The sequence below is a fragment of the Dendrobates tinctorius genome, unplaced genomic scaffold (genome assembly GCF_039654945.1).
Source record: "Dendrobates tinctorius isolate UK_male_01 unplaced genomic scaffold, ASM3965494v1 ptg000064l, whole genome shotgun sequence".
Taxonomy (NCBI): domain Eukaryota; kingdom Metazoa; phylum Chordata; class Amphibia; order Anura; family Dendrobatidae; genus Dendrobates; species Dendrobates tinctorius.
Genome location: NW_027361732.1, coordinates 7,364,339 through 7,436,427, shown reverse-complemented (window position 1 = coordinate 7,436,427; position 72,089 = coordinate 7,364,339).

Genomic DNA, 72,089 nt, shown 5'->3' with positions numbered 1-72,089 from the left:
AGTCTTTTACAACACTTTTTGGTGGAATTTTGGTTCATTCATCTCTGCAGAATTGTAATTCAGCCAAATGAACCGCCTTTTTTAAGGTCATGCCATAGCATTTCAATCAGATTAAGGTCAAGACTTTCAATAGGCCACTCCAAAGTATTAATTTCAATTTTCTTAATCTATTTAGATGTGGACTTGCTGATGTGTTTTGGATCATTATCTTGCTGCATAACCCAAGTGTGCTTCAGCTTGAGGTCATGATTTGAACAGATGGCCGGACATTTTTTAATACACAGCAGAATTCATGGTTCCATTTTCCACAGCAAAACAGCCCTAGACCATCACACTTCCACCAACATATTTTACTGTTGGTATGATATTCCTTTTCAGAAATGCTGTGTTACTTCTACACCAGATGTAATGAGACATACAATACATCTTCCAAAAAGTTAAACTTTTATCTTGTCAGTCCACAGAGTATTCTTCCAAATGTCTTGGGGATCATCAAGATGCTTTCTGGCAAAACTGAGATAAGCCTTTATGTTCTTATTGCTCAGCAGTAGTTTTCATCTTGGAACTCTGCCTTGTCTCTTTCTTATGGTGAAGTCATGAATATTGATCTTAGCTGAGGCAAGTGTGGCTTGCAGTTCTTTGAATAATGTTCTGGGGTTTTTTGTGACCTGTTGGATGAGTCATCGCTGTGCTCTTGGGGTAATTTTGGTCAGTCGGCCACTCCTGGGAAGGCTCAACACTGTTTTTGCCAATTGTGGATAATGGCTCTCGCTGTGGTTCGATGTAGTCCCAAAGCTTTGGTAATTGTTTTAGAACCATTTACAGACTGATAAATCTCAAATACTTTGATCTGATTAAGACTTTATTAAGTTGAAACCTGTAGTTCTTCTCCTCTGGTGTGTATAGGTATTTGATGTAATAAGAATTTTTTACATTAATTTTTCATTCTTTTTGTAGTTGTTCAATAAAATTGTCTTATTTTAGCCACTTCGCCTTGAGCTGGAATTTTTTTTTTTCTTGTGCTCTAAACAGTTAATATATATTTTAAGGGTGGCAATCACTTTTTCACACAAGGCCCTGTAGGTTTGGATTTCTTTTTCCCTTAATAATAAATACCTTGACTTTAAAAACTGCATTTTGTGTGTACTTATGTTATCTTTGTGCAATATTGAAATGTGTTTGGTGATCTGAAACATTTAAGTGTGACAAACATGCAAAAGAATAGGAAATAAGGAAAAGGGGCAAACACTTTTTCACACAACTGTAGACTATGGCTACAAGAAGAGAAGTTTAACTGTCATATGTAGAAGACAGAATACATTTGGTTTAGTATTTTGCGAGTTGAAGAAGGTTATGACCTTCTCTGGTGAAAAGAAGTGCAATTTATGGAGGTAGTTAAAAAAGATCAAAATTGCTTTTTTATTGGAAAACAGCATCAGATATGGGTCCACACCCCCAACACAGGTCATGTTTTGTAATATATTTTGTAATATTTGTCATTGTGAAGGTGTCCTACTCCTATAACATATTGGCACAGTTTAACCCCATTTGACACATATTTACGTCATTTCTCCACCTTTGATGTGAGCTTGCACTCTGAGCCCAAAGGGATGTGAGGAGCTGAGGACCAACGATTAATAAGGTAAAGAATAAGAGTGTATGAAAGCAAACACATCATACTGTGTGCATATATTTGGGGAACAAATAAAGTGATGTGTGAAAATATTATGTGTATATAAAAACATGTAAAAAATGTTTAGGTTTAATTAGAAGAATATAAGTGATGGTGTAAAGTGCATAAACAGTACAGGTTAAATGTATAAATTATTCATATGAATTAAAAGTGAGTATCACTGGTAAAACAGTGAGTGTAAACACTGACAATATAAATAACTTGTTGCGTATGTGGGGTAACTGACAGTCACCCATAAAAATAAGTGACAAGTGCTGAAAACAATTTTGAAAAAATGGATGAATATCATAGTAAATAATGAGTTGAAAACTCATTAGGAACTTATTATCCAATGTATAAAGTGACAAGTGCTGTAAACAAAAATACTAGATATACATTTGTAAGGGAATGGAAAACATTATTGGTCTATTTTTTAGTTCTTTCTCGTATTTTACTAGTACTGCTACACGTTCATGTGTATTACCATTATGTGTGTGTCACATATGTACTGCTACACTACCTGAACCCCTTCCTGACATATGACGTACTATACCATCCATGTGCCCTGGGCCTTAATGCCCATGGACGGTATAGTACGTAATACACGATCAACCGCGTTCATGGGGGAGCGCAGCTGATCGCGGCCGAGTGTCAGCTGATTATCACAGACCACTCCCGACACATTAACCCCCAGCACACTGCGATCAAACATGATCGCAGTGTTCCGGGGGCATAGGGAAGCATCACGCAGGGAGGGGGCTCCCTGCGTGCTTCCCTGAGACCCTCGGAACATATGTGCTCGCATTGTTCTGATGGCCTCCTCCCAGCAGGCCCCCGAATCCAAGATGACTGCGGGGGCCTTCGGGGTCCTGCAGGGAGGTGGCTTCTCCATGCCTGCTGACTGGACTGTATGTCAGATCGCTGATTTGACAGTGCATTGCAAAGTGTCAGATCAGAAATCTGACTTTATATAGTGATGTTTCACACTGAGGCAATATAATAAAGTAAAAAATAAAAAAACACCTGTAAAAATAATTTTTTAAAAATTCCTAAATGAAGAAAAAAAAATATTCCCTAATAAATTCTATTTTTTTGTAAATAAGAAAAAAATAAAAGTAGACATATTTAGTATCGCCGCATCCGTAAAGACCCGCCCTATAAAACTCACACTAGTTAACCCCTTTAGTGAACCTTTTCACAAAAAAACAAGGCAAAAAACAATGCTTTATCATTATACCGCCGAACAAAAAGTGCAATAACACGCGATCAAAAAGACGGATATAAACATGGTACCGCTGAAAACGTTTTCTTGCCCCGCAAAAAAAGAACCGCCATACAGCATCATCAGTGAAAAAATAAAAAAGTTATAGCTCGCAGAATAAAGCGATGAAAAAATAATTGTTTTTTATATAAAATTGTTTTTATTGTATAAAAGCACTAAAGCATAAAAGAAATATAAATGAGGTATCACTGTCATCATGCTGACCCGAAAAATAAAGCCGCTTTATAAATTTTACCACAAGTGGAACGGTGTAAACGTCCCCTCCAAAAGAAATTCATGAATTGCTGGTTTTTGTTCATTCGTTGTCCCAAAAATCGGAATAAAAAGCGATCAAAAAATGTCATGTGCCTGAAAATGGCAACAATAAAAACGTCAACTCGTCCCGTAAAAATTAAGACCTCACATGACTCTGTGGGCCAAAATATGGAAAAATTATAGCTCTCAAAATGTGGTGATGCAAAAACTATTTTTTGCAATAAAAAGTGTCGTTTAGCGTGTGACAGCTGCCAAACATAAAAATCCGCTATAAATAGTAAATCAAACCCCCATTTATCACCCCTTAGTTAGGGAAAAATAATAAAATTAAACAAAATGTAATTATTTCTATTTTCCCATTAGGGTTAAGGTTAGGGCTAGGGTTAGGGTTGGGATTAGGGTTAGGGGTGTATTGGGGTTAGGGTTGTAGTTAGAATTGTTGGGTTTCCACTGCTCAGGCACATCAGGGGCTCTCCAAATGCAACATGGCGTCTGATCTCAATTCCAGTCAATTCAAAGTTGAAAAAGTCAAGCGGTGCTCCTTCCCTTCCAAGCTCTGCCATGCACCCAAACAGTGGTTTACCCCCACATATGGGATATCAGCCTACTCAGGACAAATTGCACAAACTTTGGGGTCCTTGGGAAATTAAAAAATTGGGGGGGCAAAAAGAACATTTTTGTGGAAAAAAATTAGATTTTTTTATTTTTATGGCTCCATGTTATAAACTTCTGTGAAGCACTTGGGGGTTCAAAGTGCTCACCACACATCTAAATAAGTTTCTAGGGGGTCTAGCTCCCAAAATGGGGTCACTTGTGGGGGGTTTCCACTGTTTAGGCACATCTGGGGCTCTCCAAACGCGACATGACACCCGCAGACCATTCCATCAAATTCTGCATTCCAAAATGTCACTACTTCCCTTCCGAGCCCCGGCGTGTGCCCATACAGTAGTTTACTCCCACATGCGGGGTATCAGCGTACTAAGAACAAATTTGACAACAACTTTTGGGGTCCAATTTCTCCTGTTACCCTTGGGAAAATAAAAAAATTGGGGACTGAATGATCGTGTTTGTGGAAAAATGATTTTTTTTATTTTCATACCCGGGCGTTATAAACTTCTGTGAAGCACATGGGGGTTCATAGTGCTCAACACACTTAAGATAAGTTCCTTTGAGGGTCTAGTTTCCAAAATGGGGTCAATTGTGGGGGATTTCCACTGTTTAGGCACATCAGGGGCTCGCCAAACGCGACATGGTGTCCGATTCCAGCCAATTGTGCATTGAAAAAGTCAAACGGCACTCCTTCCCTTCCCAGCTCTGCCATGTGCCCAAACAGTGGTTTACCCCCACATATGGGGTGTCAGCATACTCAGGACAAATTGCACAATAACTTTTGGGGTCTTGTTTCCCTTGGGAAATTAAAAATTGGGGGTGAAGAGATAATTTTTGTGGAAAAAATATGATTTTTTTATTTTACGGATGTACGTTATAAACTTCTGTGAAGCCTTTTGGGGTTCAAAGTTCTCCCCCACATATAGATAAGTTCCTTGGGGGGTCTATGTTACGGATCTGCAGCACAGGACTAGGGAAGAAGGGGAAAAACTGACCCTGCACTACGAATAGGCTGATACCCTACGATAGAGTGGGCTACCAATTCCTTGCGAATAGACCCACCAACGATCCTAGGTTAATCTCAAGCGATTACCTATAGATAGGGGGAAGGGAGTCCCTGAATGATCTAAGGACTGGGTACAAAAACGGGTCACCTTCTAATAGAAAAGAAAGAGAAGGCTGCAGAAACAAACTGTAAACAGAAACTAAGACTAGCAGAACCAGAGGTCCCAGCACTCAACTAATTAAACACCCAGAAGGGAAAGCAAAGCTCCAAGCCAGAACTCAAGGGATTAACACTGTTGTCCAGCAAGGACTGGGAGACAGCTGCAGGTTAATAATGGGTGATGCAATCACCTGACCCAAGACAAACCCAGCACCAGAGGAAAAAGACCAGCAGCCAGAACACTACAAGAAATGGCAGATAGTCACAAACTAAACAGATTCTAACAGTCTAGTTTCCAAAATGGGGTCACTTGTGGGGGCTTTCCACTGTTTAGGCACATCAGGGGCTCTCCAAACGCATTCCAAAATTGTGCTGCTGTAAAGTAAACATGTGGGAAATGTTACTTATTAAGTAGTTTGTGTGCCATATCTCTGTGATTTAAGGGCATGAAAATTCAAAGCTGAAAAATTGCAAAATTTTCAAAATTTTTGCCAAATTTCTGTTTTTTCAACAAATAAACGCAAGCTATATCAAATAAATTTTACCACTAACATGAAGTACAATATATCACGAGAAAAACTATGTCAGACTCACCAGGATCCATGGAAGCGTTCTAGAGTTATTACCTCATAAAGGGACAGTGGTCAGAATTGTAAAAAGATTAATAAGGTAAAGAATAAGAGTGTATGAAAGCAAACACATCATACTGTGTGCATATATTTGGGGAACAAATAAAGTGATGTGTGAAAATATTATGTGTATATAAAAACATGTAAAAAATGTTTAGGTTTAATTAGAAGAATATAAGTGATGGTGTAAAGTGCATAAACAGTACAGGTTAAATGTATAAATTATTCATATGAATTAAAAGTGAGTATCACTGGTAAAACAGTGAGTGTAAACACTGACAATATAAATAACTTGTTGCGTATGTGGGGTAACTGACAGTCACCCATAAAAATAAGTGACAAGTGCTGAAAACAATTTTTGAAAAAATGGATGAATATCATAGTAAATAATGAGTTGAAAACTCATTAGGAACTTATTATCCAATGTATAAAGTGACAAGTGCTGTAAACAAAAATACTAGATATACATTTGTAAGGGAATGGAAAACATTATTGGTCTATTTTTTAGTTCTTTCTCGTATTTTACTAGTACTGCTACACGTTCATGTGTATTACCATTATGTGTGTGTCACATATGTACTGCTACACTACCTGAACCCCTTCCTGACATATGACGTACTATACCATCCATGTGCCCTGGGCCTTAATGCCCATGGACGGTATAGTACGTAATACACGATCAACCGCGTTCATGGGGGAGCGCAGCTGATCGCGGCCGAGTGTCAGCTGATTATCACAGACCACTCCCGACACATTAACCCCCAGCACACTGCGATCAAACATGATCGCAGTGTTCCGGGGGCATAGGGAAGCATCACGCAGGGAGGGGGCTCCCTGCGTGCTTCCCTGAGACCCTCGGAACATATGTGCTCGCATTGTTCTGATGGCCTCCTCCCAGCAGGCCCCCGAATCCAAGATGACTGCGGGGGCCTTCGGGGTCCTGCAGGGAGGTGGCTTCTCCATGCCTGCTGACTGGACTGTATGTCAGATCGCTGATTTGACAGTGCATTGCAAAGTGTCAGATCAGAAATCTGACTTTATATAGTGATGTTTCACACTGAGGCAATATAATAAAGTAAAAAATAAAAAAACACCTGTAAAAATAATTTTTTAAAAATTCCTAAATGAAGAAAAAAAAATATTCCCTAATAAATTCTATTTTTTTGTAAATAAGAAAAAAATAAAAGTAGACATATTTAGTATCGCCGCATCCGTAAAGACCCGCCCTATAAAACTCACACTAGTTAACCCCTTTAGTGAACCTTTTCACAAAAAAACAAGGCAAAAAACAATGCTTTATCATTATACCGCCGAACAAAAAGTGCAATAACACGCGATCAAAAAGACGGATATAAACATGGTACCGCTGAAAACGTTTTCTTGCCCCGCAAAAAAAGAACCGCCATACAGCATCATCAGTGAAAAAATAAAAAAGTTATAGCTCGCAGAATAAAGCGATGAAAAAATAATTGTTTTTTATATAAAATTGTTTTTATTGTATAAAAGCACTAAAGCATAAAAGAAATATAAATGAGGTATCACTGTCATCATGCTGACCCGAAAAATAAAGCCGCTTTATAAATTTTACCACAAGTGGAACGGTGTAAACGTCCCCTCCAAAAGAAATTCATGAATTGCTGGTTTTTGTTCATTCGTTGTCCCAAAAATCGGAATAAAAAGCGATCAAAAAATGTCATGTGCCTGAAAATGGCAACAATAAAAACGTCAACTCGTCCCGTAAAAATTAAGACCTCACATGACTCTGTGGGCCAAAATATGGAAAAATTATAGCTCTCAAAATGTGGTGATGCAAAAACTATTTTTTGCAATAAAAAGTGTCGTTTAGCGTGTGACAGCTGCCAAACATAAAAATCCGCTATAAATAGTAAATCAAACCCCCATTTATCACCCCTTAGTTAGGGAAAAATAATAAAATTAAACAAAATGTAATTATTTCTATTTTCCCATTAGGGTTAAGGTTAGGGCTAGGGTTAGGGTTGGGATTAGGGTTAGGGGTGTATTGGGGTTAGGGTTGTAGTTAGAATTGTTGGGTTTCCACTGCTCAGGCACATCAGGGGCTCTCCAAATGCAACATGGCGTCTGATCTCAATTCCAGTCAATTCAAAGTTGAAAAAGTCAAGCGGTGCTCCTTCCCTTCCAAGCTCTGCCATGCACCCAAACAGTGGTTTACCCCCACATATGGGATATCAGCCTACTCAGGACAAATTGCACAAACTTTGGGGTCCTTGGGAAATTAAAAAATTGGGGGGGCAAAAAGAACATTTTTGTGGAAAAAAATTAGATTTTTTTATTTTTATGGCTCCATGTTATAAACTTCTGTGAAGCACTTGGGGGTTCAAAGTGCTCACCACACATCTAAATAAGTTTCTAGGGGGTCTAGCTCCCAAAATGGGGTCACTTGTGGGGGGTTTCCACTGTTTAGGCACATCTGGGGCTCTCCAAACGCGACATGACACCCGCAGACCATTCCATCAAATTCTGCATTCCAAAATGTCACTACTTCCCTTCCGAGCCCCGGCGTGTGCCCATACAGTAGTTTACTCCCACATGCGGGGTATCAGCGTACTAAGAACAAATTTGACAACAACTTTTGGGGTCCAATTTCTCCTGTTACCCTTGGGAAAATAAAAAAATTGGGGACTGAATGATCGTGTTTGTGGAAAAATGATTTTTTTTATTTTCATACCCGGGCGTTATAAACTTCTGTGAAGCACATGGGGGTTCATAGTGCTCAACACACTTAAGATAAGTTCCTTTGAGGGTCTAGTTTCCAAAATGGGGTCAATTGTGGGGGATTTCCACTGTTTAGGCACATCAGGGGCTCGCCAAACGCGACATGGTGTCCGATTCCAGCCAATTGTGCATTGAAAAAGTCAAACGGCACTCCTTCCCTTCCCAGCTCTGCCATGTGCCCAAACAGTGGTTTACCCCCACATATGGGGTGTCAGCATACTCAGGACAAATTGCACAATAACTTTTGGGGTCTTGTTTCCCTTGGGAAATTAAAAATTGGGGGTGAAGAGATAATTTTTGTGGAAAAAATATGATTTTTTTATTTTACGGATGTACGTTATAAACTTCTGTGAAGCCTTTTGGGGTTCAAAGTTCTCCCCCACATATAGATAAGTTCCTTGGGGGGTCTATGTTACGGATCTGCAGCACAGGACTAGGGAAGAAGGGGAAAAACTGACCCTGCACTACGAATAGGCTGATACCCTACGATAGAGTGGGCTACCAATTCCTTGCGAATAGACCCACCAACGATCCTAGGTTAATCTCAAGCGATTACCTATAGATAGGGGGAAGGGAGTCCCTGAATGATCTAAGGACTGGGTACAAAAACGGGTCACCTTCTAATAGAAAAGAAAGAGAAGGCTGCAGAAACAAACTGTAAACAGAAACTAAGACTAGCAGAACCAGAGGTCCCAGCACTCAACTAATTAAACACCCAGAAGGGAAAGCAAAGCTCCAAGCCAGAACTCAAGGGATTAACACTGTTGTCCAGCAAGGACTGGGAGACAGCTGCAGGTTAATAATGGGTGATGCAATCACCTGACCCAAGACAAACCCAGCACCAGAGGAAAAAGACCAGCAGCCAGAACACTACAAGAAATGGCAGATAGTCACAAACTAAACAGATTCTAACAGTCTAGTTTCCAAAATGGGGTCACTTGTGGGGGCTTTCCACTGTTTAGGCACATCAGGGGCTCTCCAAACGCATTCCAAAATTGTGCTGCTGTAAAGTAAACATGTGGGAAATGTTACTTATTAAGTAGTTTGTGTGCCATATCTCTGTGATTTAAGGGCATGAAAATTCAAAGCTGAAAAATTGCAAAATTTTCAAAATTTTTGCCAAATTTCTGTTTTTTCAACAAATAAACGCAAGCTATATCAAATAAATTTTACCACTAACATGAAGTACAATATATCACGAGAAAAACTATGTCAGACTCACCAGGATCCATGGAAGCGTTCTAGAGTTATTACCTCATAAAGGGACAGTGGTCAGAATTGTAAAAATTGGCCCGGTCATTAACATGCAAACCACCCTTGGGGGTAAAGGAGTTAAGGGATAAAAATGTAATGTATATTTATGTTAATGCTATGTTTAACTATTGTTATAGTTGTAGGGAAAGCGTAGTACCCCAGTTAGCACATATTCAGCCTGTAAATAGCTGAAGTAGGAGGAGCTAACGGCTGTTAAGCTGAGGAACAGCTGAGATTTGAATCAGTTTTGCAGGACAGTCAGTTCCGTAACGTTAAAGACACGGGCCCAGCCCTTCAGGGCCTGAGGGCCACAAATGACAACACTGCAGAACATAGCCGCACAGCAGCGCAGAACATAGCAGTGCAGATGACTACACTACAGATGGTAGTGAGACAGTTGGCAGCGGTACGGCAGCACAGATCGCTCATTTTGAAGCAGCTTGCTACATGGGCAGACGCCCTTTTATCTGGGGTGAAACAGACAAGGGAACTCCCAAAAATGGTAAAACTGGACAGGGAGGATGCTGTGATGCTGAACAGGACCGGACGTCCTGGGGATGTTCTGGATGAAGACAGTGAGAAGATAGGGAAAGTGACAGAGTTGTGTACTGTGGAATCTGAGGTTAACCGCTGTAAAGAAAATGGATGTGCTGCGTACAAAAAGGAATAAAGCTGTTATTGTTAAAGTTGAGCTGGACTGAGTCTCCGTTTGAATCACAATGCCTGGAGAAAGTATACAGCAACCTAGAGAAGATCCTGATGGTGAGAAGAATGGAACTGCAGGTATGCTGATAGGTATGTGAGGGGAGGCCAGGACACCATTGCCCCGGAGTCCTCGGCAATGACTACGGTACTGGCCGACCCTTGCACATTGACCACTATATACAGTGGGGCAAAAAAGTATTTAGTCAGTCAGCAATAGTGCAAGTTCCACCACTTAAAAAGATGAGAGGCGTCTGTAATTTACATCATAGGTAGACCTCAACTATGGGAGACAAACTGAGAAAAAAAAATCCAGAAAATCACATTGTCTGTTTTTTTTTCATTTTATTTGCATATTATGGTGGAAAATAAGTATTTGGTCAGAAACAAAATTTCATCTCAATACTTTGTGATATATCCTTTGTTGGCAATGACAGAGGTCAAACGTTTTCTGTAAGTCTTCACAAGGTTGCCACACACTGTTGTTGGTATGTTGGCCCATTCCTCCATGCAGATCTCCTCTAGAGCAGTGATGTTTTTGGCTTTTCGCTTGGCAACACGGACTTTCAACTCCCTCCAAAGGTTTTCTATAGGGTTGAGATCTGGAGACTGGCTAGGCCACTCCAGGACCTTGAAATGCTTCTTACGAAGCCACTCCTTCGTTGCCCTGGCGGTGTGCTTTGGATCATTGTCATGTTGAAAGACCCAGCCACGTTTCATCATCAATGCCCTTGCTGATGGAAGGAGGTTTGCACTCAAAATCTCACGATACATGGCCCCATTCATTCTTTCATGTACCCGGATCAGTCGTCCTGGCCCCTTTGCAGAGAAACAGCCCCAAAGCATGATGTTTCCACCACCATGCTTTACAGTAGTTATGGTGTTTGATGGATGCAACTCAGTATTCTTTTTCCTCCAAACACGACAAGTTGTGTTTCTACCAAACAGTTCCAGTTTGGTTTCATCAGACCATAGGACATTCTCCCAAAACTCCTCTGGATCATCCAAATGCTCTCTAGCAAACTTCAGACGGGCCCGGACATGTACAGGCTTAAGCAGTGGGACACGTCTCGCACTGCAGGATCTGAGTCCATGGTGGCGTAGTGTGTTACTTATGGTAGGCCTTGTTACATTGGTCCCAGCTCTCTGCAGTTCATTCACTAGGTCCCCCCGCGTGGTTCTGGGATTTTTGCTCACCGTTCTTGTGATCATTCTGACCCCATGGGGTGGGATTTTGCGTGGAGCACCAGATCGAGGGAGATTATCAGTGGTCTTGTATGTCTTCCATTTTCTAATTATTGCTCCCACAGTTGATTTCTTCACTCCAAGCTGGTTGGCTATTGCAGATTCAGTCTTCCCAGCCTGGTGCAGGGCTACAATTTTGTTTCTGGTGTCCTTTGACAGCTCTTTGGTCTTCACCATAGTGGAGTTTGGAGTCAGACTGTTTGAGGGTGTGCACAGGTGTCTTTTTACACTGATAACAAGGTTAAACAGGTGCCATTACTACAGGTAATGAGTGGAGGAAAGAGGAGACTCTTAAAGAAGAAGATACAGGTCTGTGAGAGCCAGAAATCTTGATTGCTTGTTTCTGACCAAATACTTATTTTCCACCATAATATGCAAATAAAATGAAAAATAAACAGACAATGTGATTTTCTGGATTTTTTTTTCTCAGTTTGTCTCCCATAGTTGAGGTCTACCTATGATGTAAATTACAGACGCCTCTCATCTTTTTAAGTGGTGGAACTTGCACTATTGCTGACTGACTAAATACTTTTTTGCTCCACTGTATAAAGATCAGTAGAGGATTTTGTTTAACACCAACAACCCAAATACAAGAGTATGTAAATTACACGATTCACATGATAAAAGTTAAAAGCGGAAGTTAAAACTAATGTCATCATGGTTGTGTAAAATAATCTCTTTGCTTTCACAGAGAGCGCGAAGGTCATCAGGGAACACATGTGGCCGCAAGGATGACGTCCAGAGTCAACCCTCCGTCAGGCGCAATAGATCTGACAGGCACACAGTAATTAGTTTCACTTCTCTCTCCTTGCCCACTTATCAGAAAACCCCACCCCTCCTAGTTATCTCCTGACTCTACAGGCTCTGTGAAACCTGATATCACAGTGACTCAGCAGACCTTCTAGTGAGCAGATATCAACACTTTGGCTTCTCAGGCACATTGCGCCTGATTTCAACACAAATTGAAAGGTTAGTATTTTCTTTTTTTATTCATCACGATTGTGTATTTAGCTTGTTTTATGAAGGATTAATGCTAAGTTAGTGTACATAAGTACTGTTTTCTTAGACAAAAGGAGGGTGGCTTCTAAGGCACATTGCGCCCTAACACATACTCTTTCTCTCTTGCTTCAGATTTTCTGCTGCAATGGCCAGAAAACAGTATGATTCATCTAAACCCCTTCATTTAGAAGAAATGAAGATTTTTTTGTTAGAAGATGATGAGGAAGAACCAGCAGTAACTGAGGATTTAGAGGAATCTAGTGACATTTCATCTGAAGATGAGGTAGCAGAATGTAACACTGATTCTGGAACAGAGCAGGATGGTGATGACACTGATACAGAGGAAACAGACACAGATCTAGCTTATTATTTGGGCAAAGATAAAAATACAAAGTGGAACAAAAAGGCACCCAAGAACAAACAGCTCAGAGAATCCCACAATATTATTACACACCTTCCTGGAGTTATTGGAAGTGCTAGAAAAGCTAAAACTGCAGTGGAATGTTGGAGTAATCTAATTACAGATAGCATGTTGGAAACTATTGTTCGGTTCACTAACCAGTATATTGACACAATCAAAGAGCAATTCTCCAGAGAGAGGGACATCAAAAACACTGATGTGATTGAACTCAAGGCATTTATTGGCTTGTTATACCTAGCTGGTGCTTTCAGAGCAAATAGGCAAAGTTTGGAGGAGCTGTGAGGGACAGACGGTGATGGCATCGAAAAATTCAGCCTTGTGATGAATCTGAAACGATTCAAAGTCCTGATCCGTTGCCTCCGTTTCGATGATCGAAGTACCCGGACAGAACGAAAAGGTTATGACCGGCTTCTTTACAATGCTGAATGTGGGTGGCATCAACTCACAAGTAATTTACCTCGGTAATGAACTTAAACAAATGCGCAGGAGAATGTACCTAAAACAATTGGCTAATGAACTGGTGAGTGGAGAGCTAAGCCTAAGAAGTACAAAGACGGTTGGAATGCCCCTTGCCCTGCAACACCGGTAGAAGAGATATCGTCCCAAGGACGTTCCAGAAGAAACACCGACTCTACCACCTTCTAAAAGACGCAGTTGTACTACCTGCTCATTTGTATCTGGTTTCAGAAGGCTTTCTAAATATGACTGCAAAATATGTAAAGAATCAATCTGCCTTTCCCATGCAACTTTCGTCTGCCAGCCTTGCTTTTCTAAGTGTACCTGTGCTGCTTCTGCTGCAATTGAAACCACTGAAGATGAGTAGAAAATAATTAAGTAACATCTAAGTGCAATATCCTTTAAGTTTTTTTCCATAATTTTATATTTAAGCAATAGTTAAGTAAAGATAACTGGAGCCTATTTGGCGGTACTGCCGAAAAGTGGTACTTTTAGTTTTAATAAGTTTATGGTTAATAAATGTTTTTTTTTGCACCTGATTTGGTGTAATCTCTTTTAATACATTCCTATGAAGGTCACTGACTACTTCTATAGTCCTGAAATTGAAATATGTAGCTACTATAGGTGGTTTTCTGACCTGTGCCTGTCAGGCACATTGCGCATGAACTGAGGAGAATCTATATTGCGCCTGACGGAGGGTTAATATTTGGCAGCCAGAAACAAAAGGGAATAATCAGGTAGCAACAGGAACATCCCAGCAGATGTAGCAGTCATCACATATGAGGGAACAACAACCAGTGCAGGAAGGTGAGTATCTAATAGCATGAAAAACATATGTTAAATTCCAAATTGAAATAACTTTGTTGCTACCAATAAAAAATAAAATAAAAAATATTTATGTTATTAATATGTATGGATAAGACTAAAATAGACCTAAAAACCCAACCCACTAAAAACAGAAGCTACGGATAAATGTTAAAAAAGGTTTAGAAAAAAATTCCTTTAGAGATATTTTTTTTAAAAATATTTACAGGAAAGCACTGAATCCAAAACTCTCATTTAGACCATGTGGACCAAAGTTCCCAGCTGAATAATCCATTTTTTCTCCATCTGGGCAAGGGCCCTATCAATATCACCACCCCTAGAACCCAAGGAAACCATGTCGATACCCTTTACCTTTAGGAGGTTAGCATTACTTTGGTGATGGGTGAAGAAATGTCTTGGTAGTGTTTTTAATCCAGAGGGATCTTCTACAGTTGCACTTTTTTCAATGTCTCTAACAAGTTCTCTGGTCCTTACCCTGAGTTCTCTTATGGTTAGGCCAATGTAAATCATGCCACAGGGGCATTCAGCATGGCATATGGTATATAACTACCTTGGAATAGCAAGACAAATGGTGTTGAATGGTATATGTCCGATCTCCTTTTGCATTCAGAAAGGTTTTGCTTTTTCCCATGTTTGAACAGGCTTTACAATGGCCACATGGGAAAAAGCCTCTAAACCCCAACCAATTGTTGTCTTCATTGGTTTTAGGTGGTTCATAGTGACTCTGTACTAGCAGATCTTTTATATTTGATCTTCTGTAATGAGGGGAGTCTTTGGTAGACATTTTTGTAAAACAGGGTCAGACATCTACATTTGCCAATGTTTCTGGACAATTTTAACTAAATCAGTCCACTGGCTATTGTATGTGGTAATTGATCTGATTTCATTTGAACTCTCCTTTTTCTTACTGCTTTTATACAAAAGTTCTTCACGAGGAGTGTTTTTCTCTTGGTTGTACCCATTTCGTATAGTTTTACATGTGTAACCCCTGTTTTTGAATTGCCGGCAAAGATCATTGGCCTGTTTTTCGAAGAGTTCGTTATTAGAGAAATGCGTTTAATCCGCAGGAATTGCCCGTTGGGAATCCCTTTTATGGTAGATTGGAGATGAGATGATGATACATGCAATAATGAGTTGGTGGCCGAGGGTTTGCGGTATACATCAATGGTGACTAGAGATGAGCGACTTTGTCTTTTTTCGGGTCGAGTCGGGTTTCATGAAACCCGACTTTCTAATAAGTCGGGTCAAACGAAATCGGCCGACTATAGGGAAAAGTCTGGGTCCGACTGAAACATGAAACCCAATGCAAGTCAATGGGGAAGTAAAGTCGGCAGGGAGTGGAGGACAGTAAACACACCTACAGTGCCCATTTCAATGCCAACGACATCAATTCTTATTACTTAAGCTTGGCAACCTTAATTTACTTTATAATAATAGTTTACGCATTGAAAACTGGGGGTTATTTGGCTAAAGTTGTGGGGGGTAGGGCTGGCGCCAGGTTTTCGTGTGCCCTGGGCCAAAGAGTGTCAGTGCGCCCTTTTAACACATACCACAATTCATATCCTCCCACCTCTCTTCTTGCTCCCTCCTTGACCACTTGCAATCCGGCTTCCGGCCACACCACTCCACTGAAACTGCCCTAACTAAGGTCACCAATGACCTACTAGCCACCAAGGCCAAGCGACACTGCTCTGTCCTCCTCCTCCTGAACTTGTCCTCTGCCTTTGACACAGTAGACCATTCCCTATTACTACAGATTTCTTGGTATCACAGACTTGGCCCTATCTTGGATTGCGTCATACCTAGCAGACCGGACATTCAGCGTCTCCCATTCGCACACCACCTCCTCACCGCGCCCCCTATCCGTCGGAGTCCCGCAAGGTTCAGTCCTAGGGCCCCTGCTCTTCTCCGTTTACACCTTCGGCCTCGGACAGCTCATAGAATCTCAAGGCTTTCAGTATCATCTCTATGCTGATGACACACAGATCTACATCTCTGGACCAGATATCACCTCCCTACTGAACAGAATCCCTCAATGTCTGTCTGCTATTTCATCCTTCTTCTCCGCTAGATTTCTAAAACTTAATATGGACAAAACAGAATTAATCATCTTTCAACCATCTCACGTGACACCCCCAAAAGACTTATCCATTAAAGTAAATGGCTGCCAACTCTCTCCAATCCCATAAGCTCGCTGCCTCAGGGTTATCCTTGACACTGATCTCTCTTTCAAACCACATATCCAAGCCCTTTCCGCTTCCTGCCGACTTTAACTCAAAAATATTTCACGGATCCGTACATTCCTCAACCAAGAATCTGCAAAAACCCTAATCCATGCCCTCATCATCTCCCGCCTTGACTACTGCAACCTCCTGCTCTGTGGCCTCCCCTCTAACACTCTCGCACCCCTCCAATCTATTCTTAACTCTGCTGCCCGACTAATCCACCTGTCCCCCCGCTATTCCCCGGCCTCTCCCCTCTGTTAATCCCTGCACTGGCTCCCCATTACCCAAAGATTACAGTTCAAAACCCTAACCATGACATACAAAGCCATCCACAACCTGAGCCCTCTGTACATCTGTGACCTAGTCTCCCGGTACCTACCTGCACGAAACCTCCGATCCTCACAAGGTCTCCTTCTGTACTCCCCTCTTATCTCCTCTTCCCACAATCGCATACAAGATTTCTCCCGCGCATCCCCTCTACTCTGGAACTCTCTACCACAACATATCAGACTCTCGCCTACCATGGAAACCTTCAAAAAGAACTTGAAGACCTACCTCTTCCGACAAGCCTACAACTTGCAGTAACCACTGATCCTCCAAACCGCTGCATGACCAGCTCTACCCTCGCCTACTGTATCCTCACCCATCCCGTTGTAGATTGTGAGCCCTCGCGGTCAGGGTCCTCTCTCATCCTGTACCAGTCGTGACTTGTATTGTTTAAGATTACTGTACTTGTATGTATTATGTGTACCCCTCCTCACATGTAAAGCGCCATGGAATAAATGGCGCTATAATAATAAATAATAATAATAATGCTCCGATACGGCACAGAAATATAGGTATAGTACAATGAAAAATACTTCACTGCTTACATGACATGACTGATATTATCTATTTTAAATTCTACAATATCTCAAAAAACGGACAGTATATTACTCCATACAGTATTATGGCCACCACCAAGTGCGCCATACAGAATTATGAGCCCCATATATTTCTCCATACAGAATAATTGGTCCCATATAATGTTCCATACAGTATATGATGAGCTCCACATAATACTACAGTATATGTTGGTCCCCATGGTTGATGCTCCACTGTCTTATGGGCCCAAATAATGCTCCATAGAGTCCATATATAATGGGCCCCATTTCTAATCATCCAGTGTATAATGGGCCCTGTAAATGCTGCTCCTGTGCCTGATGTCCCCCATTTCGAATGCTCCAGTATATGATGGGCCAAATGAATGATGCTCCAGTGTATGATGGGCCCCATATATCATTCTCCAGTGTATATTGTGCCCCAAAAAATGCTCCCAACATTTTAAAAAAGTTAAATACCTCTCCTCGCTGGGCACTGCTCTACTCTGGACTCCTCAGCATTGCCATTTTAAAGCTCTCTGCACTTGTACTGTTTCGGTAGAGGGCATACAGACGTGATGTCATCGCACTCTGTAACCTGAATGTCACTGTCAGGAAAGGTGGAAAACGTCACGGCGGTGGAGCAGGGAGAGGTAAGTATTGCAAGTGCTGTGGCCCTGAGCAAGCATGGGGAGCCCACTCGTGGGCGACGGCACTGGCACAGGGCCCCTCATAGTACGACTGTATGTCTGACGGCGAGTGGGCCCCCTCACCGTCAGAGACACTTTATTGTACTATGATAGGCCCTGTGGCAGTCCCGTCGCCCAAGGGTGGGGCCACACACCTGTTCAGGGCAACAGCACTTGCCCGGGTGCGGCAGGTGTTGACCCTGGGCCTGGGGTAGGGGGGGCAGCCCATTTCGGGTGGTTTAAAAAATGGCATATGTTAATGTGTAGGCTGGACTTTCAGCTGCTGCAAATGGAGGAATTGGAGAAGTCAGAGGAAGAGGAGGACAAAAGCTAGCTTTTTTTTGGCCAACCTATCTGCTATCAGGGAAAGTTGGGACAAAATCTTTTGAAACCCATGCATGGTTCATTTTAATGAAGGTTAGATCATCAACATTTTGGGTCGACAGACGGGTCCTTTTTTCTGTCAGGATTGATCCAGCAGCACTGAAGACTCTTTCAGATAACACACTAGCAGCAGGGCAAGCGAGTTCCTGTAAGGCATATTGTGCCAATTCAGGCCATGTGTCCAGTTTTGATGCCCAATAATCAAAGGGGAATGACCTGTGAGGGAGAACCTCGATATGGGAGGTGAAGTAGTTTGTACCAATAGTTGACAACTGCTGTCTCCTGTCACTTGCAATCGATTCTGTATTAGCTGTTGTGTGCGCGGGACTTGAGAAATCAGACCACAACATGGTCAGGAAACCCCTGTCTCCAATTCCAGTTCGGCTGTGTGCACCACGAACACCTCTTCCATTTTGCCCACTATAGCTTGTGGAAGAACCAGCTCTGCTGCTGTTTGCTGGGAATGCCTCAAACAACCTGTTTACCAGAGTTGCTTGTTTGTTAGCCAATATTAGCTCTAGGCTCTCCTGTGGCATGATGTTGTGTAATTTGCCTTTATAGCGTGGATCGAGGATGCTGGCCAACCAGTAGTCGTCATCCCTCATCATTTTTGCAATGCGGGGGTCCCTTTTTAGGATCCGCAAGGCATAGTCACACATGTTTGCCAATGTTCCAGGTACCAATGCTGCACTGCCAGTGGTGGGTGGAGGAGCACTTTCTGGCAAATCCACATCCCTCCAGTCACGCACAAACCATGTACCTGAACTTGGCACGCCCACATGTTCTCTTGCCCCCTGAGAAGCATCCTCCTCCCCAAAATAATCATCCCCCTCATCCTCCTCCTCATCTTCCTCTTCTTCCTCCACCTCGTCCACGCCAGTTCCCTGACCAGACAATGGCTGACTGTCATCAAGGCTTCCCTCCTCCTCCTCCTGTTGCTCCTCAGCTGCAGACGCGTGATCTTTGATGTGCGTCAAAGTTTGCATGATCAGACGCATAAGTGGTATGCTCATGTTTATGATGGCGTCATCTGCGCTTACCAGCCGTGTGCATTCCTCAAAACACTGAAGGACTTTACAGAGGTCTTTCAGCTTTTACCACTGCACACCCAACAATTCCATGTCTGCCCTCAAACTGCCTGCCCATGTATCCTCCCACAAATGCATTACAGCCTGCCTCTGTTCGCACAGCCTCTCAACCATGTGCATGGTGGAGTTCCATCTTGTAGCAATGTCTAGGATTAGGTGGTGCTTGAGGAGATTGAGTGATCGCTGCAGCTTCTGCATACGACTGGAGTGGACGTTTGAGCAACGGATGTGCGAGCACAGTCTTTGCACCTTATGGAGCAGGGCTGTTAACTCCAGATAATTATTTAGGAAGCACTGCACCACCAGGTTCAAGGTGTGAGCCAGGCAAGGTATGTGTGTGAGTTTTGAAAGGGCTATGTCTGCCACAAAATTCTGCCCATTATCACTGACTACCTTGTCTGGCTCAAGATGTAGACTGCCCAGCCATGACTCAGTTTGTCGATGCAAGTAGTCGGCCAGTACCTCTGCAGTGTGTCCACTGTCGCCCAAAGGCATCATTTTTAAAACAGCCTGCTGCCACTTACCACTAGCTGTTCGATAGTGGGACACCTCGTGTGCAACACTGACACATGTGGATGGAGAGCTCGTGCGACTGCGCTCTGTCGACGAGCTTTCGCTTCGGAGGAGGAGGAGGGTCAAACACCTACAGCCAACTGTTTCCTATACCATGGGCTAGACAGCACTGTTCCACCGCCGCTGTCCCCTGTGGAGCATGCATCCACCACATTAACCTAGTGCACAGTGATGGACACGAAATGGCCCTGGCCATGCCTACTGGTCCATGCATATGTTGTCAGGTGCACCTTTCCACTCACTGATTGTTTTAGTGCATGGACAATGCGGTCTTTCACATGCCGGTGGAGGGCAGGGATGGCTTTTCGAGAAAAGAAGTGCCGACTGGGTAGGTCATAGCGTGGGACAGCGTAGGCCATGAGCTCTCGGAAAGCTTTGATTTCTACCAAACGGAAGGGCATCATCTCTAATGAGATCAGTTTGGCAATGTAGGCATTCAAAGACAGTGTACGCGGTTGAGAGGATGAGTACTTTCTTGTCCTACTCAGAGTGTCTGGTAGGGTGAGCTGGACTTGAGAGCTGCATATGGGGGAACTAGCTTTGGACATGACGGACTGAGAAGGGGTTGGTGATGGTGAGGGTGTTGATGGCCTCGATTCAGTGTTTCCTCACAAAAATATTGTGATTGCCTGACTGGTTTGGCCTAGCGATGACACCTCAACATTTCTTGATGGTGGTGTGCTTAGCGGTGGCCTTACAGTGGGGGAAGCGATGGAGCATTGCCGGCTAACTTCAGTTGGAGCAGGTGCACATGTGCTACCTAAGCTTTTGTAGTCCGTCCATGCTTGCAAGTGCATGTTGGCTAAATGTCTACAGTAAGCATTTTGATACAGGAAAGATGTATATCTTTGTACCGTGTTAGCCAGTAGATAGAAAAATATTCAGGATTGAGAGTCCTCAGTAGTTGATACCTTTTAATGGCTAACTGAAAAGATGGTAACACATTGCAAGCTTTCGAGACTACTCAGGTCTCTTCATCAGGCTAGACTAATACAAAATCTGAAGTCACATATTTATGCACAATACAGCCTAGAAAAAATGCAATAGATAAGACAAGTGACGTGAAGCAGAACTATCAATATGGGAGAGGGAGAAACATAAATATAAACATTGGACCAGTTCATAGATAAGGATGTTTTATGGTCCTCTGATTGGGGTCTAGTTCTGTGTTGTGAAGCCCCCACGGTTTTAAAAGGAAATTCCTTAATTGATGTAAAAAGACATAAATCCATGCGACACATTCATTCCAGCACTGAGAGTGTCAAAGTTCGTCATATACAAATTTATGACGAACTTTGACAGTGTGTGAAAAAATTTACGCTCAGTATCTACTGTGCAGAAAAGAAGGAATAAAAGGATTTTTGCTTTTAAAAAAGCAGTCTGCACAGCAGTGTGCAAACAGCAATGCAGCTATCAGGGAGCCTTATAAGGCAGCCTAATCACCAACAGAGCTGCTGCACAAAAAAGTGTGAAAAAATCAACGCTTGCTAACTGTGCAGAGAAAAGGGAAAAAAAAATTTTTGCTTTTAAAAAAGCACTCTGCACAGCAGTGTGCAAACAGCAATGCAGCTATCAGGGAGCCTTATAAGGCAGCCTAATAACCAACAGAGCTGCTGCACACAAATATATCCTCCCCTGTCACTGCACACTATACAGTTGTGTTTTGCAGTGACATTCGCTATCAGCACAAGCAATTTTTTATACTTTTTCCCTGCCTAAACACTCTCCCTATTGCGAATGATCAGCAGCAACCTCTCCCTATGCTAAGATCGGCAGAAGTAAAATGGCGGTCGGCGGTCACGGCCTTTTATAGGCACTGTGACGCCACACAAAGCCAGCCAATCACTTGCATATCCTTCTCTAACATCGTGGGGGCCGCTGCTGACGTAATCGCGTTGCCCACAGTCTGCGTCCTTCACGATTGGATGAGAATAGGAGCTGGAAGGATTGTTGGAAACGCGACTTTGGCGCTCAAGTTGGCGACCTCATGGCCGACCTCACGCTATGGTCGGGTTTCGATCGGCGAAACCCGACTTTAGCAACAGTCGGCAGATTCTGAATTTGGCTGACCCGTTTCGCTCAACTCTAGTTTTTAGACCTTAAAAGGACCCCCCGGGGGGATCGCGGTAACAATGCTCGGGTCTCCCATAGACTTACATTGGGCTCGTTGTTCTGTCCGAGTACCCGAGTATTCCAATTTGCTTGACCCGAGCAATGAGCTCCCGACGGTTTTCGTGCTCGCCCATCACTACGCCTTACCTATGTATATTGTTTCTAACAGATATAGATTCTGAGAAAAAAGATCGGAATCATAGCACCTCAATGTACAGTGCTGTGCAAATTAATTGGGACAAAGCATTTTTTAATTAAAATTATAAGTTGGTTACCAGTCAGTGATTCAAGCCAGTTTTAACTGCTTTGAACAGGTGCGAGTGCCTGTTCCAATTAATTTGCACAGCACTGTATATGTATCAAAATAGTTTTTCTTTATTCATTAAAATATCATAATTGTTGCAATGTTTCTTTTCTCCATTTGAGCTTTTAAAAATGTTGTAGGCTTTGTGACAGAGTCACTGGCAGAGTGGTAGAAGGGAGATATGTTTCACTGTGTGTAACTGCATCAGTGATATGAAATCAGAGCATTTTTTTCTCCAGCACACTACGTGTTGAGAGAGGTTAAGTTGCATAAAAGGGCTGGTTTTATGAGAACCCTCATAGCGCGGGTGGGAGAGGGTCCACTTTATCTCCCAGGCAGACCTGACAGGACCTGCATGGTCATGATCATGTGATCAATCACATGATGGGAATCAAGGCTTAAGTTTAAATAACCAAGCTTTACAGGCAGTTGGGGTTCAGCTAGCCAGGAGAAAGGAGTCTCCAGAAGCTTTGTGGCTTGTTGGGTACAGACTGAACCTGGGCTGCTCCAGAGCGGGGTGCAGCCCGCAACATGCAGACTGTGTTGCAGCATTATCCCATCAAATTGGGATTAGGAGGAATATGATGATGAGACACAGTTACCGCTAAGTCTTGTTAAGTCAGGAGGATCAGAGTGCGGTGATGGATGACAAAGTCATTGACCCAACCTGGGAAGCTGGCATGCAGTGAGGCCAGCAGTGTTTGCAGGGGAGAAATTTGCAGCACCTAAACAGACAGAAAGAAGGAGTGGGGTGACCAGAGTGAGAGGTGGACAACTGTTCCACATAGCACTGACACTCCTGAATATCTCCGTCAAGGAGTTAGATGCCCCTCAGTCTGTGACTATTTTAAAGGGCGTTTTATGACAAATAAAATGGCCGTTTGCAATCTGAGCTATGCAAAGGTCAGTAGGTGCCTGACCACTAGGAATCTAACCACCACCAGTATGATCAGGCACATGTCATCTAAGCACTTGACTCAGTGGGCAGAATGCATGGCTCGATGATTGGTGCCATCAGATGACACCACTGCCTCTTCCCTTGCGCTAGGTGCTTCCCCTGTCCAAAACACTGGCACAGATGCATGCTTCCCTGCACCGATCCTTGAACATTCTGACTTACCATCATCAGACACTTCCAAATACTTCTCACAGCTCAGCATTCAGCTGTCCCTATTCCAGGCCTTGGAATGAAAAGAAAGTTGCCAGCCACCCATCCACAGGAGTAAATGCTAAACGGGCACATTTCCAGGCTGCTTGCTGTGGATATGTTGCCATTTAGGCTGGTAGCCATGGAGGATTTCTGCCAACTCATGGCTGCACCCATCCTTCGGTACTTTGTCCTCAGCTGCCACTTTTTTACTCGGTGTGGCGTCCTTGATTTGTACCAGCACATGTCCAGGAATATCAACCATCTCTTTACCAGTGCACTTTTTGGCATTGTCCACTTAATAACATCAAGTGGACAAGCACTTTTGGCCAGGGATGCTCCATTTCTCTCACAGCACACTAGATGAACATTGTGGAGGCTGGGGCTGAGTCACACCCTGGCACAGCGCATGTGCTCCCACCGCCGAAGATTGCTGACCCTACTTTTATCAGTGTTTCCTTCACCAGTGAAGAGGGAACGGGATCTCTTTTGAAGCTAATTGTCGAGCAGACAAACTGCACACCGAGTCACTTAAAGAAATAACACACTAGATACGTCTGAGTTTTCTGCCACTGAACCTCCAACCAGGCATGGTCGTGTGTGATAGTGGGCGTAACCTGGTGGTGACTGTCAAGCTTGGCAAACTCACACATGTACCATGCACGTAACAGCAGCTTCTGAAAACATACCCAGATTTGCCAGAGCTTCTGGTCAATGTATGCCATGTCAGCGCCCATTTCTGCATGTTGGCTACATCTGCCAATGCATGCAAGTATCAGCTCTGCGACTGGAACTCCTCACTGCACATAATGACAAAACTATGTGAGCAGAAGAGGCCAGTGATTGAGTATCAGCTCCACCATGTCCATAGTTATTCTGATCAACCTCCACACATAGCAACTGAAGAGTGGGCATGGATGTCTGATATTTGTTTGGTTCTCCACAAAGAACACCACAAAGATGATGAGCGTCAATGACTCCATAGTAAGTGCAACAATCCCTCTTCTGTGCCTACTTAAACAGTTGCTGCTCACAATGAAACATGAAGATTTGCTTGTGAAACAGGTAGGGATGGAGGCAGACATAACACAGAGAAATTGTAGCCAGCTCAGTCCCTGCTCAGCATGGTTTGGGTAACAATTAAGAGGTGGACGCTGATGAGGAAGAGGAGCAGCAGGGGCTGGTGGCTAGCGCAACAGAGGATAGTAGCCACACAACCTTCATCCTGTCTCTCCTACATGGTTGGGTTGAGGATACGTATGAGAAGGAAGAGAGGGATGAGGAGGAGATAGAGAGTCGTCATCATGGTGGAGACAGGGAAGTGTTGACTGTATGGAGGTTGGCAGATATCGCCAATTTTATATACCGCTGCCTTTCCTGTGACTCTCATGTTACATTCATCTTGGCAAAAAAAGAGTGCTGGTTGTTCATCCTGCTATACCCATACTACAAGGAGAACTTTGCACCTCTTTTTCCTGAGGTGCAGAAGTCTTCTAAAATGGTGGTATACGACAAAAAAAAATTCAAAATTTTATCTGTATTCTATTGCTCATCTATAGACTATTCTGTGATCTGAAGTACATTTTGTTGGTATATAACCCTCAAAAAACTTGTTCAAAATTTATCAGTATCATATTGCTCACCCTTAGGCCTCTTTCACACATCAGGTTTTCGCCGTCAGGCGCGATCCGGCGCTTTTGACAGAAACCGGATCCGGCGAAATGCAATGCCGGATCCGGTTTCACCCCCATTGACTTGCATTTGCGCCGGATCGCGCCGGATGGCCATGCGTTTCATCCGGTTTTCGCCGGATCCGGCAATGTGTCGCAATGTGTCGCGATCCGGCGTCTGGAAAAAACGTCTACTGTAACGTTTTTTGTCTCCGGCGAAAAAGCCGGACACGCCGGATCCGGCGCGTCCGGCTTTTTCACACAATGAAAGCCTATGAGCGCCGCAATGCGCCGGATCCGGCGGCCGGATCCGGTTTTTTGGTCTGAGCCTGCTCAGTAGCTCTGCCCACAAGACATATATAAAAGCAAGACAGTGGGACCCACAGCCACACCCAACATGCCACCCAAGAAAGCAACCAAGCGAAGCAGGAGAAGGCAGGAGACCACTGCAGCACCATCAGCACCACCACCACCTCAAATGGAGCAGCAAATAGAACATGCTGAGGAGGGGAGGCCAGCAGCAGATGAGAGACGGTAATTATCAAATCCCCCATTCCTCCAAACTAGGGCCATGGAATATCAAGATATTCATTGGCCCTTTGTTTCTCTTTATTCCACAGCCGCCAAAGAGATGCAGCAGCAGCACCATCAGCACCACCCCAAATGGAGCAGCATGCTGAACGGGAGGGGAGTCCAGAAGCAGATGAGAGACGGTAATTATCAAATCCCCCATTCCTCCAAACTAGGGCCATGGAATATCAAGATATTCATTGGCCCTTTGTTTCTCTTTATTCAACAGCCGCCAAAGAGATGCAGCAGCAGCAGCAGCAGAAATGGCATCACTGGCAGCAGCAATACCCACACCATGGAGTCTGGCCATCAACAGGACAGCACATCTTCTTCTGGGAGCCCTCCCTCGCATCGTCAGCGTTTGACGGTTTTTATTTCCAAAATCCATCATCTCTGTAATATATGTCTATTCATTGCCTTTTATTTCAAAACAGGAATCACAAGATGAAGAGGAGCTCCCAGAAGAAGAAGGAAGGGGTGGACAGACGCTTGGAGTGGGCTCACAATTCGTAAGTTTTTTGCATCAAACGCAGAAACACAACATCACACTACACACAACACATAGAAAACAATGTTCTGCAGACCACACACAGCAAACAAATGCCTACATCCAAACTCATAACATTTTTTGTTTTCTTCTCTAGTCTTCCCAATCTGGTGCTCGGCCAAGAGGTCCTCGCAGTGCCTCCCAGGGTCGTCGGCGACAGCAACGCGGCGGTCACCAGCGTGTAAGTATAAATATTTTTGCTTTGTTTTTTTGCACTTTTTATTTCATTTCTTTTGTGGAGGCTAATTATGTTATTTTTGTCTTTTTCTTTAACAGCCTTCACAGCGTGCTCCCGACTCTGACGGTGAGGATGGAGGGATTGATGTGGACCGCCTCATCGATCTCGTCAGAGAAAGGGAGCCGCTCTGGAATATGGCTGACCGCCGCCACGCTGACCTGATCATTACCCGACGACTCTGGGAGGAAATCTGTTCTTTCCTTGTGGGCCGCTGGGAGGACCTCGAAGCTCGGGACCAGATTAAAGAGCGTAAGTATATACAGTAACGGTTGCTTGATGTAAACCAGTGTTTCCCGAACTCCAGTCCTCGTGGTCCCCACGGATCATGTGTTCAGGATTTCTATTTACTATTGAAATCCTGAAAACATGACCCCTGGGGACCATGAGGACTGGAGTTTGTGAAACACTGATGTTGTATACTAACCACTTTGTCCTTTCTCGTTTCAGGGAACAGAATTGTGAATCGGTGGCGGTCTGTGAGGGATCGTTTCAAGAAGGAGTTCAATAAAGAGATGCGGGCCCCGAGTGGATCTGGAGGACGGAGGAGCAAGTACAAGTACGCACAAGCCCTGTCGTTCCTCCGGGAAACAATGCTCACCAGAAGGTAAATATTACACACCACATGTGAAAAAAATGTTAGATGTAACTTTTTTTTTTCAGCCAGGGCCATACCATGTCAGTATTTTAATTGTTTTTTTTTCTCTTTATTCCACAGCACGGTGAGCAGCACTCGGGAGCCTGCACGATTGGACCCTTCTGAGGCGATCCCTGAGGAGACCGGCACCGAGGGACACTTCGACCGCCCCGGTACATCTGCTCCTTCCCTGCCTTCCCACACATTCGACCCATCTGTCCCATCCACCAGCACAGGAGCATCGTGGCCGCCTACATTACATGAAGCTGCTGGTGAGGAGATCGCTTTCCCTTTACCCCACCCTTCTGCCCCTGCCGCCTCTAGTACACCTGCGGGTACTGGGCGACAGCGGCAGAGGGGTCAGGAAAAGAGTTATGCGCAAGAGTTATTGCATCTGAATGCATCTTTCCAGAACTGTCTCAAAGTCTTGTCAGAGCAAATCTCCGCAGGCTTTCAGCAGATCAACTCCAGCATTCTGGAGGTGAAGACACTTCTGCAAACCATGCATTCAGAAGCAAGATCTTCGCCAAACCACACCTTTTTCAGGTCTGTTGTGGAGCGCATGGAAACGCTCTCTCCTGCCCAGCAGATGCATGTAATGCATTCGTGCCACGGTGCTCTACAGCAGGTTACCTCCCAACCTCCACCTCCCACCACTGTAGTTCCTCCACCTGCACCCCCTCCAGCCACTTTCCATCCTCCCCCTCCTATTACATCTGCACCCCCTCCAGCCACTTTTCATCCTCCCCCTCCTACTACATACCAGCAACCTGCCCAGTACCAGCAACCTCCCCAGTACCAGCAACCTCCCCAGTACCAGTCATCTCCCCACTTCCAGCAACCTGCCCCGTACCAAACTCCTTCCCCGTACCAAACTCCTTCCCCGTACCAAACTCCTTCCCCATACAACTTTCCATCAACATCATCTGCTCCTACAGTCCCTGCCCAACCCTCCACTCCACCACCCACCACCTCTTCTGCTTCCCACATGTCCACCCATTCTGTAGTTTTTTCCACACCTTCACCTCTAACTGTTCCTTCCCCACCAAGATCCCAGTCCTCTCTCCACACACCCAGTGTCGAAGTGTCCCGCAGCCCCTCCAGCAGTATTTCCACCCCACAGTACACAGAATTGTAATGTGTGTTTTTTGTAATAAAAATGCCCATTGGGTTTAAAACCTTTCTAAAAAAGTTTTTTTGCACTTTAAAAACATTTTACAAAAAAAAAAAAAATTTAAATAAAAGTTAAATTATCGTTTCACAATGGTTGTCTGTCATTTCTTTCTGCGGCGAACTATGTTTTAAAAAAAGGTTAAATACAGGGTATTTCAAAGGTAAAAAGGTATTCAAAACCAGGTATAACTGTGGGTAAATTTTAGCTTTTTGCCACAGTTGTGTTCCTGGTTGTGTTTGAAGCAAAGTATTTCACTTAAAAAGTTGTGTTTATTGTTGGTGATTTCCTACCAATGTACACAACTTTTGTTAAAAGGTGAAATACTTTGCATAAAACACAACCAGGTACACACCTGTGGCCTAAAGGTAAAAATAGTAAGACCATGACAAGATAGCCAACTTTGGTTGGCAAAGGTATATACTGTTGGTCCAGAAGGTACACAAGTTTAGGGCAAAAATCTCTCACACTCTGTCATCCCAGTGTACTCTGCCTTGAGGTGACATAAAGTATAGTGGAAAATTGTCCCTGAAACCGTCACAGAACTTCTAGTGGTAATATTTCCAATGACAACATCCATCTTCGCCAGTAACTTGCTCTTCTCTCCAACCTGCACTTTCTTCTCTACAACCTGTCAAAGAAGGGCTGTAGGAACATGCTATATCTAGTTTTCCAGTAGCCAATCCCGTTCGGAAGGCCACAAGGGTCAATTTTAAAAACCGGATCCGGCGTAATCCGTCGAAAAACGGATAGAAAAACGGATGAACCGGATGAGACGGATCCGGTTTTGTCTGTCAAGAAAAAGATGGATCCGGCTGAAAACCGGATCCGTCACATCCGGTTTTACTAAACATTTGCCGGATCCGGCGTTCCGGCACGACGCCGGATCGCGCCTGACGCCGAAAACCTGATGTGTGAAAGTAGCCATAGGGTATTATATCTTCTTGAGTATGTTTCATTGCTCTAAAAGCCTCAAAAAACTGGTTCAAAAAATGTCATGGTATTACTGTATAATGCTCACCTGTAGACTATTGCATGGTCTGGAGTACATTTAGTTGCTATATAAACCTCCAAAAACTTGTTCCCAATTTATTGGTATCATATTGCTCAACCTTAGAGTATTATATCTTCTTGAGCACATTTCGTTGCTATAAAAGACAAAAAAAAGTTAAACATTTATCAGTATTATATTGCTCATCAATAGAGTACCGTGTTTCCCCGAAAGTAAGACCCTGTCTTACATTAATTTTACCCCAAAAAGTCCCACCCTGTCTTACTTTCGGGGGAGGTCTTACATTAGCCGAAAAAAAATGACAATTTCTTTTTAACCAATAAATTAACATTTATTAACATGCTGTTATACCCCATAACAGTGCCGTATCCCACTGCACACAGCCCCACACCCCATAACAGTGCCGTATCCCACTGCACACAGCCCCACACCCCATAACAGTGCCGTATCCCACTGCACACAGCCCCATACCCTATACAGTACATGTTTCCCTACTTGGTTTTTAAATGCTGGACGTTTTCCTCTGCGGTGCGGCTGTGGGTGCGGAAGGCCTGTGCTGCAGGGAACGCTGTGCCAATCAGCAGGGAAACAGCGGTGACGTGGGGCTGGGGCGGCCAATTACAGCCCAAGCTGCTGGACCAATCAGTGCTCGAGCCGGGGGCCGGCGGTGACGTGGGGAACAGGGGCGGCCAATGAGCTGTTGAGCTGGGCGGATTGCGGGGTTAACACGGCGAGTTAACCCCAGGAGCGCTGGACCCGCCCAGCTGCACCTGAGGACACCTCTGGAGCCTGGGGACCCAATGGGGGACAGCGGCGGCCCAAAGGTAAGGGCCTTACATTTCACAGCGGCCCCCAACCCTGCCTTACATTCGGGGGAGGCCTTACATTGAAGGACCCCCCGTAACCCCCACCCTGTCTTACTTTCGGGGGGGTCCTACTTTCGGGGAAACAGGGTATTACATATTCTTCGGTACATTTTGTTGCTATTTAAGCCTCAAAAACTTATTAAAAAATGTATCAGTCTTATATTGCTCAGTCTATAGAGTATTACATATATTCAGGTACATTTTGTTGGTATATAACCATCAAAAACTTGTCAAAATTTTAGGCTGTGTGCACACAAACAAGATTTAGTGTTTTTGTCTTGTTTTTTTCTGAGCAAATTTGTGGCAAAACCTGATGTCAGCAAAGTGAATGAGAAACCTGAAGTGTCATGCACATGTTGAGTATTTTTAACTTGGAGATTTGGAACAGAAAATAATCTGCAGTATGTCAGTTCTCTGTATGTTTTTGCCCTGCAATTTTCAATGTTCACTCACTCAAATCAATCAAAAATGCAAAAAACAACATATCAAAAACGCTCCAAAAACAAGTATTTTTTTAAACTGTGTTTTTCCTGCCAAAGGTACAGAAATTTTACTCAACAGGTGCAACAACATGTGCAAGTACCCTTATCTGTATTATATTGCTAACCCATAGACTATTCCGTGATCTGAAGTACATTTCCTTGGTATGTAACCCTCAAAAAATGCATAGCCTTTATGAGTCTAGGAATACCAATTCTTGACAGTTTTGGACAGAATCTGTATTAAGCCCTCTTTTATGTCTGCTACAGGGTGTATCTGAGTCCCATATTTTTGGCAGTTCTTGCATTCATTGTTTTTGTTTCAGCAGTGATCTGGGAGTCAGGCATGCATCCAGGGGTCTCCCTCATGCTGTTCTCCTTCCATTCAGCACTTTTCTCATCCATTTGAATGTTTTTACTGCCCCCCAGACCTCATGGTAGGCTGACTCCCATTATACTCGTTATTTGAAACGAGCATGCTCAGTTCGTGCAACGCGCACTGGAGCATTTTAGTGCTCGCTCATCTTTAATTAATAAATAATAAAAAAACAAATGACATGAGGTTTCTTCTATTTTTGATAACAAGCAGGCAAATCTGACAGCTGCTTGCTGCAACCCTCAGCTGTCAGCTTTATCATGATGGGTTATCAAGAATAGAGAGGTCCCATGTTGTTTTAAAATTATTTAAATTAATAATTTAAAAAAGTGGTTTGGGGTCCCCCCTCCCTTTTTGACAACCAGCCCAGCTATAGCAGACAGCTAGTATTGACCCCCCAGCCTTAAAAATATCAGCCTGAAGCCACCTCAGAAAAGCCACATCTTTTAGATGCACAAATTCTGGTGCTTTTCCCGACTCTTCCCTCTTGCCCTGGTGTGGTGGTAAGTGGGGTAATATTTGTGGGTTTGAAGACAGCTTTGTAATATCAGCTTACATCCCACAGGTTACTAATGAAGAGGCGTTTATAAGACACCCCCATTACTAACCTCACAGTCAAATGTAATAAACACAGAGAGTAAAGTTCTTTCATTGAAATAAATACATAGTCTTCTTTATTTGAAATAAAAAATCCCAGATCCTCTTTCATCTATTTATTCACCAAAAAATTTATATAAAAAAGCAAAGTTAGAGGACTGGGGAGTTTTTATTTCACATAAAGACATTTTCTCTGTGTCTTTATTAAATTTGATTATGGGGTTAGTAATAGGGGCATCTGATAGATGCCTCTCCAGTACTAAGCCATAGGCTTAATGTCAGCCACCATAAAACAACTGACATCAACCCCACAAATATTACCCCACTTGCCACCGCATGAGAGAACGTGGGAAGAGCTGGGCAAAGCACCAAAATTGGTCTAAAAGATGCGCCTTTTCTGGGGCAGCTGTGGGCTTCTATTTTTAGGCTGGGGAGGGCCAATATCCATGTTCCCTTCCCAGTCTGAGAATACCAGATCCCAGCTGTCCACTTTAGCTTTGCTGGTTGTCAAAAATGGGGAGGACCCCCCAACTTTTTTACATTTTTTAACTAATTTAAAAACCGTTGTGGGGACCCCTCTATTTTTAATAACCAGCCAAGATAAAGCTCATCGCTGCGGGCTGCAGTCAGCAGCTGTCAGTTTTGCCTGTGCTGGCTATCAAAAATAGAGGGTACCACATGTCTTTTTATTTATTTTATTTTATTTTTTTACACACTGTGCGCTGGAGAATCACAGCTATACCAATACTTGACATGGCTGTTATTGAAGAAAATAAAACAGTATATACAACTATAACACAAATTTTATTAATTAAACCATAAACAAATACCAACTATACAACAAATCAGAGGCTGATGAGCACTGATGCAAGGGTACACTGACATATATAAATCGTAATTACATATACATTTCTCAGTAGTTAACTAAAGTATAAGCCTTATTTTATAACATTAGTATTGGATGAATCTTTCCCAGATGTACTGTATATGAAAATAAGGGCTAGAATTAAAATGTTACACTTACATGTATGCCACATCATCTGCTGCAGCACTCCCACTACCCCAATGCATGTTTTGTTACGTCTTTATCATGAAGTGTCAAAAATAGAGGGGACCGCACGTCTTTTTATTTGTTTATTTTTTTTTAGCACAGTGTGAGCTGCAGCCTTTCAACAAGCTTTGTTTGGGCTGCTGAACATGAACAGTAACACTGACTTCCTAGAGAAGTCCATGTTTGGGTTCCATGCACAGACAGTAGGAGTTCGGTACGGACCCAGAATTTTACTGTTCGTGTTCGCCCATCCTTAATTTCAATTAATACCAGTAACATAGTAACATAGTTAGCAAGGCCGAAAAAAGACATTTGGTCATCCAGTTCAGCCTATATTCCATTAGAATAAATCCCCAGATCTACGTCCTTCTAAAGAACCTAATAACTGTAAGATACAATATTGTTACGCTCCAAGAAGACATCCAGGCCTTTCTTGAACCCCTCAACTGAGTTTTCCATCACCACCTCTTCAGGCAAGGAATTTCAGAGTCTCACTGCCCTAACAGTAAAGAATCCTCTTCTACAGTTGTGGCCAAAGTATTGACACCCCTGCAATTTTGTCAGATAATACTCAGTTTCTTCCTGAAAATGATTGCAATCACAAATTCTTTGGTATTATTATCTTCATTTAATTTGTCTTACATGAAAAAACACAAAAGAGAATGAAGCAAAAAGCAAAACATTGATCATTTCACACAAAACTCCAAAAATGGGCCAGACAAAAGTATTGGCACCCTCAGCCTAATACTTGGTTGCACAACCTTTAGCCAAAATAACTGCAACCAACCGCTTCCAGTAACCATCAATGAGTTTCTTACACTGCTCTGCTGGAATTTTAGACCGTTCTTCTTTGGCAAACTGCTCCAGGTCCCTGATATTAGAAGGGTGCCTTCTCCAAACTGCCATTTTTAGATCTCTCCACAGGTGTTCTATGGGATTCAGGTCTTGACTCATTGCTGGCCACCTTAGAAGTCTCCAGTGCTTTCTCTCAAACTATTTTCTAGTGCTTTTTGAAGTGTGTTTTGGGTCATTGTCTTGCTGGAAGACCCATGACCTCTGAGGGAGACCCAGCTTTCTCACACTGGGCCCTATATTATGCTGCAAAATTTGTTGGTAGTCTTCAGACTTCATAATGCCATGCACACGGTCAAGTAGTCCAGTGCCAGAGGCAGCAAAGCAACCCCAAAACATCAGGGAACCTCCGCCATGTTTGACTGTAGGGACCGTGTTTTTTACTTTGAATGCCTCTTTTTTTCTCCTGTAAACTCTATGTTGATGCCTTTGCCCAAAAAGCTCTACTTTTGTCTTATCTGACCAGAGAACATTCTTCCAAAACGTTTTAGGCTTTTTCAGGTAAGTTTTGGCAAACTCCAGCCTGGCTTTTTTTATGTCTCGGGGTAAGAAGTGGGGTCTTCCTGGGTCTCCTACCATACAGTCCCTTTTCATTCAGATGCTGACGGATAGTACGGGTTGACACTGTTGTACCCTCGGACTGCAGGGCAGCTTGAACTTGTTTGGATGTTAGTCGAGATTCTTTATCCAACATCCGCACAATCTTGCGTTGAAATCTCTTGTCAATTTTTCTTTTCCGTCCACATCTAGGGAGGTTAGCCACAGTGCCATGGGCTTTAGACTTCTTGATGACACTGCACACGGTAGACACAGGAACATTCAAGTCTTTGGAGATGGACTTGTAGCCTTGAGATTGCTCATGCTTCCTCACAATTTAGTTTCTCAAGTCCTCAGACAGTTCTTTGGTCTTCTTTCTTTTCTCCATGCTCAATGTGGTACACACAAGGACACAGGACAGAGGTTGAGTCAACTTTAATCCATGTCAACTGACTGCAAGTGTGATTTAGTTATTGCCAACACCTGTTAGGTGCCACAGGTAAGTTACAGGTGCTATTAATTACACAAATTAGAGAAGCATCACATGATTTTTCGAACAGTGCCAATACTTTTGTCCACCCTCTTTTTTATGTTTGGTGTGTAATTATATCCAATTTGGCTTCAGGACAATTCTTTTTGTGTTTTTTCATTTAAGACAAATTAAATGAAGATAATAAAAAGAAAGAATTTGTGTTTGCAATAATTTTCAGGAAGAAACTGAGTATTATCTGACAAAATTGCAGGGGTGTCAATACTTTTTGCCACAACTGTATGTTGGTGGTAAAACCTTCTCTCCTTCAGACGCAGAGAATGCCCCCTTGTGACCATCACATTCCTTGGTATAAATAGATCATCGGAGAGATATTTATATTTTCCCCTTATATACTTATACTGTACATGATTATTAGATAGCTACTCAGTCGCCTTTTTTCTAGACTAAATAATCCTAATTTTGCTAATCTCTCTGGGTATTGTAGTTCCCCCATCCCGTTTATCAATTTTGTACTTGCTCTAGTTCCATTATATCCTTCCTGAGCACCAGTGCACAAGACTGTACACAGCACTGCATGTGCGGTCTAACCAGGGATTTGTACAGAGGCAGTATCATGCTCTCATCATGTGTAACCAGACCTCTTTTAATGCATCCCATGATCCTGTTTGCCTTGAAAGCCGCTGCCTGGCACTGACTGCTACAGTTAAGTTTATCATTAACTAGGATCCCCAAGTTCTTCTTCATGTCAGATTTACCCAGTGGTTTCCCATTCAGTGTGTAATGGTGATATTGATTTCTTCTCCCCATGTGTATAACCTTACATTTATCATTGCTAAACTGCATCTGCCACCTTTTGGCCCAAATTTCCAACTTATCCAGATCCATCTGTAGCAGAATACTATTTTCTCTTGTATTGATTGCTTTACATAGTTTTGTATCATCTGCAAATATCGATATTTTACTGTATAAACCTTCTACCAGATCGTTTATAAATATGTTGAAGAGAATTTGTCCCAACACCGACCCGTGCGGTACCCCACTGGTCACATCGACCCAGTTAGAGAATATACCATTTATAACCACCCTCTGCTTTCTATCACCAAGCCAGTTACTTACCCATTTACACACATTTTCCCCCAGACCAAGAATTCTCATTTTGTGTACCAACCTCTTGTGTGGCATGGTATCAAATGCTTTGGAAAAATCAAGATATACCATGTCAAATGACTCGCCTTGGTCCAGTTTATAGCTTACCTCTTCATAAAAGCTGATTAGATTCGTTTAACAGGAGCGGTTCCTCAAAAACCCATGCTGATATGGAGTTAAACAGTTATTCTCATTGAAATAATCCAGAAAAACATCCCACAGAAACCCTTCAAATATTTTACCGACAATAGAGGTTTGACTTACTGGCCTATAATTTCCAGGTTCCCTTTTAGAACTCTTTTTGAATATCGGTACCACATTTGCTATGCGCCAGTCCTGTGGAACAGACCCCTTCGCTATAGAGTCCCTAAATATAAGAAATAATGGCTTGTCTATTACATTACTTAGTTCTCTTAGTACTCGTGGGTGTATGCCATTCCCACCCGGAGATTTATTTATCTATTTTAATCTTATTTAGCCGGTTTCGCACCTAACTTGGGTTATATTGGTTATTCTTAATATAGGGTTTTCTTTGTCTCTTGGCATTTCACCTAGCATTTCATTTTCCACTGTGAATACCGTGGAGAAGAACGTGTTTAATATATTAGTTTTTTCCTCATCATCTACAACCATTCTTTCCTCACAATTTTTTAAGGGGCCTACACTTTCACTTGTGATTCTTTTACTATTGATATAGATGAAGAACAGTTTGGGATTAGTCTCACTCTCCTTAGCAATGTGCTTCTGTTTCTTTTTTGGCAGCTTTAATTAGTTTTTTAGTAAAGTATTTTTCTCCCTATAGTTTTTTAGAGCTTCAACGGTGCCATCCTGCTTTAGCAGTTTAAATGCTTTCTTTTTACTGTTAATTGCCCTTCTTACTTCTTTGTTTAGCCACATTGGATTTTTCCTATTTCTTTTCCTTTTATTCCCACAAGGTATAAACTGCTTACAGTGTCTATTTAGGATGCTCTTAAACATTTCCGATTTATTATCTGTATTCTTATTTCTGAGGACATTGTCCCAGTCAACCAGATTAAGGGTATCTCTAAGCTAGTCAAACTTTGCCTTCCTAAAGTTCAGTGTTTTTGACTCCCTGATAAGTCCCCCTAGCGAAAGATAAGTGAAACTGTAACATATCATGGTCGCTATTTCCTAGATGCCCGACGACCTGCAGATTTGTTATTCTGTCAGGTCTGTTAGATAGTATTAGGTCTAAAAGTGCTGCTCCTCTGGTTGAATTCTGCACCAATTGTGAAAGATAATTTTTCTTGGTTATTAGCAGAAACCAGTTGCCTTTATGGGTTTCGCAGGTCTCTGTTTCCCAGTTAATATCCGGGTAGTTAAAGTCCCCCATAACAAGGACCTCATTATTGGTTGCAGCTTCATCTATCTGCCTTAGTAGTAGATTTCTGTTATATTTGGGGGTTTGTAACAGATCCCAATGAGAATTTTGTTACTATTTTTCATTCCATGTATTTCGACCCATATGGACTAGACATCCTCATTCCCTCTGCTAATATCCTCCCTTAAAGTGGACTTTAGACAAGACTTTACGTAAAGACAAACCCCTCCTCCTCTCTCCGATTTTTATGATCCTTTCTAAGCAGTAACCTCTGCACTAATCCGTACCTCCCGCTCCCGACTCCAAGACTTCTCCCGTGCTGCTCCTATCCTCTGGAATGCTCTACCCGAAGAAATTAGGACTAACCACAATTTGATTAGTTTTAGGCACTCCCTTAAAACACATTTGTTCAGAGCGGCCTATCACGTTCACTAATCAAAGTCATTCTATGTGTAAGTGTGCGTGTGTAGCCCATTCACTATCTCCATCCATCCTTCACTCCCTCAAGATGGCTGGACCTTCATTGTAAATACACACCTGTACTTTGTATCTCCCTCACCTCATTGTAGATTGTAAGCTCTCACGAGCAGGGTCATCTTATTTCGTCTTATTTTGCTTTAATTATTGCATTGTTAGCGTTGTTACTTATGACTTGTGTTTTGAAACTGTTAAATTGTAAAGCACTGAGGAATATGTTGGCGATATATATAAAGATTATTATTATTATTATTATTATTATTATTAAGCAGACTGTAACCTTGTAAGTTAACTGCCCTGTCATATCTTTCATCTAACCATATCTCTGTTATTCCCACTATGTCATAGTTACCTGTAGATATTTCTGCTTCTAGTTCTTCCATCTTGCTTGTCAGGCTTCTGGCATTTGCGAGCAAGCATGCAATTGAGAGGATTTTGTTTTGGTCTAATCTCCTCTCTGTGGATTGTTTTAGAAATTTTCTTACCTCCCTTCTGAGTATGTTGTCTTGGGTCTTCTTTGCCGCACCTCATATCCTTCATCAGTATAATTTCTACCTTCATGTACAAATCTAATGTTTTTCTTCCCATCCCCTCTTCTTCAATAACATTCAATTTAGGAATGGTGTGTATCTATTAGAAAAGCAAGTATAACAATAAGGCCCACATTCATTGTTTTTGACGACTTTCTAAGGAACAATTTTGCTGCTTTCAGAAATTGAGAGTGGTGCAACAGGAAATCAAACAATTCTGAAATTGGAAAAATGAGGTAAAAAATGCAGCAAAACTGTATAGTTCAAACACATTGTTGTATAGGTTTGTAATATTTTTCATTCTTGGTTTCTGCAAGCGGTTTTATTTACTGTACTTTTGCATTAGCAGACGAAATTATGATGCATAAACTATGTTCTTCTATGAGTGAATCATGGCATTAAAAACTGTACAATGTATAGGAAAATGTAATACCTAGTCTATAACACAAGAAAAGTGCAATTTTAGCCTAGCTGATCACTGCGCTACTTCTGATAGAAAAATCTAGGGGATGGAGGAGGGAAGAAAAATTGAGTGTGCAGGATTGTCCTGAAGGACGCGCGAGAATGTAATGAAGAGCTCTGAGGTACAGAACAGAAGAAAAAAGGAGTCGTGAAGACCTTGAAAATCCTGGCCTTTAATTTTCTAAACCTACTTGTACTAATAGTGACAATGGCAAAATGGAACTTCAAGCGTGTTTTCCTTCGGGCCCCTCACAATTCAGTAATGCCTCCTGCTGATCATCTACTTTCTTTGCAATCTGCACGGATCAATGCTAATAAACTAAACAACACTTTGTCTAGGAGCAGATAATTAAAACATAAATGCAATCACTGAATGTACATGGACAACACTGTCATACAGTTGATAATACTTGTGATAGAAAACTAATGGCAATCCTATTAATAAACATGTCTATTCATCACACAGATTGGTTTTTCGTACCTGAGTACAGATGTCAGATGTAAAACCTGGGTCTGAAAATAGCAATTTTAAGCTGAGAGACAGAAAATAAAATGAATTGACAGCCTAAAGGATTAAAACGTCCTCTCAATTTATATTTCACAAATAATGGAGCCCTAAAATTAAAGGATTTCAGCTTGATGAGGCTTTTGACAAGCGATCTGATAGCTTAAGAAGTGTATTCTAACTCCACTAAACTGCCATTCAAGAAAATTACAGTCGAAACTGCCTTTAAAGACAGATTGGGTTGGCGCCCTTCTTTTTATCTTTTTAGGGAATCTGTCAGCAGGTTTTTGCTACCTCATTTGAGACCAATGTAATGTAGGTAAAGAGAAGCTGAATCCAAGGATGTATCCGTTCTGACACAGTTGGAGCTTTTAGATTTAGGATGAAGCACAGCAGAGAATGCTAACCCTGCCTACACCAGGCTCTCCAGGTAGAAAGTCCATAGACACTGAGCTGCTTATCACAGGAGGAGGCATTGCAGGACTAGTCGGCAATGTTAATCTCTTAGTGATAAATCCTAAACTGATAGTAAACAACAGCACACACTTTGACAAGAGACACATCCCTGAATTATGTGTTACAACTGCTATCTCCTACTAGCTTAACATTCCACAGCAATTACCTGCTGACATATTCCCTTTACCTTAATATACGAGAATGGAGTTGTAACCTAGCATTAGCTATCCTGCCCTTTTCTCCTTTGCTTATAAAAACAATATAAAATACTCTAAGATTTTCAACATAAATATAAAACAGAATATATTTTTGTTATTTGAAGATGATTTTGGTTTATAGCTAGTGATGAGCAAGCATGTTCGGCACTGCTTGATACTCGATCAAGCATCGGGGTGCTGGGGCACGCTCGGTACTTGATCAAGTATCCCTGGGGCTCAAGCGCCATGCTCGAGCCCCCGCCTTGCATGTTTTGCAGCTGTTTTTCAGCCACTAAACATGTAGGGATTGCCTGCCAATGACGGTAATGCCGCAGCCATATTGGCTACTGGCATTATTGTGTTTGGCTTACCGCATCACACCATTGGTTCTATATAAGAACAAGTGACGCGGTACTCGCCACACTGTACCCGGAAATAGAGTAGGGAAAGCAGCTGTAGAAGGGAAAGTGAACGTTATAGGCCTTGCTGGTTATATCAACTCATATCTGTCTGCTTAGCTTTTACTTGTTGTTAAAAAGGGGACCCCCAAAAAATTATGTGTGGTCCTCTCTATTTTTAATTACTAGCAAAGACTAAGCAGACAGCTGCAGGCTGATATTAATAGACTGGAAAGGTCCATGAATATTGGCCTCTTCCCAGCCTAAAGAGACCAGCTTTCAGACGCTTCAGAAAAGAGGCATCTATTAGATGCACCAATTCTGGTGCTTAACCTCAGCTCTTTCTGATTGCCGTGGTTTGGTGGCAATTGGAGTAATGATTTTGGGGTTGATGTCAGTTGTGCAATGACTGCTGACATCAAGCCCAGCAGTTAGTAACGGAGAGGTATCTGTCAAACACCCCCACTACTAACCCTGTAGTCAAAAGACTTAAACACACTCAAAAAGTTCTTTAATTGTAAAAAGCACTCTCCAAAAATTACACTCTTTTAACCATTTATTAACAAAAAATAGTTATCCACAGGGGTCCGCCATAATCAATAATATGGAGATCCAATGATGATCCCTTTCTTCTTTCTCCAGTTTATGGAGAACACAGCTCCATAGAATAGAGCAGCAGCCACAGCTGACTCTCACACTGTGCAGCTTTAGTAGCTGGCTGCTATGACAAGTGGTGACATCTTTAAGGTTGCTGCAGGTCATAGCCGCTGAACTGTGGTAACCTTAATAATATTACCGTTCGCAGTGTGACAATTAACTGCACGGCATGAGAACCGACAGTAAGTTCTCACACTGCGAGTGGTGATGTCAGTAAGGTACCACAGTTCAGTGGCTGTGAACAGTGATAACCTTACAGTCATCACCGCTCATCACAGCAGTCAAGTTCTCTCTACGCAGTGTGAGAACTGGCAGTGACTGCTGCTTCTCCAGTCTATGGAGCTGTGCTCTCTGAAAGAGGCTACATAGACTGGACGAAGAAGATTAGGATCATCGTGAGATCTCCATATTAGGGATTATAGTGGAGAGGGGTGGATTAATTTTTTTTTGTTAATAAATTGGTAAAAGAGGGTAATGTTGGGGAGTGCTTTTTACAATTAACTTGTCTGTGTGTATGTTTCTTTCTTTTGACTACGGGGTTACTAATGAGGTGTCTGACAAACACCTCTCCATTACTAACCCATGAGTCTGACGTCAGCGGCAGCTGCTGATGGCCACCCCAGGAACTCATTACCCCAAAATGCCAACACACCAGGGCAATTGAGAACAGCTGAAGCTAAGCGCCAGAATTGGCACATTTAATGGAATGCGCTACTTCTGGGGTGGCTGAGGGCTGGTCTTATTAGGCTGGGAAGGGGACATGGTCCTTCCCAGCTTATTAATATCAGCCTGTAGCTGTCTGCTTAGCCTTTTCTGGTTATTATAAATAGGGGGACCTCACATCATTTTTCTTAGGATCTCCCCTTTTTAAAAACCAGTAAAGGCTAAGCAGGCAGCTGTGAGCTGATATTAATAGGCTGTTAAGCTCCATGGATATTTGCACATTCCCAGACTATTTAAACCAGCTCACATCTGTTTAGTTTCCATTAGCTTGCTATTAGAAATAGACCTCACACCATTTTTTTTCATTTTTATATTTATTTATTAGTTAAATACAAGTACAGAAAACTACACATATACTACACTAATTATACTGTATATCTCACTGACATATTTCTATCTATCTTTCTATCTATCTATTTATCTATCTATCTACAGTGGGTACGGAAAGTATTCAGACCTCTTTAAATTTTTCACTCTGTTTCATTGCAGCCGTTTGGTAAATTCAAAAAAGTTAATTTTTTCTCATTAATGTACACACTGCAACCCATCTTGACTGAAAAAACAAATGTAGAAATTTCTGCAAATTTATTAAAAAGTAAAACTGAAATATCACATGATTATAAGTATTCAGACCCTTTGTTCAGTATTGAGTAGAAGCTCCCTTTTGAGCTAGTACAACCATGAGTCTTCTTGGGAATAATGCAACAAGTTTTTAACACCCAGATTTGGGGATCCTCTGCTTTTCTTCCTTGCACATCCTCTCCAGTTCCATCATGTTGGATGGTGAACATTGGTGGACAGCCATTTTCAGGTCTCTTCAGAGATGCTCAATTAGGTTTAGGTCAGGGCCCTGGCTGGGCCAGTCAAGAATGGTCACAGAGTTTTTCTGAAGCCACTCCTTTGTTATTTTAGCTGTATGCATAGGGTCATTGTCTTGTGGGAAGGTAAACCTTCGGCCAAGTCTGAGGTCCAGAGCACTCTGGAAGAGGTTTTCATCCAGGATATCTCTGTACTTGGCCGCATTCATGTTTCCTTCAATTGCAACCAGTTGTCCTGTCCCTGCAGCTGAAAAACACCCCCATAGCATGATGTTGCCACCACCATGTTTCACTGTTGGGATTGTATTTCTCCACACATACCACTTAGAATTATCACCAAAAAGTTCTATCTTTATCTCATCAGACCAGAGAAGCTTATTTTTCATAGTCTGGGAGTCCTTCATGTGTTTTTCTTAGCAAACTCTATGCTGGCTTTCATTTGTCTGGCACTGAGGAGAGGCTTCCCTGATGGTTGACTTTGTGGAACTTTCTCCCATCTCCTTACTGCATCTTTGGAGCTCAGCCACAGTGATCTTGGGGTTATTCTTTACTGCTCTCACCAAAGCTCTTCTCCCACAATTGCTTAGTTTGGCTTGACGGCCAGGTCTAGGAAGACTTCTGGTGGTCCCAAACTTCTTCCATTTAAGTATTATGGAGTCCACTGTGCTTTTAGGAACCTTGAGTACTGCAGAAATTCTTTTGTAACCTTGTCCAGATCTGTGTCTTGCCACAATTCGGTCTCTGAGCTTCTTGCCCAGTTCCTTTGACCTCATGATTCTCATTTGGTCTTACATGCACTGTGAACTGTGAGGTCTTATATAGACAGGTGTGAGCCTTTACAAATAAGTCCTATCAGTTTAATTAAACACAGCTGGACTCCAATAAAGGAATAGAATCATATCAAGGAGGATCACAAGGAAATAGACAGCATGTGACTTAAATATGAGTGTCTGAGCAAAGGATCTGAATACTTATGACCATGTCATATTTCAGCTTTTATTTTTTAATAAATTTGCAAAAATTTCTACATTTCTTTTTTTTCAGTCAAGATGAGGTGCAGATGTACATTAAAGAGAAAAAATTAACTTTTTTGAATTTACCAAATGGCTGCAATGAAACAAACAGTGATAAATTTAAAGGGGTCTGAATACTTTCCATACCCACTGTACATACTAGTACTTGAATACAGTCCAAAGAATTGAGGCAGCACACCATATAAAATATGGCGACTATACGGTTTAGTAGTGTGGACCTTTTTCAAACAATGCAAAAGTGTAAGAGCAGAGTATTTAAGGTAACCAAACTGTTAAAGTTTTTAGCAACATTTACATGATTATAGAGAATATCACACTAATACAAACATGAAATGCATAGTAATGTGTTAATACATGATTTTGACAGTGTAATAAAGTGCAATACAGTTGTATTTAGATTTATACAATCATATAAATAAACAAAATATTTCAATTGATCATCAGGGACTGGTGTGAATATTTATACAGTACATGACTCACCCCATCTAAACACAAACATAGCACCAAAAAACAGTTTTTCAATGGCATAGTGCACATGTCAGAAAGTGATTCTAAGAGGCTGACTAAGCAGCTACTTCCAGTCTTGTGCAATCACTCTTGGGAGTCTTCAGCGCCAACTTGGCATATGCAAGTTGATCAAATGCTCACGCGCCAGGAAACACTGGTGAAGACATAGATCTTTCCTTTTCGCACATTCCCAATAGCAAAACAAAGTGCTCGGCGTCATCTTGGTCCAGGGAAGATTGCATGAATGTATATGATGATCCCAAAGTTCAAATAACAATATATGTGGCACAATAGACTGTGCCAACAAGTTAAATATATTAATTTTGATTGAATCTAGAGAATATGGGATCCTGGTATAAGGAAAATCAGGATAGTACCTTGAAACCCAGATTTCCACATAAAAATCATTAGGCCTACTATAGTGGTGCAGCCATGAAGCCCAATTAGCTACTCCAAATCGTTTATGCTAAAACTGTGTTTAAGTGGCAAATCAGAAGGCCAGATTTCCAATTAAAAATCGTTAATGCCTAATACAGTGTTGCAGCCTGGAGGACTAATTAGCTACTTCTAATCGGTTTTGCTAAAACTGTGTTTCATTGGCAAATTAGAAGGCCAGATTTTCACTTAAAAATTGTTAGGCCTAATATAGCAGTGCAGCCACTAGGTTAAATTTGCTGCTACAAATTGTTTGTGCTAAAAATGTGCTTCAGTGGCAAATCAGAAGGCCAGGCTTCCACTTAAAAATTGTTAGGCCTAATATAGTGGTGCAGCCACTAGGTGTAATTAGATACTACAAATCATTTGTGCTAAAACTGTGTTTCAGTGGCAAATCAGAAGGCCAGATTTCCACTTAAAAATTGTTAGGTCTAATTGTTTACCCTCCACAGTCAGGGTGAGTTAGAGCTAGTCAGCTGTTATAGAAATAGACATGACTGCTGCTTTTGTGTCACCTAGCAGAACACATCTTTCTCAAACTGCCATAACGTCTACACCTGCACTTCACTCACATTCCAGCAGTTTGTCTTGTTCTCTGTACTCCACCCTTTCTTAGCACAGCAGCCAGCTCTCGGTTCCACAGTTGTGGTCACATAAAAGGAGCTCAAGCATGTGTGCATCCCTTTCTAGGGGGAGAAGCATCTGGCTTAATTTACTCTTGTACCATGGATCTAAGCAGGGATGGGGAAGGGTAACCCAAAAGACAACTACAATGTCCCAAGTGTAATAAATATAAAATTTGCTTTATTGATAATTTAACAGGCAAGGATTAGTATAGACATTCATATTAGAACCAACATACAAACTACATGCTAGGGGCACATCAGACCATGTGAAGCCCATCTCAAAGGTACAATATGTATAACATGTAACGCATAATAGAATCAGGTAACAGGTTGTGTCATATAGAAGAAAACAACGCTAATAGTATATGGGGCAAAATAGACCCTAAATACTGTAGTATCCATTATAAGAGATACAGCACATACCACATGTCTATACTTTGCGGCTAAACGAAGATGGTATCAGAAACATCATTATTAAGATTACTTTTGCTTAAAGATGTGCCTTACCCGAGGGCTCAAATGGTCTGTTTGCCTGCCCCAAAGCATGTTTCGGAACACATTCATCAGGGGGCGCTGCATTAGTGATACATCATGAGTTTAAAAAGGTTGAAGTCCGGAAATTGAATGCACAAATGGCGCGGAAGTTGCGCAATGTTGCCCAAACTCCTGCCCCACCAGCCTGCATCCACACTATCAGGGCGGTGATGCCAGAAACACGTGGAGCCCCATGTGATCAGGCGCCCATCGCCCATAGGCATAGCAGCCGGCGAGTGTGGCGGGAACGGGGAACACATGCACAATGGATACTAAAAAAGTGTGCGACATATTTGCTTCAGGCACTGCCAGAAGCCCAAAGGTACACCACCAGAAGTATGCCAAGTTGTATAGGAGTACAGGAGACCCATTGTTTAACAATAGGAAGAACAAAGCATAGCCGGCTGATGGCTCTCTAAGAATAGTGAGGGCCAATTGCTGGCTCTTTAAGAATAGTAAAGGCCACCTGATGGCCCTTTAAAAATAGGCTTTGTGACTTTCAGAGTCCCTCCTTAATAAATGAAACAAGATGTGTCTGATGATGTTTCACATACCACATGGCCAGATAAGGTTGTAAAATGTTAAAATGACATTTCCCAGTGAATGCATTTGTCTTGGTTGAAAGCAATGCTAAAGTTCAAAAACGCATCCAAAATGCTATGTGTGAACATAGCCCAAGGTGTGGAGGAGCATTTTTTGGGGTTATTTATTTTGCCTTATATACAAGTCATTACTCTGCAAAGGATGTTCCTTAACATATTTCCCAGGAAAATGGATTTTGCTTTTGTATGTTTTATTGTGAGCCTGTAAAAGTGGTGTAAGACTCTGACAACATTTTTCACAACAGTGATCTGGTAGTCAGAAATGCTTCCAGGGGTCTTCCCCATGCTGTTCTCATGTCATTTGAGCACTGTTCCCATCGATTTCCGCAATTTCTAGTCCCTCTTCCTACTGCCGGGGGGGGTGCGCTGGAAAAATACTAGCATTTCCCATAGACTTACATCGGGCTCGTTACTTGGGTCGATCACCCAAGCATTCCAATTTGCTCGACCCAAGCAATGAGCACCCAAGAATTTTAGTGCTCGCCCATCACCACTGATGACACAAAGCTAGGAAGGATAGCTAGTACTAGAGAAGAGAGAGAGGATTTAAAAAGATATAAATAAACTGGAGCAGTGTACAGCAACTAACAGGATGGTTTTTAACATGGAAAAATGCAAAATACATCATCTGGGCAATAAAAATGAAAAAAAAAGCATATACAGAATGGGAGGAATAGGGCTAAGCATCAGCATATGTGAAAAAGATTTGGGTATACTAATAGATCACAGACTGAACATGAGTCAACAATGTGATGCAGCTGCAAAAAAGGCAAATACAATTCTGGGATGTATTAACAGAAGCATACAGTCTAGATCACGTTAAGTAATTATTGCCCTCTACTCCTCTTTGGTCAGACCTCATCTGGAATAATGTGTACAGTTTTGGGCACCACATTTTAAAAAAGACATCAACAAACTGGAGCAAGTTCAGAGAAGAGCGACCAGAATGGTGACCAGTCTGCAAACCATGTCTTATGAGCAGCGGTTACATGATTTGGGAATGTTTAGCTTGCAAAAAAGAAGACTGAGAGGACACTTAATAGCTGTCTAAAAATATCTCAAGGGCTGTCACATTGTAGAAGGATCATCTTTATTCTGATTGCACAAGGAAAGACTAGAAGCAATCTGGTGAAACTGAATGGGAGGAGACACAGATTAGATATTATAAAAAAACTTTTTGTCAGTTAAGGTGATCAATGAGAGAAACAGGCTGCCACAAGAGGTTGTGAGTTCTCCTTCAATGGAAGTCTACAAATAGAGGCTGGACAGACATCTGTCTGGGATGATTTAGTGAATCCTGCTTTGAGCAGGGGGTTGGACCAGATGATGCAGGAAGTCCCTTCCAACTCTACCATTCTATGATTCTATTAATCTATCCTGCACTTTATGTACATGCTCAGTAGTGACCAGTGCTGGGGAGTCAGGAGTCGGGAAATTGAGGATTCGGAGGTTTGGCTTACCAACACCACAGCCTTGATTTTCTCCCTGCAGCATTCAGTTAAGTGTAGGCGCCGGGCAATTTAGTAAGGCTATTGACCTGCAGATTAACCCCATACCTGCATGTTAATAGCTTTTTTTCTGGTGACAGCTTCTCTTTAAGAAGCCCCATGTCAACAGATGAGCACACCATAATCGTGCTGCTGAGATGTGAAATGGGCTCCACAATGACCAACCTACTACCTACTAACTCCAGAGGAATCTACATGGAACATGCATCAGGAGGCTCCTGGTGGCTTATGCAGCATGGTAAAGTTTATGTTTTACCGTGAACTCGTATATTGTGATTCTGTACAATATATTTGCAAAAAAAAGTCAAAAAAACTTTGACGTTAATTGATTTTTATGATGTAACCCTCTTATAATATACTAGATGGTGGCCCGATTCTATCGCATCGGGTATTCTAGAGTCTCTGTTAAAATAAAAAATAGTGATATAGTCACCTCCACGAGCTCCCCCCATGTAAGTGGCCTCACATTGGGACCATGCAGGCAGGATCCATTCTTTGCTTTACCAGCTTACTGGGCTATACTTCGTCCGCTATGCCTCATATAGGTTGATGAATCCTTTAATACCTCATGTCTGCATTGTGCTCCATTTATTTGTATGGCTCTGTTTTTGTGTGCATTTTTTCAACTTTCAGCTACTTAAATAGATCATTTTCCGTACAGGATCATTAAGATCTGTGTGTCAATGTACATCTTTGATAATGTATTATTATTGCAGGCTTGTTTATTGTGCATCTTAAAGCCATTTGTACATGTCTTTACATATTGGAGGGAGTCTTGTTTGGCTCTATTATGAGCCTTGTGCTTTGTTTCATGTCATTTCATGACTTTTTAATGGTTTTAAAGGTTTTTTGTCTTTCTATTACCAATAAAATTTGTATTTTTGCAGTGATCCCTGCGTTGTTTGGTCAGTAGCTTTCCTCTTTCTATTCCATATACTCACCTCCCAACAGCCCCCAGACTCTTTCTCTCCTCTCACCACACTCCCGGCATCTTCTGATCCCAGTAATGCTTTGCGCGAAACAGTGCTGATGACGTCGTGCTCTCGCGAGAGTGACGTCATCTCCAGCCCTTCTCGTTAAGCATTACTGGGACCGGAAGAGCATGGTTTGAGGCGGGACAGAGTCCAGGGGCCGTCGGAAGGTGAGTATATAACTATTTTTATAGCTATTTTTTATTTTAACAGAGACTCTAGAATACCCGATGCGATAGAATCGGGCCACCATCTAGTGTATTATACTCCTGTTACACCAGGAGCTGCTGTCACTGTTCTGCTGTTACCTAATGTATTATACTCCAGTTACACCCAGAGCTGCTGTCACTGTTCTGCTGCTCTAGTTACTCCCAGAGCTGCAGTTACTGTTCTGCTTTTACCTAATGTATTGTAGTCCAGTTACACCCAGAGCTGCAGTCACCGTTCTGCTCTTACCTAATGTATTATACTCCTGTTACAGCCAGAGCTGCAGTCACTGTTCAGATCTTACCAAATGTATTGTATTCAAGTTACACCCAGAGCTGCAGTCACTGTTCTGCTGTTACCTAATGTACTCCTGTTACACCCAGAGCTGCAGTCACTGTTCTGCTCTTACCTAATGTATTGTAGTACAGTTACACCCAGAGCTGCTTTCACTGTTCTGCTGTTATCTAATGTATTGTACTCCAGTTACTCCCAGAGCTGCAGTCACAGTTCTGCTTTTACCTAGTGCATTGTAGTCCAGTTACACCCTGAGCTGCAGTCACTGTTCTGCTCTTACCTAATGTATTATACTCCTGTTACAGCCAGAGCTGCAGTCACTGTTCTGATCTTACCTAATGTATTGTACTCCAGTTACACCCAGAGCTGCAGTCACTGTTCTGCTGTTACCTAATGTATTGTATGCAAGCTACACCCAGAGCTGCAGTCACTGTTCTGCTGTTACCTAATGTATTGTACTCCAGTTACACCCAGAGCTGCAGTCACCGTTCTGCTCTTACCTAATGTATTATACTCCTGTTACAGCCAGAGCTGCAGTCTATGTTCAGATCTTACATAATGTATTGAACTCCAGTTACACCCAGAACTGCAGTCACTTTTCTGCTGTTACCTAATGCATTGTACGCAAGTTACACCCAGAGCTGCAGTCTCAGTTCTGCTCTTACCTAATGTATTATACTCCTGTTACACCCAGAGCTGCTGTCACTGTTCAGATCTTACCTAATGTATTGTACTACAGTTACACCCAGAGCTGCAGTCACTGTTCTGCTGTTACTTAATGTATTGTACTCCAGAATATGTACAGGACTGTGCCTGTGTAATGAGCGACGCAGCAGTGATGCCTTTAACAGCTGTAATGTGCCTGTACAATAAGCGATGTGGCCGTGTTGCCGCAACGACTAAGCAACTGTCGCTGATTGGTCGCGGCAGTTAGGCCGCGACCAATCAGCGAGGCCGGATTTCCATTACAGACAGACAGACAGACAGAATTAGAAAATTATATAGTAGATATATATATATATCTATATACAGTTGTGGCCAAAAGTATTGACACCCCTGCAATTCTGTCAGATAATACTCAGTTTCTTCCTGAAAATGATTGCAAACACAAATTCTTTGGTATTATTATCTTCATTTAATTTGTCTTAAATGAAAAAACACAAAAGAGAATGAAGCAAAAAGCAAAACATTGATCATTTCACACAAAACTCCAAAAATGGCCCAGACAAAAGTATTGGCACCTCAGCCTAATACTTGGTTGCACAACATTTAGCCAAAATAACTGCGACCAACCGCTTCCGGTAACCATCAATGAGTTTCTTACAATGCTCTGCTGGAATTTTAGACCATTTTTCTTTGGCAAACTGCTCCAGGTCCCTGATATTTGAAGGGTGCCTACTCCAAACTGCCATTTTTAGATCTCTCCACAGGTGTTCTATGGGATTCAGGTCTGGACTCATTGCTGGCCTCCTTAGAAGTCTCCAGTGCTTTCTCTCAAACCATTTTCTAGTGCTTTTTGAAGTGTGTTTGGGTCATTGTCCTGCTGGAAGACCCATGACCTCTGAGGGAGACCCAGTTTTCTCACACTGGGCCCTACATTATGCTGCAAAATTTGTTGGTAGTCTTCTGACTTCATAATGCCATGCACACGGTCAAGCAGTCCAGTGCCAGAGGCAGCAAAGCAACCCCAAAACATCAGGGAACCTCCGCCATGTTTGACTGTAGGGACCGTGTTCTTTTCTTTGAATGCCTCTTTTTTTCTCCTGTAAACTCTATGTTAATGCCTTTACCCAAAAAGCTCTACTTTTGTCTCATCTGACCAGAGAACATTCTTCCAAAACGTTTTAGGCTTTTTCAGGTAAGTTTTGGCAAACTCCAGCCTGGCTTTTTTATGTCTCGGGGTACGAAGTGGGGTCATCCTGGGTCTCCTACCATACAGTCCCTTTTCATTCAGACGCCGACGGATAGTACGGGTTGACACTGTTGTACCCTCGGACTGCAGGGCAGCTTGAACTTGTTTGGATGTTAGTCGAGGTTCTTTATCCAACATCCGCACAATCTTGCGTTGAAATCTCTTGTCAATTTTTCTTTTCCGTCCACATCTAGGGAGGTTAGCCACAGTGCCATGGGCTTTAAACTTCTTGATGACACTGCGCACGGTAGACACAGGGACAGTCAGGTCTTTGGAGATGGACTTGAAGCCTTGAGATTGCTCATGCTTCCTCACAATTTGGTTTCTCAAGTCCTCAGACAGTTCTTTGGTCTTCTTTCTTTTCTCCATGCTCAATGTGGTACACACAAGGACACAGGACAGAGGTTGAGTCAACTTTAATCCATGTCAACTGGCTGCAAGTGTGATTTAGTTATTGCCAACACCTGTTAGGTGCCACAGGTAAGTTACAGGTGCTGTTAATTACACAAATTAGAGAAGCATCAAATGATTTTTCGAACAGTGCCAATACTTTTGTCCACCCTCTTTTTTATTTTTGGTGTGGAATTATATCCAATTTGGCTTTAGGACAATTCTTTTTGTGTTTTTTCATTTAAGACAAATTAAATGAAGATAATAATGCCAAAGAATTTGTGTTTGCAATCATTTTCAGGAAGAAACTGAGTATTATCTGACAGAATTGCAGGGGTGTCAATACTTTTGGCCACAACTGTATATATATATATATATATATATATATATATATATAGTATACCTTATACCTCTCCTATTTAGCAAGACTGAATTGCATTTCGCACTATTTCATATATGACATCATTACTGTTACCTATAGTGGGTAGATTTATGCACTTTGAGGTTGGATTAACCTAGCCTCATGTGGAGGATCATGTACACCTTTAACTTTATCTTTATAGGTAACTTTTTGATATTAAATGGTCTGCTCATACTGGATACTGTACTAAACCTGTATTGCACAATGCCACTGAATGTCTTTTCTCTGAATCATGTATATTACCTGTAATTTTACTGTACAAGTTTTTATAAATGCCTTATTCTAATATTTTGAATTAATAAAGAAATATTGTTTGTGATGATGATATGAGAGAGACACTTTCCCTATATTGGATGAATGTGCTTCACAATGACGCTAGCCATGTTTGAGGCTTTTTAATTGCCACTGTCATGTTTGAAAGCAGCATGTAATAAGTTAAACTGATGTGATGGGAAAAGTAGACAAAATTCCAATAGCTGTTTTAAAAATGTTCAATTCTTTTTTCAGGCATGATTAAAACCACATACAGTACTGAGCAAAAGTTTTAGACAGGTGTGGAACAAGTGCTGCAAAGAAGGTTTTCAAAAATAGAAGTGTTCTTTTTTTATTCTTATCAATTACGAAGATGCAAAGTGAATTAACAGATGAGGAATAGAGGTTAAATCAATATCTGGTGTGTCCCCTCCCCCTTTGACTTCATAGTGAGACTAGTCATTGGGGAGGGAGCTGTGGATTAGTCACAGAGTAGCGAAAAGGAAGACTGGTAGAACATCAGGTGACAGATGAAAACCCTTTTAAATGCCTTTTTCATTAATTAGAATTTGGGGCATTAACCATCTGTTACCATTCAACATCAGTTTCCAAATAATTATTGTTCTTGTAGCTGAAAGGATGGGTAAAAACCCAGTTAGCCTTGTTCCAAGGTCTAGTGGAAAGGAGAGATGTTGGAATATCTTTGGTGCAACAACTCCATTCCTGTCTATGAGTGTTCAGTTGCTTAGTTTGTATGCTGTTTATAAAGTAAAAAAAATCTCCCAGGGCTCACATGTGACACAGGGAGAACATGTGACTGTATTTCCTGTTTTCCTGTGTCTGTGTATGAGAGAAGCAGCCTGCTGTAGATGATGCACAGATAAAGACACACAAATAATTTATTCCTTATCTATTAATCTTATCATATATTGTTCCTGATATTTCCTGAATAAAGAAGATCTGTTGTCACATGCTTAGAGAGTATCCTGAATAACTTGCTGCCAAGAGGTTATGGGCCCAGAGTAACACAGCAACAGAAGCCCAAAGCAAAAGCAGAACAGATCAACAGAGAAGATGTCCACTAGCAGCAATCCTGTCAAGTTCTCAGTGCCAAGCCTCACTAACCAGAACTACCTGTCCAGAAAATTCAAGGTGAAGATGCTGCTCATAAGAGAAGGTACATGGAAATATACTCAGGAACAAGTGTCTCATCCATTAACAGATGATTGGCTAGAGAAGGATCAGAAAGCATAAAGCACGGTCTCCCACAGTGTAGATGATAATCAGATTGTGCATATATGCAAGTGTGCAACTGCAATGGAGATGTGGGATAGTTACAGGAAGTGCATGAAAGATCAAATTTCAGAAATAAACTTTATCTCATGAGAAAGATGTAACAGTCTAAGCTATGTGAGGGACAGAAAATGCTGGAATATATAAGAAACAACCTAGAGATTGTGGAGTGTCTCAGGAGTATTGGTAAAGAAATTAAAGATTTTCATGTTGCTGCACTTCTATTAAGTGGTCTTCCAGAAAGTTATGACACACTTGTGACTGCACTAGATGCACAGCCAGATGATCAGATGATGAGCTGACACTAGAGTATCTTAAAGGCAAACTTGTGCATGAATTCAAGAGAGAAACGCAGCGTGTAAGCAGCAGTAATGAATCCAGAGCAGAAACAACATTAAAGACACAGGATTTCCCTAAATATAAGAGCAATCTAAGAGAAACTGATGAATGTTTTGTTTGTAAAAAGCCTGGCCACCTTAAAGCAGACAGCAGAATTTGGAAAGCAAGAATCAGTTAGCTTAAAAAGCAGAACAGTCATCAAAGGGTTAAAACAGCTGTAAAAGAAGATTCTGCTGTGTTGAATCTGCATATAATGCCAGTACAGGCCCATCTGCAAAGCATATATGGTGTATAGATTCTGGTGCAAGCAGTCATATGACAAATAACAAGGATTTCTTCACTGACCTTAATGAAAGCAAATCAGAAAAGGTCATCTTAGCTAATGGTCACTATTAGAGTTGAGCGAAACGGGTCGAAAAAATTCAAAAGTCGCCGACTTTTGGCAAAGTCGGGTTTCATGAAACGAAACCCTACCGTAGGATGAGGTCGGCCACGAGGTCGGCGACTTACGCGCCAAAGTCGCGTTTCAAAAGTTTGTTTTGCGCTCTTTTTCAGCCAATCAGGATCCACGGACACTGTGGGCAACGTGATGACCTAGGCACGGGTCACCACCATCTTTCAGAAGGGCATGCAAGTGATTGGCTTGCTTTGGTGAGCGTCACAGGGGGTATAAAAGGGCGTGCACGCCGACCGCCATCTTACTTCTGCCGATCTTAGTATAGGGAGAGGTTGCTGCTGATTCTGTAGGGAGAGCGTTAGGCAGGGAAGAAGACAAAAAAACTGCTTCTGCTGCTAGCGATTTGGCCTGCACAACACACAAGTCACTGTGTGTGCAGTGCAAGGGGAGGCTATATTGTGGTGTATCAGTGGTGTTGGTTGTTGGGCTGCCTTTTAAGGCTTCCTGACACGCTGGCATTGCTGTTTACCCACTGCTCCGCAAACTGCTTTTTTAAAAGCAATCCAATCTCCCTTATCCTCTAGTCACTTTTGTCACAGCTGTGCCATCGAGCCTGTCACATAGCGCTCAGATATCAGTGGGCCTCACACAATCCACAAGTGTCCAGTGTCCAAAAGTGTGCGCAGAGATTCAAAATCTCCATTATCCTCTCGTCACTTTGGTCACAGGCAGCTGTGCCATCGAGCGTGTCACATAGCGCTCAGATATCAGTGGGCCTCACACAATCCACAAGTGTCCAGTGTCCAAAAGTGTGCGCAGAGATTCAAAATCTCCATTATCCTCTCGTCACTTTGGTCACAGCTGTGCCATCGAGCCTGTCACATAGCGCTCAGATATCAGTGGGCCTCACACAATCCACAAGTGTCCAGTGTCCAAAAGTGTGCGCAGAGATTCGAAATCTCCATTATCCTCTCGTCACTTTGGTCACAGGAAGCTGTGCCATCGAGCGTGTCACATAGCGCTCAGATATCAGTGGGCCTCACACAATCCACAAGTGTCCAGTGTCCAAAAGTGTGCGCAGAGATTCAAAATCTCCATTATCCTCTCGTCACTTTGGTCACAGGCAGCTGTGCCATCGAGCCTGTCACATAGCGCTCAGATATCAGTGGGCCTCACACAATCCACAAGTGTCCAGTGTCCAAAAGTGTGCGCAGAGATTCAAAATCTCCATTATCCTCTCGTCACTTTGGTCACAGGCAGCTGTGCCATCGAGCGTGTCACATAGCGCTCAGATATCAGTGGGCCTCACACAATCCACAAGTGTCCAGTGTCCAAAAGTGTGCACAGAGATTCAAAATCTCCATTATCCTCTCGTCACTTTGGTCACAGCTGTGCCATCGAGCCTGTCACATAGCGCTCAGATATCAGTGGGCCTCACACAATCCACAAGTGTCCAGTGTCCAAAAGTGTGCGCAGAGATTCAAAATCTCCATTATCCTCTCGTCACTTTTGTCACAGGCAGCTTTGCCATCGAGCATGTCACATAGCGCTCAGATATCAGTGGGCCTCACACAATCCACAAGTGTCCAGTGTCCAAAAGTGTGCGCAGAGATTCAAAATCTCCATTATCCTCTCGTCACTTTGGTCACAGGCAGCTGTGCCATCGAGCGTGTCACATAGCGCTCAGATATCAGTGGGCCTCACACAATCCACAAGTGTCCAGTGTCCAAAAGTGTGCGCAGAGATTCAAAATCTCCATTATCCTCTCGTCACTTTGGTCACAGCTGTGCCATCGAGCCTGTCACATAGCGCTCAGATATCAGTGGGCCTCACACAATCCACAAGTGTCCAGTGTCCAAAAGTGTGCGCAGAGATTCAAAATCTCCATTATCCTCTCGTCACTTTTGTCACAGGCAGCTGTGCCATCGAGCGTGTCACATAGCGCTCAGATATCAGTGGGCCTCACACAATCCACAAGTGTCCAGTGTCCAAAAGTGTGCGCAGAGATTCAAAATCTCCATTATCCTCTCGTCACTTTGGTCACAGGCAGCTGTGCCATCGAGCGTGTCACTTAGCGTTCAGATATCAGTGGGCCTCACACAATCCACAAGTGTCCAGTGTCCAAAAGTGTGCGCAGAGATTCAAAATCTCCATTATCCTCTCGTCACTTTGGTCACAGCTGTGCCATCGAGCCTGTCACATAGCGCTCAGATATCAGTGGGCCTCACACAATCCACAAGTGTCCAGTGTCCAAAAGTGTGCGCAGAGATTCAAAATCTCCATTATCCTCTCGTCACTTTGGTCACAGGCAGCTGTGCCATCGAGCGTGTCACATAGCGCTCAGATATCAGTGGGCCTCACAAAATCCACAAGTGTCCAGTGTCCAAAAGTGTGCGCAGAGATTCAAAATCTCCATTATCCTCTCGTCACTTTGGTCACAGCTGTGCCATCGAGCCTGTCACATAGCGCTCAGATATCAGTGGGCCTCACACAATCCACAAGTGTCCAGTGTCCAAAAGTGTGCGCAGAGATTCAAAATCTCCATTATCCTCTCGTCACTTTTGTCACAGGCAGCTGTGCCATCGAGCGTGTCACATAGCGCTCAGATATCAGTGGGCCTCACACAATCCACAAGTGTCCAGTGTCCAAAAGTGTGCGCAGAGATTCAAAATCTCCATTATCCTCTCGTCACTTTGGTCACAGGCAGCTGTGCCATCGAGCGTGTCACTTAGCGCTCAGATATCAGTGGGCCTCACACAATCCACAAGTGTCCAGTGTCCAAAAGTGTGCGCAGAGATTCAAAATCTCCATTATCCTCTCGTCACTTTGGTCACAGCTGTGCCATCGAGCCTGTCACATAGCGCTCAGATATCAGTGGGCCTCACACAATCCACAAGTGTCCAGTGTCCAAAAGTGTGCGCAGAGATTCAAAATCTCCATTATCCTCTCGTCACTTTGGTCACAGCTGTGCCATCGAGCCTGTCACATAGCGCTCAGATATCAGTGGGCCTCACACAATCCACAAGTGTCCAGTGTCCAAAAGTGTGCGCAGAGATTCAAAATCTCCATTATCCTCTCGTCACTTTTGTCACAGGCAGCTGTGCCATCGAGCGTGTCACATAGCGCTCAGATATCAGTGGGCCTCACACAATCCACAAGTGTCCAGTGTCCAAAGGTGTGCGCAGAGATTCAAAATCTCCATTATCCTCTCGTCACTTTGGTCACAGCTGTGCCATCGAGCCTGTCACATAGCGCTCAGATATCAGTGGGCCTCACACAATCCACAAGTGTCCAGTGTCCAAAAGTGTGCGCAGAGATTCAAAATCTCCATTATCCTCTCGTCACTTTGGTCACAGCTGTGCCATCGAGCCTGTCACATAGCGCTCAGATATCAGTGGGCCTCACACAATCCACAAGTGTCCAGTGTCCAAAAGTGTGCGCAGAGATTCAAAATCTCCATTATCCTCTTGTCACTTTTGTCACAGGCAGCTGTGCCATCGAGCGTGTCACACAGCGCTCAGATATCAGTGGGCCTCTGATGAGTTTGTGATTTGATGTTTATCTCTCAATGGGAGATCGATATGCTGGAAGGTTGCCAGATTTTGATCTGAGGCCTACTCGAGTAGCGGAGAACAAACACACACAGAGACAGGGTATGTATCTGCAGGATGTTCCCCCTTTCCTGATTTAATTAGGTAGCTTATATGCTCATTTGAGTAGGCGGTAACATTACATCATCACATTTCATTGGACAATTGATCATTCAACAGTAAGCATAAATGGTTCCAACCAATCATATTCATATTCGTTAACCAATCAGATTGTACTCGGCTGTTAATTATTAGTATTTGTGTAGACGTGCTGAAAGCTTTAATAGGTCTTGGGTAAATTACACAAGACCCCAATATTATTCTCATTAATCTAGCCTCATGACAGTTATAGCTCCATTAGCCTCATTAACCTGTCTTACTAAGTATTCATGGCCCCAGTATCTACCTAGCATGTGGACGTGTAGTTTCAATGTCCAACTGGGTGCAGTAAACAGTTTATCCATCACGTACAATTTCTTATGAAGAATAAGGTTATAGGTAATCATTATCATGAGACAGCATTTTCATATACAGAGTATGCATGTAAGACCCCAGAAATACATTGATATTAAAAGGACATACAGAATTCCCTGTCAGTCCCCCCTTTTGAGAACAGATATGACTCTACCATTCACATATAGGTACATTCAAAGGCCTAATGCCAGTGTCGGACTTCCTAACCCTTCTTCTGCCGAATTCCCCATAGGGAAAGGGAGATCATATCTAATTCTCAACCTCAAACCATTTGCTCATAATCATTATTGTAAGGTTTCATTGTAATATACATAGTTTTAGTAATAGACGCATCAATCAATCTTTGAAGTAGTCCTCTGATACATGGTATGCAGCAGCATCCACAGGTCACAAGTACTGCTGCTACTACTGCCAGAGAGATGAGGAGGCTGGACACAAGATGACTCCATCTACCGAACCAGGATTCCAACCAGTCCATGAAGGGATTGTTGATACCCGAATTTTCTGCCAATTCTTCGGACAGGGATGTAAGACCCTCCAACGCCTTGGTGATACTCCCATCTGGACTTGTATTATTGGGGATGAAGGTACAGCAAAACGTTCCAAACATCTTGCACACGCCCCCTTTTTCCGCTAGCAACATATCCAAAGCCATCCTATTCTGATGTGTCATTAAAGAAGTTGGGCCTAATTGTTCAGCTATCCCTTTTACTGCATCCCTTGTGTAATTTATAAACCTTTGCTGATTATAATAAATATAATTTATCCAATCCACATTTTTATTAATTGTCACCCACCAAAAGAAAATTGATTCAAAACCTGCTGCTATCTGTATTTATTGGGATGGTGTTGTGACAAAACTCTGAAGTTAGATTTCCTACCCATCTTCCTGGTCCTGTTCTCAGGAAGCAAGTGTAGTCACCTGGATATGCATAAACTCTAGGTGGTACCTGATCAATTTTTGCTATTGGATACCGGACTGATAGAGATTGACACAGAACATTATCACTAGGGTCATATGTGGCATTATACAAAGCTAGAATACACTGTAAGTCTACTTGATCCTGTTCTGAATATCTGAGGGGAATAGTCCCTAAATGGGGCCTAGCGGTTGCACATGCAATACAATCAGTTTTGTTATTTTGCTCTGTAGTATACTTCATCCATAGCAACCATTCATCCTCTTGAGGAGAGGCTTTCCTGATGAACTAACACAAGTCATGGCTTCCTCTGGCTTATACCCCCATGACGTTCCCGTGTTCCAAGCTGCATCTGACCAAGAATTACAGTTCTCATTTCCAGGTCTAGTTACACAGATATATACCACCGCCCCTTCAACTCCTGTTAGATATTTATAATTGGGGTTGCTACTCTTCTTCCCAAATTTAAGATTCCATTGACACTTCACTATCCGACACAAGTCCACCCTAAATGTAGCTGTTGCTGCCTTGGTGTCAAACCACAAGGTTACTGATGTGCTATTCTGAAGTGTCTCGTCCAGTTGTCCTTCTTGCAGTAGAGCTGCCAACATCATCAGGGACAGGACCCATATTCTTCCACTCCAGGACCTCATAGTAGCTTGTGTAGACCGGTCTTCCGTTTAACTCTACGGATGTGGCTTAGCGGGGACCATCAACCAGTGGCTCCAGTGGTCTTCGTGTCTTTTGGTCAGCAACCAATGTCTGGATTAACTAAAATAGAATCAAAAACTTATTTATACACAAATGGGAGTCTCTTTTGGACTCCGGACCTGCTGCAGGGGTTGTCAAATAGTTACAACATCTATGTGGACAAGAGAGTACCTCAGTTGTGGTAGCTTCTGACATCAGGAAGGCCTCCAGTCCCCTGAAAAGAGATCAACACACACGAGCACATACTTCATACATCTTACCTTGGGCAGCCTGTATGAAGTCAATCTGCAGTCATTGAAACGGATAGGAGGGCCCAGGCGCACGTGTATGTCTATGGCATCTTTCTAGTCTATCTGTGTTGTGCGCATCTAATCTATGTTAATGTAAAGCTAAACAGGTGGACCCAGCATCTTTCTTCAGAGCACATAGTTTTTGTCTTCACTCACGTGCGTTGAGTCATGAGCCATCACATGGTGCAAGGATTTTGGCAAACATACCCACTGTCCCACCATCCACGGTTCTGAGCTCCAGCTTCCGACCAGACTTCAGTCTCTTCCCCGGTTGGTGACCGAGTCAGAGCCTGTAAGATACTTAAGTCTAACTGGTTATCTTTAATGCTCACCATGACCAGTGGAGGCGCCTCAGGGGTCTCCCAGTACCTTGGTCTTCTGGCTGATTCCCAGCCACTTTGTTTGCTTTGTGCTCCACGGGTTCCTTCTCATATGTACCCTCACTTCCACTATGGCAACCTCTTCCAGGGCCTGTTGATGTAAGAAAAGACCTTTCCTCCCCATATGGGGCTGCAGTTGTGGGTTCACCTGAAAACAATGACTTGTATATGTGGTGTCTTGCTTACCTTAAAGCCCCCTAAACGCCTCAATGAGTGCCGTCAACTCCACCTCCCCTGTAGAGTTATGAGGGAGGAGTGGTTCTGCTTTCTACTATCTCATGCTGTGTGATCGCCATACAACCAGGTTCTTGGACCTTCCGGAAAGAAAAACTCAAAATCCAGATTAATGAGAGATACCTTTATGGATTAAAAATATTTAAAAATAGCTGACTCTCCTCTCTTCTCCCCCCCTTTGGAAATCACCATATTAATACCGAATAGGGGGCAGAGTGGTAGATTTCCATTACACATATAACGGGATTTCGTCTTTTTTTTTTTTTTTCCTCTAACACATACTAAAAGCATTCCTTATCTTTACTACCTGACAATTGCCTTCCATGGATATCTAACACTGCTTCAAGTCAAAGGCAACGTTGTACCTTGAACCATCTGCCTCTCCTTTTTTCCTCTTATCAACATGCATTCTAAAAAAAAAAACTTGACATTATGAAAAACTAGCTGTATACCTTCTACAAATACGTATTATGCTATAATGTGAATCCAGTGAGCAAAGCCGCAAGCTGCGCTTCAACCAGGTACGTCTCTGGTTGGCCATTATTTAATGGACATCTGACAAGATTATAATTTTCTATGTCACTTAATGAAATTCCGTCGACCCAGGGAGTTGCAGGAATACCATGCACATTGAGCCTAAACACTTTATACTCTGGAAATCTGTCTGACAGAAATCCAAAACCAGTGAGCTGCTGGATATACCCTCCTGGTATAATTTTGACAATTCTCCAACCTTCAGGAGATATAATCAACATTAATCCAAATGTGCAATTAGGGCACGACATTTTCATGGAATATCTGGCACACACACACACACACACGGCAAGCAATACAACAGAATTTCACACATGAGATCATGCACTTCCACTTATCAGCAGAGAGTCTCAAAGGTCATTCACATTCCTTCACACAGATTCAGTAAACTGTTAACTCCTTAAGCTTATTACCTCCAGGTGCTCCTGCTAAAAATCCTATCTATGTTTTCTGGTTGATACTTGACTGTATTGGGGCGAAAAATTCTCCTGGCTTGTCCTAAAATGTAAAATGCCTATGGCTTGCGGACCCGTACTGACTGCACTTCGCTAACTCAATGTACAGGCCGCACCTAGACCGTATCTCTCTATCTGCCTCTTTCTCTGGTTGCTATTCACTTATTCTCTTAATATACGCTATTACTGTGTGCCCACATCTCAACAAGTCTACTTCATTATCACTCCTGCTTAGCAATATCCATGCCGACTGCACTGCGCGAATTCGATACATAGACTGCGTCCCGTTGTTTTATGAGGTTCCCGCTCAATGTTTGAACTTGCGTGTCCTAAACTGAAACTGATCAGTTGATAGGCATCAAACCCATGGGAACCTTGATAAGAAGGTTAACTATTTAGTGGTCTGGCCAGACCTCATGACCCACCTGGTCACCTAACACTAAATCTCTACGTACTCAGTATGAGATGGCACTTCTCTACAGTTATAATAAACCTATATATACCAGAGAGCAAATCCAATTAACTATAGGCAGACTAATATGACCCAAATTTTCTTATTAGCCCAGTAAAAATCTTTTCCCTCAACTAAACCTGCTGAGCCTTGTATACTCAGAGATCTTATTTATCAACCAGAAGACTAAAGCTATCATTAGTATGCAGGCTAATGTAATCCCTACTACCTCAAAGTTCTTTAGCACCATTAGAGGGCAGTTTGTGCGTATCAGACAGAATAGAAGGTGGATAGACCTATCCTGTCTGTAACGGCGTTTTAACACCGTAATAGTACCTCTAGCACTCTCCAAGAGGACGTACGCAGCCTTCTTTATGCGTATGCCGCCAGAGACGTGTCCTCACATGAATCCTGGCAAGCCAGTTACCATGGAGAGACGCTCCCAAGGGGCAAAAACACAGTAAAGAATTCCTAGTACCCTCAAGGTTGGTTCAATCATTCATGCGCAATCATACGTAGCAGCTTTTAGGTTTCTCCCTCCAGCATACGTATTATGTATCACAAGGATATTCTACGGTTCTTAGCGCTGGTATGTAAGAAGACAGACTATACTGTACCCCAAGAGCCGGTTCAGAACATTTAGCAGAGGGGAGACACAGAATTTGTAAGAATCAATGGCTCTTACCTTCACCGGTGATTTTGATCTGTGTGTCCTCTAGGCCGTCAGTCTGCGGGTGCCGGATTTCAGGATACTGGGGTCTTCTATTGTAACCAGCCCACCCAGGGACGCCAACTGATGAGTTTGTGATTTGATGTTTATCTCTCAATGGGAGATCGATATGCTGGAAGGTTGCCAGATTTTGATCTGAGGCCTACTCGAGTAGCGGAGAACAAACACACACAGAGACAGGGTATGTATCTGCAGGATGTTCCCCCTTTCCTGATTTAATTAGGTAGCTTATATGCTCATTTGAGTAGGCGGTAACATTACATCATCACATTTCATTGGACAATTGATCATTCAACAGTAAGCATAAATGGTTCCAACCAATCATATTCATATTCGTTAACCAATCAGATTGTACTCGGCTGTTAATTATTAGTATTTGTGTAGACGTGCTGAAAGCTTTAATAGGTCTTGGGTAAATTACACAAGACCCCAATATTATTCTCATTAATCTAGCCTCATGACAGTTATAGCTCCATTAGCCTCATTAACCTGTCTTACTAAGTATTCATGGCCCCAGTATCTACCTAGCATGTGGACGTGTAGTTTCAATGTCCAACTGGGTGCAGAAAACAGTTTATCCATCACGTACAATTTCTTATGAAGAATAAGGTTATAGGTAATCATTATCATGAGACAGCATTTTCATATAGAGAGTATGCATGTAAGACCCCAGAAATACATTGATATTAAAAGGACATACAGAATTCCCTGTCACCTCACACAATCCACAAGTGTCCAGTGTCCAAAAGTGTGCGCAGAGATTCAAAATCTCCATTATCCTCTCGTCACTTTGGTAACAGGCAGCTGTGCCATCGAGCGTGTCACATAGCGCTCAGATATCAGTGGGCCTCACACAATCCACAAGTGTCCAGTGTCCAAAAGTGTGCGCAGAGATTCAAAATCTCCATTATCCTCTCGTCACTTTGGTCACAGCTGTGCCATCGAGCCTGTCACATAGCGCTCAGATATCAGTGGGCCTCACACAATCCACAAGTGTCCAGTGTCCAAAAGTGTGCGCAGAGATTCAAAATCTCCATTATCCTCTCGTCACTTTTGTCACAGGCAGCTGTGCCATCGAGCGTGTCACATAGCGCTCAGATATCAGAGGGCCTCACACAATCCACAAGTGTCCAGTGTCCAAAAGTGTGCGCAGAGATTCAAAATCTCCATTATCCTCTCGTCACTTTGGTCACAGGCAGCTGTGCCATCGAGCGTGTCACATAGCGCTCAGATATCAGTGGGCCTCACACAATCCACAAGTGTCCAGTATCCAAAAGTGTGCGCAGAGATTCAAAATCTCCATTATCCTCTCGTCACTTCGGTCACAGCTGTGCCATCGAGCCTGTCACATAGCGCTCAGATATCAGTGGGCCTCACACAATCCACAAGTGTCCAGTGTCCAAAAGTGTGCGCAGAGATTCAAAATCTCCATTATCCTCTCGTCACTTTTGTCACAGGCAGCTGTGCCATCGAGCGTGTCACATAGCGCTCAGATATCAGTGGGCCTCACACAATCCACAAGTGTCCAGTGTCCAAAAGTGTGCGCAGAGATTCAAAATCTCCATTATCCTCTCGTCACTTTGGTCACAGGCAGCTGTGCCATCGAGCGTGTCACATAGCGCTCATATATCAGTGGGCCTCACACAATCCACAAGTGTCCAGTGTCCAAAAGTGTGCGCATAGATTCAAAATCTCCATTATCCTCTCGTCACTTTGGTCACAGGCAGCTGTGCCATCGAGCCTGTCACATAGAGCTCAGATATCAGTGGGCCTCACACAATCCACAAGTGTCCAGTGTCCAAAAGTGTGCGCAGAGATTCAAAATCTCCATTATCCTCTCGTCACTTTTGTCACAGGCAGCTGTGCCATCGAGCGTGTCACATAGCGCTCAGATATCAGTGGGCCTCACACAATCCACAAGTGTCCAGTGTCCAAAAGTGTGCGCAGAGATTCAAAATCTCCATTATCCTCTCGTCACTTTGGTCACAGCTGTGCCATCGAGCCTGTCACATAGCGCTCAGATATCAGTGGGCCTCACACAATCCACAAGTGTCCAGTGTCCAAAAGTGTGCGCAGAGATTTAAAATCTCCATTATCCTCTCGTCACTTTGGTCACAGGCAGCTGTGCCATCGAGCGTGTCACATAGCGCTCAGATATCAGTGGGCCTCACACAATCCACAAGTGTCCAGTGTCCAAAAGTGTGCGCAGAGATTCAAAATCTCCATTATCCTCTCGTCACTTTGGTCACAGGCAGCTGTGCCATCGAGCCTGTCACATAGCGCTCAGATATCAGTGGGCCTCACACAATCCACAAGTGTCCAGTGTCCAAAAGTGTGCGCAGAGATTCAAAATCTCCATTATCCTCTCGTCACTTTGGTCACAGGCAGCTGTGCCATCAAGCCTGTCACATAGCGCTCAGATATCAGTGGGCCTCAATCCAAAAGTGTCCACTGTCCACAAGTGTGTGCAGAAATTCTAAATCTCCCCTGTCCTATAGACACCTTGTACCTTGTTTTACATTACTATATAGTTTGTTGGATTTTGTCTACATTTCTACCAAAAATGAGGAAGGCTGGTGGAAGAGGCCGTGGAATTGGGCGGGGGTTGGCAGCTGGTAATGATGGTGTTGGTGGTGGATCTGATGGTAGTGGCAAGAGCAAAATAGGACCGAATGCAGGAGGTGCTGACCCTGCGTCATCGTCTGGCTATATAAGGCCTCGAACGCTTAGTTTTCTAGGAGTTGGCAAACCGCTTTTAAAGGCAGAGCATCAGGAAAAAGTTTTGTCTTACATTGCTGACTCAGCCTCCAGCTCTATCGCCTCCTCTTCTTCAGTTGTAAAAAGTAAAAGCACTGAGTCGTCATTGGAGGCTCATGTTCATGAACCACACCTTTCCTTGTGTCCTTCACCCCAACCAAGATTGAAGGATGACGCAGGCCATACTACTGATTACTCCATGGAGCTGTTTTCACATACCATGCCTGGATTATCAAGTGAAATGGTGAATTACCCAGGCCAAGATGAATCTGACATGGAGTGCACTGATGCACAGCCGCTGATGGATGATTCTGCTGGTACATTCACTCAGAGCACTACATTGTCCTCGCAGTGTACAGAGCCAGATTTTGACCCTGATGAGACTCAGGTGCCCCTTCCCGCACACTATACCACCATACACGGTGACACAGAGAAAGGTGCACATGACATAGAAGAGGAGGTGATGGATGACCCAGTTGTTGACCCAGATTGGCATCCATTGGGGGAAGAGGGTGCTGCTTCCAATAGCTCAGATGAGGAGCATCCACAGCAGACACCGACATCGCAACAGCTGTTATCTGGCAGGCCCGGAGCACTCCAAAGACAGGTTCCAAACATCAAAAGAGTTGCTGGACAGCTTGTCCAGAGGGTCAAAAGATCACAGCGTGCTAGGCCGCAAAATGTCTGCCAAAGTAGGAAGAGTGCAGTGTGGCACTTTTTTGAACAAAATCCTCATGATCAGGCCAAGGTTATCTGTAAGAAGTGCGCAAAGACCTTTAGCCGAGGGAAAAATCTGAAAAATTTGAATACCAGTTGCATGCTTAGACATTTAACCAGCATGCACTTGCAAGCGTGGACACAACACCAAACCTCAAGTGCCACATGTGCAACTGATCACAACGAAGGTAGTCAGCAACGCTACATTGTTTCCCCCACTGTAAGCCCACCGGTTAGCACAGCAGCAAATGTTGAGGTGTCGTTGCAAGACCACAGCAGTCAGGGAATCCCACTGTTATATCAACGAAAGACTGATTCTAGGCCATCAGAAAGAACACCAACTCCATCACCATCATCAACCCTCTCTCAGTCCGCCCTGTCCACCGCTACTTCCACCATATGCAGCTCTCAAGTCCAGCTCACCCTCCCAGACACTATGAGTAGGTCAAGAAAGTACTCAGTCTCTCATCCGCGTACACTGGGTTTGAACGCCCACATTGCCAAACTAATCTCGTTTGAGATGATGCCCTTTCGGTTGGTGGAAAGCACAGCTTTCCGCGAACTCATGGCCTATGCAGTACCACGCTATGACCTACCCAGTTGCCACTTCTTCTCTCGCAAAGCCATCCCAGCCCTCCACCATCATGTGAAAGACCGCATTGTCCATGCACTCAAGCAGTCAGTGAGCGGAAAGGTGCACCTCACAACTGATGCATGGTCCAGTCTGCATGGCCAGGGCCATTACGTGTCCATCACTGCGCACTGGGTTAATGTGGTGGATGCAGGGTCCACAGCGGTGGTGGGACAGTGCTGCCTAGCCCACGGTATAGGAAACAGTTGGCTGTAGGCGTTCGACCCTCCTCCTCCTCCTCCTCCTCCTCCAGAAGCGAAAGCTCGTCCACAGAGCGCAGTCGTACGAGCACTCCATCTGCAGCTGCCACTGTTGCACACGATGTGTCCCCCTATCGAGCAGCTAGTGGAAAGCGTCAGCAGGCTGTGTTGCAGATGATGTGTTTGGGCGACAGACACACCACCGAGGTGCTGGCCGAGTACTTGAAGCGACAAACTGAGTCATGGCTGGGCAGTGTACATCTTGAGGCAGGCAAGGTAGTTAGTGATAACGGCCGTAATTTTGTGGCAGCCATAGCCCTTTCAAAACTCAGCCACATACCTTGCTTGGCTCACACCTTGAACCTGATGGTGCAGTGCTTCCTCAAAAATTATCCGGAGTTAACAGCCCTGCTCCAGAAGGTGCGAAGACTGTGCGTGCACATCCGCCGGTCGCCTGTACACTCCGTTAGTATGCAGAAGCTGCAGCGATTGCTCCACTTTCCCAACCACCGCCTCATTATCGACATTGCAACAAGGTGGAACTCAACCCTGCACGTGGTGGAGCGGCTGTGCGAGCAGAGGCAGGCCATAATGCATTTGTGGGAGGATACACGGCCAGGCACTTTGAGAGCAGACATGGAGTTGACAGGCGTGCAGTGGTCGAAGCTGAAAGACCTTTGTAAAGTCCTTCAGTGTTTTGAGGAATGCACACGGCTGGTAAGCGCAGACGACGCCATCCTAAGCATGAGCATCCCACTTATGCGTCTGCTCATGCAAACTTTGACGCACCTTAAGGAGCAGGCGTCTGCAGCCAATGTTGATGAGGAGGAAGAGGAGGAGGGAATCCTTGATGACATTCAGCCATTGTCTGCTCAGGGACCTCTCCTGGACGAGGTGGAGGAAGAAGAGGAGGAGGAGGAGGATGATGGGGATGATTACTTAGGGGAGGAGGATGCATCTCGTGGGGCAAGTGAAAATGTTGGCGTGGCAAGGTCTGGTACAGGGTTTGTGCGTGACTGGAGGGATGTGGATTTGCCAGAAAGTGCTCCTCCACCCAGCACTCGCAGTGCATCATTGACACCGGGAACATTGGCCCACATGTCAGATTATGCCTTGCAGATCCTAAAAAGGGACCCCCGCATTGCCAAAATGATGAACGATGACGACTACTGGTTGGCCAGCATCCTGGATCCACGCTATAAAGGCAAATTACAAAACATCATGCCACAGGAGAACCTTGACCTAATATTGGCTAATAAACAAGAAACTCTGGTAAATCGGTTACTTGAGGCATTCCCAGCACACAGCAGCGGTGATGGTTCTCACACGAGCCGTACGGGCCGGGGGCAGCTTGGCAGAGGTGTTCGTGGTGCACACAGCAGAAGTGGCGTTGGAGACAGGGGTTTCATGACAATGTTGTGGACTGATTTTTCAAATACCGCTCACACAACTGGTAATACTGCATCGATGGAAAGTGACAGGAGACAGCAGTTGTCAACTATGGTTACAAACTACTTTTCCTCCCATATCGATGTTCTCCCACACAGGTCATTCCCCTTTGACTATTGGGCCGCTAAACTGGACACCTGGCCTGAATTGGCCCAATATGCCTTACAGGAGCTCGCTTGCCCAGCTGCAAGTGTGCTATCGGAAAGAGTCTTCAGTGCAGCTGGATCAATCCTGACAGAAAAAAGGACCCGTCTGTCAACCCAAAATGTGGATGATCTAACCTTCATTAAAATGAACCACGCATGGGTTTCCAAGGATTTTGTCCCACCTTCCCCTGATGACACATAGGGTGACAGAAAAATGGCTTGCTTTGGTCCACCTCTTCCTGGTACTTCACCTATTTCGCCTTTTGCATCAGCTGAATGTCCAACATCAACATATGCCACTTTCTAAAACTCCATAACTGTGCTGCCTCCCCCCCATGGCCGGGGTCACCACCTACCGCACGACACCGTGCGAGTGCCATTGCCCTGGACAGGTGGGTAGGCCGACTCTTGGGCGCGGGCACTGGCACAGGGTCCCTCATAGTGCAATCAAGTGTCTCTGACGGTGGTGGTGCACACCCGCCGTCAGACACACCGCTGTACTATGAGGGGCCCAGTGCCAGTACCGACGCCCATGAGTGGGCCCCCCTTGCTGGGGCAGGGCCCCAGCATTTGCAATCTTTACCTCTCCCTGCTCCTCCGCTGTGTAATCTGGGCCGTCAAATCCATACTGTGCCTGACACCGTCTGAGCCTGCCTCCTGAGACATATATTTTGAATGTGCACGCTATCCATACATGTTATCCGGGGATACAGTACCCTTTCTAACCTTTGTGCAATCACGTGCAATCCATACTGTGCCTGACACCGTCTGAGCCTGCCTCCTGAGACATATATTTTGAATGTGTACGCTATCCATACATGTTATCCGGGGATACGGTACCCTTTCTAACCTTTGTGCAATCACGTGCAATCCATACTGGGCCTAACACCGTCTGAGCCTGCCTCCTGAGACATATATTTTGAATGTGTACGCTATCCATACATGTTATCCGGGGATACGGTACCCTTTCTAACCTTTGTGCAATCACGTGCAATCCATACTGTGCCTGACACTGTCTGAGCCTGCCTCCTGAGACATATATTTTGAATGTGTACGCTATCCATACATGTTATCCAGGGATACGGTACCCTTTCTAACCTTTGTGCAATCACGTGCAATCCATACTGGGCCTGACACCGTCTGAGCCTGCCTCCTGAGACATATATTTTGAATGTGTACGCTATCCATACATGTTATCCAGGGATACGGTACCCTTTCTAACCTTTGTGCAATCACGTGCAATCCATACTGGGCGTGAGAACGGCTGGCGAGCTGTTAAGCAAGCTACAGCACCTGTCCAGACAAGTACAGGGATTCCCTAGCGAGGAGACTTATTTGATTGTTTTCAATGTTGGGACAGCAATTTTTGGGGAGCACTATACTCTGGAGAATGATAGATGGGGCCCACCATACACTGGAACATTCCAAAGGTGGACATCAGACACTGGAGCAGCATTTACAGGGCCCATTATACACTAGAGCATTAGAAATGGGGCCCATTATGTTTGGAGCATTATTTGGGCCCATAAGACAGTGGAGCTTCATCCATGGGGACCAACATATACTGTAGCATTATGTGGAGCTCATCATATACTGTTTCAAACATTATATGGGACCAATGATTCTGTATGGAGAAATAGATGGGCCTCGTCATGAGATGTAAAAAGTGAGGTATTTTTCATTGTACTATACCGCTATTTATCTGCCGTATCGGAGCATGATGAGTTGTGGTATGTGTTAAAGGGGCGCTCTTTCGCCCAGGGCACATGAAAACCTGCAGCCAGCCCTCCCCCCCCACAACTTTAGCCAAATAACCCACATTTTTCAGTGCGTAACTTGTATTATGAAGTTAATTAAGGTTGACAAGCTTAAGTAAGAGGAATTGATGCTTTTGGCATTCAAATGGGCACTGTAGGTGTGTTTCCTGTCCTCCTCTCACTGCCGACTTTTATTCCCCATTGACTTACATTGGGTTTCGTGTTTCGGGACGACCCCGACTTTTCCCTATAATCGGACGATCTTGCTCGACCCGACTTTTGGAAAAGTCGGGTTTCACGAAACGAAACGCGACCCTAAAAAACCAAAAGTCGCTCAACTCTAGTCACTATATGACTTAAGAAGAAGTAGAAGACTGCTACCTCCACTGTCCAGTTTCTGCAGCACAAAGCAGAAAGATCCCAGTAAAGGATGTTCTCTTTGTTCCCAGCCTTGAAAGCAATCTTCTGTCAGTAAAGAAGTGCACACAAAAGGGGAATGCAGTTACTTTTAAAGATAACAGCTGCATCAACACAAAGAAGAGTCACACTCTTGCAGAAGGAAAAATCTAAGATGAACTTTATCAGCGAAAATGCAAAGAAAGAGTGTACAGTGCTAGACAAGATCTACATAAGAACTGTATGCATGTATGGCACAGACGTCTCGGGCACAGAGGCCCAGAAGCAGTAAGAAAGCTAGATCATCTTGCAAATGGTATTGAAATCAACCAGTGTAGTCAAATGAAGAAGTGCACTAGCTGTCTTAAAAGGAAAATGTCCAGAAAATCCTTTCCTAAAATAAGCACCACTAGATCTGTGCAGCCACTGAATCTGACACATACAGATGTATGTGGTCCAATGAGTGTTCAAACTCCTAACAAGAAGAGATATTTTCTCACATTTATTGATAACTACTCCAGATATACAGTTGCCTACCTGCTTCTCAGTAAGGATGAAGTTCCACAGAAACTTGAAGAATATCTTGCTGTAGTGTTTTTACAAATTTGGAAGAATGTCAATGTCATGATCCAGGACGGGGTTTTGCTTTGGCCCGTCCTGGTCAGACTGGGGGTTAATTGTTCTGTCTCTCTTGTAGAGGGCGGCTATTTAATGTTCCCTGGACCTAGGTCCGGTGTCAGTTATACTCCTGCCCTTGGCTGAGTTAGTTGACCTCTTGTATACGTGTGCCTTGTGTGTCATGAACTCATTTTCTGCTCCACCAGTTGAGAGTTCCCCTTCCATTCTCCCTCTGGTGGTGACAGGAGGTAGTGCGGTTGGTTTAAGTGGTAGTGATCTGCCACCTGATGAGGAAGATAACGATTGGATCTCTGGAGTATCAGACTGGATATAAGACAGGCGACGCCCTATCCGGGTGCTGGTGATTCAGTCTGCTTCTCAGGTCCTGGACTTCAGCTCTCTTCCAGTCTTCTCAAGTTAAGTTTGTTTTTTTGCTCTTGTTGGTCAATTCAGTTTTTTGTGTAATCAGCCTG